The sequence below is a fragment of the Ictidomys tridecemlineatus genome, chromosome 15 (assembly GCF_052094955.1).
Source record: "Ictidomys tridecemlineatus isolate mIctTri1 chromosome 15, mIctTri1.hap1, whole genome shotgun sequence".
Lineage (NCBI taxonomy): Eukaryota > Metazoa > Chordata > Mammalia > Rodentia > Sciuridae > Ictidomys > Ictidomys tridecemlineatus.
In genome coordinates, this window is record NC_135491.1 from 28823243 (window position 1) to 28894818 (window position 71576).

Sequence of the window (71576 nt, forward strand, 5' to 3'; positions counted from 1 at the left end):
CTCATTCATCCAACAAATTGAGCTACTACTATGTAACAGGACTATATAAGGTTCTTGGGATACATTGGTGAGTAAACAAGACACACTAGTGGGCCGCAGGGGAAAGAGGGATAACCATCAGGTACTGTGTAGAGGACCTTGGAGGCAGTAAGTGCGGTGGGGGAGGGGTGAGCAAGGAGGCAGGGATTAGGAGTGTGGAGGAGGATTCCAGATTCAAATAGGTGGTCAAGGTTGTCCTTGCTGAGAAGGGAAGTGGGAACAGAGCTTTGCAGGAGGTCAGGGAGCAAGATATGTAATTAGAGGGAACAGGGAGGGGTCTCTCAGCACTTAGAGTATCAGCACAGATATCCTAAAGTAAAACTTTGCCTGGTTTATGTAAGAAAGAAAAAAAAAAGAGTGAATGAAATGGTGTTTGCACAATTAAATTAATGCATCTGGGGCTTCCAGGAGCCTCCTTCCCCCTTAAGCCACCATATGGAAAGAGCCAAAAAAATGAATAAGAAAAGGCTATCAGAGCCCCCCTGGACCCAGCCATGCCTGAAGCAACCTCTACCCAACATCCCTGGAGAGCTTGAGGGGACACAGTCCAATTTTCAGTCCTAACTGAAAGTCCTGATTAAACACGGAAACGCCCGTGCCTAGGACACTTGAGGTGCTTTGCAGGCTGTGGGGTCAGAACTGGGTTTCAACAATCCCCATTGACTGGTCCTGGGGAGGTGGGAAAGCCAGCCTCGGAGGGCGAGGCCCGGAATCAGTCTGTGCAGGGGAGGCCTGTCTGGGTGACAAGTGAGAAGGAACCTTCAAAGTTGTAATTTTCAAGTGTCAGAAGGATCCGGCGCCGCTCCTGTGACTCCCGGCGTCTCCGGCAGGTCGTCCTGTTTTCCATCAACACGTCTGCCGAGCGGGGCGTGCCCTTTGCACTCTGTGACCCGGAACCCACAACTGAGAATGAGAACTCCGGGTGTCAGCTTGTCCCACAAGTTCCATCTGAAAGACCCGACAGACCCTTCTTCTTCAATTACCAGAGTTGTCGCCGCGATGGTTTCAAAAGATCCCACTCAACAAGTGCTCCAGGCGCTGCACGCAGGATTTTGAGGGAGCTGGAGACACACAAGGGCTGATCTCTGAAGGGCAGATGGTGTAGCACGGGGTAGCCCCTCAGTTCACCTCCTGCTCCATGCATCCATGCTAAAGGCAAGACACGGGGGGCTGGGGTTAGAGGACTCCCCAAGACAGACGTTCACATAAGCGTATTTGTGACCACCCATCTGTGCAGGGGAGGCCTGTCTGGGTGACAAGTGAGAAGGAACCGTTCAAAGTTGCAATTTTCCATGCAGCAGCTAATGCAGTGACAACTGCCCATGTGCCCAGTCCTTCTGAGGCTCTGACAGCAACCAGAAGCAAGATGGGCAAGGTCCCAGTTCAGGTAGAGCTTTGTCCCTGCCAGAAGATAAAGATCACAAAGCGAAACTAATTTTACAAAGGCTGATTTTCAAAATTGATAAAGCAGCTGGAAAAATACATCAGGGCATCACAATGACAGGCCCCAGGGTGTGGAGGCCGACAGAGGTGTCAGGGAGCCCAAAAGACAGGGAGGAGCCCCTGCAGGGGTGCAGGGACAGTGTGCTCCAGCAGAGGGAGCCGTGGGTGCAAAGTCCCTGAGCAGACACCTGCCGGGCACATCTGAGGACCAGAATCCCAGCTGTGTGGCAGGACCTCAGTGAGTAATGGGGGGAGAGAGTGAAGGTGACGGCGGATGAGCGGGAAGGAGTTGGGGTTTTATTCTCATCCTGACTCTCTGCCATCAGCCGGCCACTGCGGGGAGGCAAGAGATGCACCAGCATTGCAGAGAGAGGATGAGGGGAGGTTCTAGAATGTCTTGAGATGGAGCAATGGCACCTTGTAAAGAGAGCCTGCAGATAGGTATAGCCCCAGACTGGGAGCCAAAGGGGGTCCCAACAGAGAGGGACGAACACAGCACCCAATGCACAACAGGAAGTGAGCAACACCAGGACGAGGATTCGTCCCCAGTGGAAGGACTTGAGGAAGTGAGCGTGGGCTGGAAGGAGGCAGGGGACACTGATGGCCTCCATGTGGGGGAGTGTGTCCCCTCTGGAAAGCAGCGGCATGGGGGAGGTGCATCAAGTTTGCTGGGAAGACAGGTGGGGGGCTGGGCTGGGAGGAGGGAGGAGGCTGGGGCGTTGGAGGAGATTTGAAATTTAATGGCCTACGTGGACCACGTGGCCTGCTATGGTTTGGATAGTGAATGACCCTGAGGTTCCATGTGTTTAAGGCTTGGTCCCGAGGTGGGGCCGATGGGAGGTGCTGGGATCTATGAGAGATGGGGCCTGTTGGGGGATCCTTGAGGTCAGAGGTTGTGCTGAGGGGACTGTGGGAACCTGGCCTCCCTCCTTCCTTGCTCCTAGCTCTGGGTCAGTGGTTCACCTTCACCACCCACCCGTTCCCTGCTGCGATGTGCCTTCTTGAGGGAAAGGGCCTGCAGAGGCATGATTCGGCCAAAGTCGGGAGAATGGACTCTGGACTCTTGAAGACCTCGGTTCAAATCCATCTCCACCAGGAATTTGCTGTGTGATCCTGGGCCTTCCACACAACTGCTAAGCATCTGTTTCCTCCTCTGCATTGTGGAGCTGAGGGTAACACCCGAGCTGTGGGTTGTTGGGAAGATTCATTGAGAGTCATGTGAGTAAAAGAGGAGGCACAAAGCCTTGGCTTCCAAAGTGAGTTAGCCGTAGTTGTTATTTTTATCATCTATTTTTATTGATTTTCTTATTATTTTTGTGCCAGCCTCCCAGATGACTCTGGATGAGCTTTTCCCCCGGTGTTCACCACACGCTCCCAAATTGAATAGGGCTAATAGGAGGTTGCAAGAGTGACAGAGTGTGCCTTCCCTACGAGGTCACAAAGACATTGTGACTTGCCCATCACTCTGCCTTGGATAACTCACTCTGGGGGACACGCAAGCCATGCTCTGTTGAAGTCCACATGGTGAGGGCCGGGGCCTCCTGCTCTCAGTCAGCAATAACTCGTCACCTCGGTGGGTGAGCCACCTTGGAGGCAGGTCCTCCACGCAGTCTAACCCTAACTGCCAGCAGCCCCAGGTGGCTTCTTGTCTGCAAGCTCCAGAGACAGCCTGAGCCTGAGTCGCTCCTCCGTTCCTGACTCATAAAAATGCTAGAAGGTCATACATGTTTACTTTTCATTCAAGCCACTAAATTCGGGGCTGATTTCTTATGCATCAGTAGATAATTGATATAATTTCTGAAAGTTCACTTTGAAATAGCTGCTCCTAAGACAGTCTGCACCAGCCTTCTCCCCCAGCCTAATAGAGGCCAATTATTTCTGAGCCAACAAATCCTGGAAGAAACAGAGGCTTAATCCCAAGGGTCTGGGTGCCATCTCTGCCCTTGAGGCCAGGGCAGGCCCCTTCCTCCATGCATCCTCAGGACTGCTCCATGTAACCCTTTCAGAGTCCTTGTCATCCTTCCTGGTAATTCCGGAACCAATCATATTTCCACCTATGCTTTGACCACTGGGAGGCCCAGTCCCACGCACATTCTCAGACTGTTGCAGATAGGCTTCCTGCAGGTAGGTGTCCATGCTAATCTTATCCCTTAATCTTATTTCAGATTATTCAGTGGTGATCTTGCCTTATTTTGTCTTCCTGCTTTTAATTTATTTTTGCCCTGATCTCCTCACCTCTTTTCTTTTCCCCATTTTGTGTATTTCTTGGTATAAATCATCACAGATCCATTGGGAAGTGAGACGACCTTCAGCAAGTCCTTACTGAGTGTCTAGGGCAGGGCAAGTGAACCTGGGTTTCAGATGCCAATGTCATCAGCTGACAATAAGCCAATCTCCAGGTAGCCCTTGATGTCCCTTGTCCTGCCTCACTTCTCTCATGGTGACATCCTTTCCTACAGGTGGGGGTGGGTGAACAGCTCCTTCAGCCCTTCAACCTAAATGACTGGCCTTGCTCACCACACCAGGATGGATCAGGTGACATCCCAGCAGCCACTGCAATGTGATGACAGTCATTGAAACCATCACATCGGCTCCCTAACATTAGCTTTAAGCATCCTTCTGTTTTCAAATTGGCTCCCCATGTCCCCATGTCATGTGCAACAGGAAGACAGTGTGTCAAGAGAAAGAAGACCAAGGGGCTGCAGTTTTTTAATTAATAAATCAGTTTTTTATTAATAAATCAATCTTCCAGACACACACACACACACACACACACACACACACACACTCAGAATGCTTCTTGCATTTCCAATCCTTCATGAGGGGAATAGTGGGAATTATAAATTTCAGCTTCAGGTGTAGATGGAGCCGAACACCAGAGGATGGGTGTCTATGGTTCCACTTCATCCCTCTCAGTACAACAGTGCTCCATAGAATCAGGTCAGAGCTGGACAGGTCCTGGAGCCCACTGAAAGCAAAGACTCCTTCCCCAAGATTCACAGAATTAACATCAGGGTCTGAATTCTTGGCAAAAGTTCAGACAACCTAGAGGGATCCACACATTAGCCAATAATGAGACCACATAGACTAACTAAAGCCTCAGCCACCTAATTAAACTGGGAAGCTTAATACTGTTTTATTGCACAATCACTTCTAAATGTCTTTTATTAATAAAATTGAGGAAATTAATCCATTATGCTTTTTAAAAATTTTTTAGTTGTAGATAGACACAATACTTTTGTTTTATTTATTTTTATGTGGTGCTGAGGATTGAATCCAGTGCCTCACATGTGCTAGGCAAGCGCTCTACCACTGAGCTACAGTCCCTAGCCCAGCATTCATTATTCTTAAATAAGTGCAATGTGTTTAGTTGACAAAATCTTTACAAAGATGGGCACCAATGAGTGAGTAATGAGATACTGAAATATGTCCTTGTTCTATAGGGTTGGAAACCACTGGGCCGAATCTACATGTTAGAAAAGAAGAAACAGGGGCCCAAAAAACTCAGACATGCTTTTCCTCAAGTTTCAGATTTCTCCCAAACTCTTAGAATATTCTGTAACTTTCTGTAATCTATGGCAGTAGAATATGAAGAATAATCTCTCTAGAGTCTGTCTGCTTTTTCTCTTAATTCACACAAACCTCCAGCATAAGAGGTCTGGCCCTTGAAGTCAGTATTGCATATGATTATGAAATTGTCATCAGTGCACCTGCTAATCTTGTAGGGAGAAGGGGTAGGTAGGTTCAATATAGGAAGGGGAGGAGAGGAGATGGGAAAGCGTGCACATGACATCAATAGTTTCTCCACAGTATTTGATCTTCACAACAACCCTATGAGGAAGGTATAATTTCCCCTTTTACAGATAAGAAAATTAACATTGGCGAGGTTAAAAGATAAGCCAAGGGAACATGAGCTTAGAAGCAAAACTGAGCTCTGGCTCTTGTTTGCATCCGGGCTCCTTTCATTACGCTGCTCTGTAAACAGAAGCAGGTTCAGCACCATGGACAGAGGCAGAGCCCTGGAGCCCGGGGAAGCCAGATCCCGCAGAGTAGGAAGGTGTCTCTGAGACTGGGGAGAGATGCCCCACAAGGATGAAGGGGGCTAAGAGCAAAGCAGGGCCCGTCATAGGCTTCTCTTTGTACCCATGTCAAACTTTGCTCTTCTTAGAATTCAGTTTCATCTCCCTCCAACTACATAAGGATAAGTCTTGCACAATGCCATTCTCAGACTGCCACCCAGAGTTTGTGTAAGGCACAGATGAATCCATAGATGGGAGAGTTCTCTGTAATTCATTTAAAAATGCACTCTTATGGAAACAGGAATAACATAAAAAGTACCCAGGTATCACCGACGTAACACAACGGATGCTTTTCCTCACAGGATTGGTGTTGTTCTGAAACTTGCCTCCCAGAATGACGCTGAGACCCGGGGTCCTTCCTTCCTGGCTTCTGTAGTTACCGTGTCTGTGGCATTGACTCAGGAGGGGAGAATCATGAACAGATACCCAGGGAGATTCTCATGAGCTGACCCCAGAGTGGCAGACCCCACTTCTGCTCACATTCTGTTGCTGAGAACCCAGCCCCTGCCACATGGACCTACAAGCAGGAGCTGGGACACGTGGCCATGCTCCTAGCTTGTGCTGGATATATTAGGACTGGGTGCTTCTCCCCTCTCTCTCCCCCCCACCCCACCCCCATTCTCCATGTGGGCTTCCCTCATCCTCCGTCCGCTGATTTCAGGGGAAATCATCATAAACACACTCCTGCGGATGTACTTATGTACTAATTCCTGGGAGTACCTATTCAGCTCGCTGGCCCAGGCCTGGGAATGTGATTTTGACACAGGGGAATCAGGACGTTTTTTCTATTGCAAGTAACAGCAGTTCAGCTCTCATAGTCTTAAGCAAGAAAGAGAACATATTGGCTCACAAAAGTGTAGGGGGCAGCCCGCTCTCAGACCCAGCTTGACACAACCTCTAACAGTTTCATCTGGACACCTGGACTCTACACCTCTCACCTCCGGCCTCCTCCATGGAGGCTCCATTCTCATCAGGCCCCCTTCATGGGCGGAAGTGACCACCAGCCTCTCCAGACACCTTTTAATCAACAGCCCCACGAGAACTCTTTTCTCTCAGTAAAAAGCCTGGTGTAATCCCTCGGCACTGATTGTCCCAGCTCGGGTCTCTGCCCTACCCCTAATCCAATCCATGTGACCAAAGAATGGTGCCATGTGGTGTCCAGGCCTGACTCATGAGCCCTCACCTGAATCCTGGGGTGAGGCCTGTTCCATAAAATAAGCTAAATGTGGGGTGTGGGTTGTTCCCCAAGGACCACTGTGTGCTATCCCTAAAAAGAGGGCGGGATGGTGTTGGGCAAGCATCGCAACAGCATTCTCACACACTGGGCTGGGAGGAGGCTCCGAGAGAAGTGGGGGTTTGATCCTGAGGCCCTCCACAGGGCTCTGGGGAGCACAGTCCCTCTGACCCTGGAGACGTCGCTCTCAGAGCCACCTGGAGTCCTCCGGTCCCCCACCGCCACCCATTCACTGAACACATGAGTTTGGTACAACGCTCCAGGGTCCCTTGGTCAGAAAGCCAGGAGTATACCTGGCCCTTTGACCCAGATTCCATCGGTGGCTCTCCCCCCAACAGCTTTGTCCCCCCCGACCAAGGCCTAGTGCATAACTGCAATGACACCAGGGACTTTGGCTGCGAGTGACTTAAAGCACAGGCTCATGACCCAACCTCAGGGTAACAAGGACCCATGAACCCCAAAATCCGATCTCAACATTCTGCGTCTATGAGCATAAAATATGAGAGTGAGTCTGTCACACCAGAAAATACCCACAACATTCATCAACTTACCAAGTAGATGCATTCAAAACAGAATTGAGAATCACCTATGTCAGTTGCAGCTTCTGTGGACATTTCAATTATTTAATGGTGAAATTCCACAAATTTGTTTTCTGGAGAAGCAGGAAATGAGCCAACTTATAACGGTTGGCTTAGATCACTGTTTCCCAAAATGGGTTCCTTGGAACATAGATTGTATTAGTTATTTTTCCTTTGCTATAAGGAAATACCTGAGGTAGAGAGACCTTATAATGAAAAGAGGTTTATAAGGCTGAAAGACCAAACAACATAGTGCCAGCTCTGGCAACTGACCCTATGGCTTCGTCACATCATGGCAGATGGCATCATGCAGAAGCTTGTGCAAGAGAGAGACCCCATGGCAAAGCAGTAAGCCAGAGCTAGTGCAGGAATCAAGCTCATTTTTTTCAAAACAAATTGCTCTCACAAAAACTATTTAAAGGTCCCACAAAGTCTAACTTAAGACCTCCAAGCACAACATCCCAATGACCCAACTAGGCTCTACCTCCTGACACCAAGTCTTCATATCACCACACTGGAGGCCAAGCCTCCCACACACAAGCCCTTGGGAGACAAACCACATCCAAAACATAGCACAGGTCTAAGCGACATCATAATGTCCACATGCCACATGTCCAATGAGGGCAACAAAAACATTTCACATTCAAACGAGTTGATGAAATGCTGGGCTAAATGAGATTAGACAGGATTCTTTTCTGCAGGGCTTCCCAGAGCCTTTAATATTCTAATGCACTTTGCAACTCTCTAGAAAGAGTCACAGTAGGCAATATTTCCTATCATTTAACAAAAAATGCTGTTTTGCACGGGGGAGGGGGTTGTTTTGTTTGCAATATCCTGTTAAACATTTTCCCAAACATGGATCACGAACTACCCATTTTGGAATCCTTGTTCTCAAGAGCTATAAGTTAACCTGAGTGACTCTTGAATTTGTGCTGCTGCAAACAGGTCAGGTAACAGTGCATCTAACAGCTTCCAGAAGGGACAGTATTTAGGAGAAATTATTCTCTTTGCCTGAATTAGAATAAACAAGGTGTCAGTATTTTTCGCAAGGTCCCTGGCATCTCTGGGTGTCTGCGAGCCAGAGTGTCAGACAGAAGGAGCTCGGGCCCTGGAGTCAGCAGGCCTGGGGCTGAATCTCAACTCTGCCAGTCATGAACTGTGTGACCTTGGCCAGGTCACTTGCTCCTGCTGAGCCTCATCCTACCTTCTGTACAAAGGTTTGCTGCAAGGGTGAAATGTGGCCAGGCAGGGGATGGACAGCATCTGACACTGGAAGCACCCACCCAGCAGAGCCAGAGGTCAGTGTTGGTGTGTGGTTTCCCCCTGGGTTATGGCTTGGATGAGAAGCGTGTCCCTTCAAAAGCTCCCTTGGGACACCTTCAGATCCCAGCACCACCTGCAACCAAGAAGTGGCATGGACGTGGAAGCAGAGGCCCTGCTGTCTGGTGACACTCAGGCTGAGCTTAAGGTCACCCTGTGTGATGTGTCACCAAGAGCAATCCTTGCCGTGTCCATTCTTTCAGAGCTTGTTTCTCTCCGCATCTGTCCTCGATGATTGCATTTGGATGGGCTCCGTCTCTATTTTAAATAAAAGATTTATGCCTGAGCTGTCAGAGCTCGCCTTTATTTGAAAATTTAATCTTGTTTCTCAGAGTCTAGATTAACTTATTAGATTTAGGCATCCCTCGTGTGTCTCGGAGAGAGAGGAGTGGACTCTCCTCTTTGCATAGGGCGCTGCACATGGTGAGAAGAAGACAAGAACTAGCTGGGCCTCACCTCAGCAAACTGAGCTGGAAGAGCATCAGTCAGGTAGCCGTATTTAGTCACCAGATGTCCAGGAAGCACTTTTCTGGGTCCCTAGATTTCTGGGCCAGTTTTCAGGGGCTCCTGCTCACTGCAAGGGCCGTCCTCATCCCAGCCCTTTCTCTAGAGTTCTGTGGAGGCTTCAGAAAAGGGGTCCTTTGTGTCGAATCTTCTGTGACTCTCAGAGATTTTGCCTTGCCCTTAGACCACAGGGTGAGAAAACCCGGATCTGGGTTCCTCTGTGTGACCTTGCACAGGTCACTTAACTTCTCTGACCTCATCTGAAATCTCCAAATCTAAAAATTGGAGATAATCTTAGTGCCCATTTCACAGGGTTGCTGTATCTGTCACTTAGAACTCAAGAGGGGCCAGTTTTGTCCATTTTCTGCTCCTACCGCAGAATACCAGAATGGAGAATTTATAAATGATAGAAATTTATTTGGCTTACAATTCTAGAGGCTAGGAAGTCCAGGAACATGGTGCTGGCATCTGGTGTCACCCTGTGGAGGAAGGCAGAAGGGTCCCCTCTGCAATATCCAACCCACTCCTGAGACGGTGGCCTTAATCCAGTCACCTGGGCAGAACCCTCATGACCTAACTGCCTCTCTCAGGTGTCACCTCTCAACAGTGTTCCGATGGCAGTTGAATCCCAACATGAGTCTGGGTAGCAGGGCAGACACCCGAGAGCTCTCTCTACAGAGCAGTCACTACCCACCCTCAGGACGGAGCAGCTCCAGGGGAGAAGTGAGTTCTCAAGGTCACAATTAAGTTAACAGGGAAACTGTTCTGAACCAAGAATCCTGACCCAACCCAGAACCACAGCTTTCCTTCCCCAACTCTGGTGCCACCCCCATCCTCTCTCTGTCTCTCCCTCTCCTCGCCTCCCCCGTTTCTCTTCCTCCTGTCTCTCTACCCTAGGGATTGAATAAATTCACGTACTGAAGTTCGTCTCCAAGGTAAGAAGACAGTGTGTCTATTTGGAGCGGCCCTAATTCAATTGGACCAGCATCCTTTAAAGAAGAGGAAGAGCGATCTCTCTCCACCAGGAAAGGCCCTGTGAGCACACAGCAAGAGGAGCAACATACTCTCCAAACCTTTCTGGCCTTGCCAGCACCTTGACCTTGGACTTCCTGCCTCCAGAACGGTGCTGTACAAAGTTCTGTGGTTTAAGCCACCAGCGTCTGGCTTGTGTTATGGGAGCTCAAACAGAATGATGTTCATTCCCATTCTCTCCCTGCCCTCTCCCCCGGGGCTTCCCCTCCCGGTTTCTCCTCTCCCCTCCTCTCCTCTGTCGCCCTCTCCCCCAGCCTCACTCAGCACCAGCAGTCCCCGTCTTTCCCGTCACACTCTCGCCATCTGCTGGTCAGCTTCAGGATAGCAGGCAAGGTCCACACTTAGAGGGATGAGCCCTGGAAGGCAGCTGGAGCCAGCGCAGCCCCTCGGCAGCCACACACACACACACACACACACACACACACACACACACACACACACGGATAAGGAGGTGTCCTCCTGTCATCCCTTTATTTGCTCTGCCACATGGCAGATACCCTGACATGTCCCTCCATATGAACACTTTTTTCAGGCATCGGCTTCTTTAAAATCAGGGTCACAACCCATGGTGTCTTCATCAGTCCTCATGCCCACGTGCTCACTGGCGCCTGGAACACAAATGTCACCAGGTGCTCGAGGAGTGACTAAGACCACACTGCCCTTTGGGGGGGGGTTAACTGGTTCTTATCCTAGGGAACTATGAGTTCAGAAGTGTGAGCGCATCCTCCTGGGAGATGCCCTCCCTCACACCCTCCACGGGAGTGTGTGCCACGCTCAGGGAGACTCCTGCACATGGCACTAAGCCCCCAGTCGGCCTGAGCTAACAGGATACAGAGTAGCAACGGTCCTCTCCCATCTCCAGAACGGCCTCAAGCCAAGCTCGCAGAGTACCACCTCTGAGCAGGGACAGACATCTCTTGCTTTGTCACTTGGCAAAGCAACTCTCAAAGGGACGGAAGACACAGTGCCAGTCTCCGTAATCCAGCTGCGTGGACCTCAGGAGGAACTCGGCTGATGGGACTAACGAAGGTGACTCTCCAAAGGAAACACTGACCAGCCTCCCGACTGGGGGATCCTCCGTTCCCCAAGTCGGCACAGCTGAGGGCCCCGGGTCCCCTGTGCCCAGAGCAGGCTCACTTCAACCTCAGCACCGCCAGGCTGGGAGGAGAGCGAGGCCGCCTCGGGAGGGACCCTTAAGAAGATGCCAGAAACACAATCACCCAGTGCAGGGTGTCCGTCCTCCCTTTGCTCCCTGCTCTCAGATGACCCCGCGGTGCCCTGACTGATCTTGTGTTTGACCTGAGATGTTGACGTTTTGTTGGTCATGAGCTTTTAGGCATAGATTTTATTTTTTAAATATTTCACGAAAGATGAAACCTCGAGCCAGGCACACGCCTGTGATCCCAATGACTTGGAAGGCGGAGGCAGGGGGATTGCAAGTTTTAAGCCAAACTGGTAACTTACTGAGACCCCGACTCAAATTTTTAGAAAAAAATGCACTGGGGAAGTAGCTCAGTGGTAGGGCGTCTAGGTTCAACCCCAGTCACAAAACAAATAATTACTAAATAAATAATAAGGTAGAAAAGAAAGCAGGACCCAAACAGATTATTTAAATACCCACGTTCAAAACAGTATGAATCACGCTAGCCAGAAGGTGGAAGGAAAGAGTGTCCATCAGTGGAAGGAGAGAGAAAGCTATGTGGTGTCCCCCAAAAGCTCAAGTGTTAGACAATGCAAGAAAGTTTCGAGGTGAAACACTTGGGTTGGGAGAGCCTTAACTTAATCAGTCCATTAATCCACTGATAGGAATTAACTGGTAACTATAGACAGACAGGGTGTAGGTGAGGAGGTAGGTCCCTGGGGACATGCCTTTGAGGTGTGCCTTCTGTCCCTGTTGAGTGGTGCTCTGGGCTTCTTGGTGGTCGCACCCTGACCTGCCTTCCTTGACCACACTCTCCTGTGGTGATGTCCTGCCTCACCTAGTGCCAGAGAGGAATTGAGCTAGCGAAACCGTGAGCCACCAAATAAACTTTTCCTCCTCCAAAATTGTCCTTTGTGAGGTCTTTTGGTCACAGCCACACAAAAAAAAGCTGATTAAAACGTATACAAGGGGATATTATTCAGTCTTTAACAGGAAGGAAACCCTAACCTAGGTCACAACAGCGATGGCCCTGGAAGACATCTTGCTAAGTGAAATCAGGCAACACAAAAAAGACAGATGTGTATGATTCCCCTTGTCCGAGGTTCCTAGAGTGGTCATATTCACAGGGACAGGAAGTAGAATGGTGGCTGGTGGCACAGGGCAGGGGATGGGAGTGTGTGTTTCATGCAGATAGAGTTTAGTTGGAAAAGATGAGAAACTTTCGCAGGTGGATGGTGGTGCGTGCCACTCAGCGCTTCAAATGGTAAAAACCACCTTTTTGTTATGTATATTTACAGTGGTGAAAACGCTCTGTTCGAATCCTCATTCTCTTGATTGCTGGGTGTCCCTGTTCTCTGCAGGTGGGATTGGAGTGCTTCTTGCCTCACCCTGCCCTGACTTCTTCGTCCTGCCTTCATCCTACTGACCACAGAGCTGAGACTGAGGGGTGTTGGAGGTTAACAGGCCTGTCCCACGTCACCTAGAAAATTAAGAGACTCAGGAGCTCAAAGCCCAGCCTCCGGCTCCCAGCTCAGGGCTTGGTCCCAAGTTCTCCCTGCCCGCTCCTCCATTGCCCCCAGGACACTTCCAGGGACCCTGTCCGCACTGTGGGGCCTGTTGTTCCTTGGGTGGAGTCTTTTCCCTTGGGAAAGTCTAATAGACCCAGAAATCCCAGTTTCCAGCCCCACGCACCCCTGTGAAGATGGACTGCATATCGGATCCTACAGGGCAAGCTCTAGGCAGAGGGCAGTGCTGTCCTCAAGTGCGGTAGGCAAATGGGTCAAGTTCATTTTTTTTATCCTCTCTAACTATGACAGTGGCTGCTTCTGTCCCCCATCACCTATCTCTCCTCCTTCCTCAGTAACAGAACATAATTGTTTTAGTTGGGTTATGGGCTGCCCGGAATAAAATCTTCACTTCTTGACCCCTCTTGTTAGCTGAAGTGTCCACGGACCTTAGATCTTTCTCACCCCAAACACCTGGAAGCCAAAGAGTCATGTGAGATTTGGAGAAATGTTCTCCCTTCCTCCTCCCACTGGCTGGAAAGGAAGATGTGATGGCTGGAGCATGTGCTGCCATATAGGAAAAAGCAGTGCCCTGAGGATGGACAGACTCAGAGCTGAGCCCCTGACATGGATGGACGGGGTCAAGCCAGACCTGGACCACTCACCTACACCCTTTGGAATAGATTTGGGTCCCAGCAGGACACTAGGCCACATCCCTAGAACCAACAGCTGCACCAGCCGCCCTTTCTGTCTCTCTCCCACTCGCCCCAGCCCCACCTGGTCTTTCCTGGAACGTTGGGACACTTCCTCACGAACCACTTTCACCCAAGACCTCCACAGGGCTCTATTCCTGGGGCCCAAGACTCCCCTCGCCGCCCCACTTGGACCTGCACAGGCCCTAAGGTGTCCAGCAAGGCAGGCCTGAGGCCAGCCCTGGACCACGCCCTTCCACACCTCCGTGAATGACAGACTTCTCTCAAGCTAAGGCACCGCTGTATGAACGGGAGCGAGTCTTCTGGCACCTCTAGCCTTACGTTCTCCTCTGTGGAATTCAAACAATGAGTCATGAACAGGAATCATTTTGTCACGAGTCCAAGGCGTGTTACAGACCTAGGATTTGTGTCCCTCCAAATTCATACATTGCAATCCTGACCCTCTGACATAATGGGGAGGTGGGATCTCTGGGAGGTGATTAAGTCCCAAGGGTAGAGGCCCCAGGATGGGCCTAGTGCCCTCTTTCCCTGCTGCCTGCCAGGAAAGGACACAGCAAGAAGACGGCCATCTGTATACCAGGAAGAGGGCCCTCACCAGAGCCTGACCGTGCTGATCCCGGACATCAGAATTCCAGCCTCCAGAACTGTGAAAAATAAAGGCTTGTTTCAGGCAACCAGTCTGCAATAGTTTTACTAAAGCAGCCCAAATTAAAACAAGGTTAAAACCAAGAACTTCCCCCAAATCCACGAAGGTCCCTGAGCCCTGCCTGTTGACCCTGTCTCCAGCCATCCAGGCTGAGAAGTCAACTCTGGAGATTCTTCTGTAGTGAATGTGACTTCAACGTCCTCTATTAGGCACCAAAGGCACACTGAGCTTGTCCAAGGCGGCTGAGGATCTGTCCTTGCCCTCCTCAGTCACATCACAGCTGTTCCCCAGGCTCCCCACTCCCCCACCCAACCTCAGCCTCCCCCCTGCGCCGTCACCCAGCCCTTTCTGCTGACTGCTCAGCCATGTCACCTCTCCAGGCTAAGGAGAAGTGACAAGGTTCTGGGAAAGGTTCCCAAAGTAGCCTCTTCAGCAGCAATGCCAGGATAGGTCCCAGCACCCAGGGCAAGGGCTGGAGAAGGGGGGAGAGGACAGGTGGTAAAAGGAGGGGGAGGCCCACAAGGAGCGTGGTCCCACTGTGGAAGGTCAGACCCTGAAGCAGTCCTTCCTAAGTTGTGACCAGCCCTTTCTGTCTGCAGTGTTTTCTTATTCCCAGTGAAGAGACGAAGGCCCAGAGATATCAGGGGGCTTACTCAAGGTCACACAGCAGCCAGAAGCATTGCCGCAATGTCGATCGTCTTCTGATCCCAAGAACCTGTGTCAACCTACTTCAGCGTTCCTCAGAACTTGGAAACTCTCCCAGATGCTTGGGAGGTGGACTTGGGAGGAATAGGAAGGGACACTTACCTGCTGACTGTTCCCCTGCTGTGACCTAGCCTCCCAGGGAAGGGCCTGGAAAAGATGTGAGGGAGTGGAGAGGTCATCTCCTCCCCACCCCCCAGACATGGGTATCACAGGCCCCTTCTGGACACCGGGACCTGGCTCAGCAGAGGCTTCCCATGTTATCCACCCCTGCCTTCTGACACTAGCACCCTAATATGGGCACCATCCCATGTTCCCCAAAGAACATGCTCTGGCAGAGGGGGCATCCTGTGACAGCAGCTCAGCCTGTCAGCTCTCTTGTCCCCTGGAATGTCAAGCAGAGGAACACACAGATGGCAAAGCCCAAGGAGGGGACTGGACCCAGCTCTGCCCTAGCTTAGGCTTCCCCAGACCTGCTTTCCCAACCCTCTCCCCTACACCCTTGCTCGGACTGGCCAGAGCCAGTGGCTGGGGTTGGCAGCCCAGTTCTTCCTGGTGACTCAGCCAGACCCAGCAAAGGGAGATTCCAAGGGGTTTGAGTTCAGCAGGACACAAGGCCAGCAGCCCAGATCAGATGCTGCCCAGTCTGCAGCCTCCTCAGGCTGAAGCAAGATGCCCAGGGAAGGCAGGTCACCCTGGGACCATACTCCAGAGCCTGGAAGGAAGAGAAGGAGGTGGACTTTCAAAGGTGAAGCCAGAGGAGAGGAATGCAAGAAATCCCTGAGACAGAAGTGTCAGCCACAGGTGTCACAGCTTTGGAGAAGCAGGCAGCCCAGTGGCAACAAGACATAGAACTGAGACGTAGCGGCCCCTGAAAGCTGCAGCATTGATATCGTGGAAGTCACAGCTACTCCCAGGTGTAGGGTCACCCTGCCTAGCAGGCTATGACTTAGGAGCCATAGAACTGGAGCCAAGAGCAGAACAGAGGCAGCAAAGAGGCAGCAAGCTGCCCACCCCACACCACTCTGGAGGTGCCAGCCCAGGCTGCCCTGGAAACAGCCCCTGAGTCCCCTGTGGAATTCAACTAACAGAAGGGGGACGGACGCATGCAGCTGCAGCCCTTTGGTCCCACCTAGGCTGCCCTGCCCAAGGCCCCTGGCCTCAGCCTCCAGCTTTCTTGGTCTAGGGGGAGATGGGGAGTGGGGAGTAGCTGGGGGATGGGAGCCAAAGCCACTTTTCTCCTTTATGGCCCCCATTTCTCCCCTGTGAGGAAGTCACCCTCTGCTTCGCCAGCCGACAGTGGCCAGTTCATATTTTTCACAGGTTAATTGTGTTCACAGATCTTTACATGGATGAATCCTCCCATGACTCTGGGATGTAGACACTGGCATTAACCTTAGATTTTACAGGAAAGGAAACTGAGGCTGAGGGGTTCAAAATCACGTCCACGGCCACACAAGCAACGAGGCGGCTCTGAGAGAGGCAACCAGCAGTCTGGCCAACCCCTCCTCTTCCCTCCAGGCTCCCGAGGGTCTTCAGGGATGACCTGCTCCCGGACGGCCTTGTTTCTGTCTGGGCAGTTTGCAAGCTCGCCGTACCCTTAACCGCTGTCCCACACTGCCCTGGAATCAAGAGGTCTGTGTCATCTCGCACACGACTGAGCTCAACCCAGGACTGCCCAGTGCCCAGGCCACCTCCTTCCCGCGCCCCACTGAGCGCAGGTGTGTGCAGTTCTCAGATGCCTAGGGCACCCCCTCCTGGCCTCTCCCGGGCCCTGCACGAACAGCCACGCCCCCGCCACGCCCACCCCTCCGCCACGCCCACCCCTCCGCCACGCCCACCCCTCCGCCACGCCCACCCCCGTCACGCCCACCCCCTCCGCCACGCCCACCCCTCTCGCAAGCTGCAAGCGGGAGACAGCTGGGAAGCCACTTGGCAAAATACTTGGGACGTCAACGCGGGGGGCCTCCTGAGCCTCCTGCTGCCGCTGGTGGCCCGGAGGCAGACATTTGGAGTTTCTCAGCTGACTCCAGCAGAGAAGTCGCCGCCTCGTCACCGACAGCCATCACGCTGCGATTAGTTAATCACTAAATGCACGGGGCTTTTAATTAACTGCCAGCCCTGCGCGGGCAGCTGTTCCGCACGCCACGTCTGATGTGGCTCCCGAGTCTGGGCGGATGGAGCACTTCCATCAACGGAGGCTTGGATATTTTGATGCCAGAGCTGCAGCTCTGATGGAAGCCACCAGCCACAGGGAGGAGGCACCCTATCAGTTGGGGGCCATCAGGTGGGTAAGGGTGAGAAGCTAGCAAAACCTGCACAAAATCCAAGTGTGGCTTGGGTGTGAGGTTTTTCTACATATTAGAACTAACTCAAGAAGGACTGGTACAAGGAATAGAGAAACCTAGAGGTACCACCTAACCAGACAGTACAGGACTTCAGGCACAGCTGGATCCAGGGGTGCAAATGAAATGACCAGAGCATATGGGGTTTGAACTATTAGAAAAGCTGCACTGACATCCCCAACAAGTCAACCGAATATAAACAGGTGACATGATGATGTCACTTCTTCCATGGGGACTTTCTTTGCTTCTCTCTGATGCATCTCTGGACCTACTTCTACTATATAACCTCATAACATTTAATTTTAGCCATTTAGACACTTGTCTATGCCACCCAACAGACCAGGAAATGCCAGCTTCAGCACTGTTGACATGTTAGGCTCGCCATTCTTTGCCAGGACAGGGTGTTTAGCAGTCTCCCTGGCACCTACCCACAGGATGCCAGTAGCACTCACCAAACACAACCCAAAGCATCTCCAGACATTGCAGAATGTGTGCTGGGAGTGGGACCCTGTTGAGGCACCAGAAGCCTCTGTCCCCTGAGGCAAGATGTGACTTGGTGGGTGGGGGAGGGGCGGTTCACTGACACTTGGAAAATGAAAGGAGGAAGGAGGAGGGAAACTAAGTCCTGATGTAAGAATGCAGGCAGGGGACGACCTCAGGGCTCCATTGACTGCAGAGGGACACCCCTGTGTGTCTCAGAACCCAGGAACCTAAGTTCATGTTGGGTCATTGCATGCTGAGCATCATTACAACAAAATACCTAAGGCATTTAACTTGTATAGAAAAAAAGGTTCATTTAGATGACCCATTTGGAGGTTCAGAGTTCAACATCGACAGCCTTATTTGTTTGGTCTCCAACCACAGCAGCAGATGGTGACACAGGAGCCTGTGTGGGAGCACATGGTTGGACCTCAACCTGCCGCTGCTGAGAGGCAGGGACCCACAACCCCTTCTGAGGGCACACCCCCAGTGACTTGGGGACCTCTGCCAGGCCCACCTCCTAAAGGCCCACAGCCCTCCCAGTACTGCCACCCTGGAGACCGAGTCTTCACATGGGCACTTTGGGGTCACTGAACCTCCAGACTATAGGATACCAAGGGGTTCCTCTGGCCCACCAAGATCCCAAGCAGACGCAAGAAAATTCAGAGGGGAGTGGAGATGGCCCAGCAGTGGGCACCCGGCCGGTGTCCCCCCTGCCACCCCACACAGCTGTTTACCAAAATAAGGGCCACGGGCAATTTTACTTCCCAGCTGTGGCTGATTAAGTAACTTCACAATAACTGATGAGAGACCCAGAGTCATTTTGTCCTTTTTCACAGATGAGGAAAAGGGAGACAAGAGAGGATTTGGTGTTATTGTTTGTTGGTTTGTCAAAGAGGCCAAGCGGCAGAGTCTCTCGACTTTGAGTAACCCCGCCTTTCCCCATGGGCTCCCCTCCCCCAGCCCCCGGGAACTCTCCTTAGGTCGCTGCAGATTCCACCTGTGAATGTGATCCTGCCGGAGGCTTCTCTGGTTTCACCATAAGCACCTTTTGGGGCTCGGCAAACTAGAAAGGGCCATGGATTCCAAGACTGGAGCTCACCTAAATTTTGCTTTAATTTTTAAATTTCATCTTTCATCAACACGCCATGGTACAAATTAGGAGAGGCCCACCGTGGTGTTTGGTTCACTAATAACCTGGGTGGTGCTTAGCATATCCATCCTCTTAGACATTCATTATTTCTTTGTGATGAGAACATTCAAAATCCTCTCCTTCCGCTCTTTGGAAACAGCACAGCACTGCTAGCTGGGGTCCCCTGCTGTGCGATGGCACACCAGAACTCATTCCTCCTGTACCTGTCACCGGGCACCCACTGACTAGCCCCTTGCCCACCGAACCTCTGGGAAGCAGCACTCCCCCACACACACAGCTTCTTCACAGTCTGCATAAGAGTGACATCCTGTGGCACTGGTCTTTCTGTTGCTCAAGTTCTTGACTCTCTACCAGCTGACTGTGGGGCCATTACTTCCCTTCCTGGGCCTCAGTCTCCTTATTGTGCCACGAGAAGAATAACAACCACTTCCCTGAGAAGGAGGAGGAGGAGGAGGAGGAACATGGGGCTCCCAGCACCTGGACGGCTCTTTGAACCTGAATTCCTCCACCTGTCGTGTGGGGCAATAAGACCTCCTTTGCTGATTCATGCGGAGAATTAAATGAGGAAGTACACAGAAATGACAAGTATGGTGACTGGCATGGAAGAGATGGCAGCCCTCGGGAACCGCACCTGCTCTGAGATCCCCATCGGAGACATTCCCTCTGGGGATGAGTCCCACCCCTGCCCCTCCCTCTCCACCCAAAGCTGATATCTTAGGGTCCGATGGCAGAGGGCTGTGCCACTGTGAGCACGTGTCAGCCCAACCTCCCCTTCTGTCCCCGAGGGCTCTTTACCAGAAGGAACCCTGAGGCTGGTTCCCCACAACACAAGGAAGGCAGTGGCATCCCATCCCACCTTCCTGCAGCCCTGCGTGTCCCCCCACACTCCTGAGAGTGAGGAGGGTTTTCCTATTTAAATTACAGTGAAAATAATTGGTCTGGGACTTGCTCACCAACCTGCCGCCATTATGGAGCAGGACGGGCTGATTGTAGCCAGACCTAAGCCACCGGCCTGTGATCGAGTTGCGCTGCTTCTGGGCTTCTGTCCACCTTCTGGGAAGCTGGGAGTGGAGGGAGGTGTCACAGACACAGGTGTAACCCCCTTAGGCCTCACCCTGAACTCTGCCCACCTCCTCACCTAGTCTCTCTGTAAATCCTTCATGCAAAGATGTCCCCTCCCCACCTACCCCTCTGGGACTAATGAGCAGGTGATCAGAGAACATTCCACCCTTTCCAAACCTCTCAGCCTCTCCCACTCTCCTCTCAGTAGCAGAGCAGTAAAGTCTCCAGAAATGAGAGCTGAAAGGTTCCTGAGCCACAGTCCATCGAGGGGTGAACTGGGGTGTCCTTGGCCACTTAAGCCTGGAAGGAGGGTGGGTTCAGCGTACAGGCAGGTGTGAGTCCTGCTTCACCACGCAGTCACTGGACACCCCAGGGCCTGGGTGACCACATGCCTTTGAGCCTTGGGCGCCAAACCTGTAGTAAGGATTAAGAATGTCTGTTTCTCCTCCTCTAGTGCAAGAATTAAAATCAAGAAGAATAAATGGGATGGATTCAAATTAAAAAGCTTCTTAGCAAAGCAATAATCAATGAGGTAAAAAGAGCCTACATTTGGGGAGCAAATTTTTACCCTTCACACATCAGATAGAGCACTAATCTCTAGGATATATAAAGAACTCAAAAATCTAAAGACCAAGAAAACAAATAACCCAATCAACAAATGGGCCAAGGAACTGAACAGACACTTCTCAGAAGAGGACATACAATCAGTCAACACATATATGAAAAAATGCTCATCATCTCTAGCAATTAGAGAAATTCAAATCAAAACTACTCTAAGATTTCATCTCACTCCAGTCAGAATGGCAGCTATTATGAAGACAAACAACAATAATTGTTGGCGAGAATATGGGGGAAAAGTACACTCATACATTGCTGGTGGGACTGCAAATTGGGGCAACCAATCTGGAAAGTAGTATGCAGAGTCCTTGGAAAACTGGGAATGGAACCACCTTTTGATCCAGCTGTCCCACTACTCAGTCTATACCCAAAGGACTTAAAAATAGCATACTACAGGGACACAGCCACATCAATGTTTATAGCAGCACAATTCACAATAGCTAAACTGTGGAACCAACCTAGATGCCTTTCAGTAGATGAATGGATAGAGAAAATGTGGTATATATACACAATGGAATATTATTCAGCACTAAAGGAGAATAAAATCATGGCATTTGCAGGTAAATGGATGGAGTTGAAGAAGATAATGCTAAGTGAAGTTAGCCAATCCCCCACCCCAAAAAACAAATGCTGAATGTTTTCTCTGATATAAGGAGGTTGATTCATAATAGGGTTAAGGGGGAGCAGAGGAAGATTAGATAAATTCTAGATAGGACAAAGGGGTAGTAGGAGGGCAAAGGAGGGGGCATGGGGGTAGAAAAGATGGTGGAATGAGATGGACATCATTACCCTAAGTACATGTATGAAGACATAAATGGTTGATTCTACTTTGTGCACAACCAGAGATATGAAAAAACTTGTGCTCTCTACATGTAACATGAATTGCAATGCATTCTGCTGTCATATATAACAAATTAGAATTTTAAGAAAGAATGTCTCTTTCTCTAGATCAGAGACAGGGTGAAGTAACTTTGTGATTTTATAATTATTAGTGGCTAGAATTATTATGTAACCCTGGGGTCAAAAACTCAGATGTCTTCAAGGGATCAGCAGGTTGCATAGATGGGTACAGTTGGTTCGGTAGAGACTGTGGCAGCAGGTGACACCCACCCCACCCCAGGGTGCCAGTCAGGCCCCGTCACACCAGAGCATCCATTTATGTAATCAAATCTGAAATCTTGGTGTGTGAAACGCCTTGATCTCCAAAACATGCTGCAGGTGGCAGGTAGTACCTCTGTCAACCAAACCTCACCGTCCCCTGTTTGCAGCCACCTCCTTGAGTTGGAAGGCAAGATGAAAGAGGCCACGTAGCAAGCCCAAGGTCACTGGCAATGAGACACAGCCAGGTGGGCCTCCTGTGGGCTCCCTGGCTCCTGGCAGCCCTGTCCCCTCAGTGCCCTGCACAGCTCTCCTGTCTATCACAGCACACTCAGGGCCGTTCAGCCCCAAGGCTGGTGCCCGGGGAAGCCAGAAGCCTGCGTGGGGTCCTGCAGAGAAGAGGAAGGACATTCCAGGGTGAAGCAGACTGCAGGGCTCTGAATGTGTGGATCGCAGCCCACCCCACCGCACACGCATCCTGCCACCTACCTGAGACGTCTGCCTGGAGTAGCCTGGAACACAGGGCCCGGGTGCTGCTCCATGTCAGAGCCTCCTGCCGGGGGGCGCCTGGCTGAGACTGGGTATCAACGCCTTTTCACTCTTTCCTCTGGAACTTGGAGGAGCCCGGGGGAAGCCAGTTCTCACTAAAGAGAAAACACACATTTTAAACTGTCCTTGCATCATGCAGCCACACTGGCTAGCAATGCCAGAAAGTAGAACAAAACAGAAACACAGAGAGCCACCCCGTCTCCTCAGGACGATGCAGCACCCAGGGGGAAAGCCCCTGTGGACTTCACACCCGTGGGTCCCCCCGCCTGAGCCAGGGTGAAGATGGGGTTGTACATTTCCCTGCACTCAAGGCCTCCTGGACCCTTGACAGCATGACACCTGGGTGACCCTCGGAAGCCCACCAGGCCGGGGGGGTCGGGAGAACGGGGTTCCAGCGGACTTGAAAAGTCCCCTCCACTCTCTCGGTGTCACTCTTCTCCCGTCATTTGGCCTGACAGGCCTCCCAGTGGCGGCGAGGTAGAGGTAGTAGAGGCAGGAAGTGGGCCTCCCTAGGGCTGAGCAGGCCCACGTGAGCTTTGTCCTGCCAGCGTTTCTCTTTCAATGTGTTTCCAACTAGCTTCACATACAAAGCAGGGTTTCTAGTTTCTCTAGGAAAAAATTCAGAATATCTGGCCGTGCTGGGTCCCCTTCCCACAGGGCCACGTTCACCTGACACCAAGTGACAGTCGCGCTCTCAGGGGTGGCCTGTGATCCACCCCACGCTCCCTGCTGTTGGAGATCCAGTCAGCGTCCCCCCTTGAGGTTCTCTGTCTTGCACTTGAACTGGAGCCGCCCCACCGCCCGCCATCCAGTGTGATAGATAGGAAGAGGTTTGGGCAGCAGTGCACACAGCCCAGGCCTCATTCACTATGATGGAGTTTCCGGGTCCCCCACGATTTTGCTGTGACCTTGGGCTCCCTGGGTTTGGTGTCCTCCCCATTAGTGAAATGAGGGCAAATGCTGAGGCCTTCAGGGGCATTTCCAGCTCCGATGCTAAATGCCTCAGGTTCTGCCCTGGATCCTGGCTCTTCGGGTGCGCTCAGAGAGCCCCTGGACCTCTTAGGTTCCGCCATGACACTCGCTAAGAGGAGGCCAAGAGCGGGGAGGCCAAGAGGGGGGGCTCCCTGTGCACTTCAGCTTCCTGGAGACCTCTTCTGTCTTAGCCCACCCCTCTCCTCTCCCCCACCCATGAGCCAGAGGAGCGTCTGGGGCTGGGCCAGCCAGGCGCAGGCCCACATGTCGGTGCTGATAACAGAAACCACGGGAAAAGTGGTCTTCCCTGGCCCCACCTGCTTTCTTTGACACCACGGCCCCCGACATCTTTTTAATCAAAGGTTCAGTAAACATCCTACAGATAAATCGCTTATCAGTTGGTGGGGGTGGGGAAACAGGCTCTCCTACCCTTTCCCCAGGTCTGCGCCCCGAGCTTCATTTCTTTGTCCCAACCCTCAATACAGTCCCAGGTGTGGTCTGGACTTGGAGTCGAGGCCCTTCCAGCAGTGTGGCTTTGTGGGACCCACAGCATCCTCCTGGGTCTCTGGCTCAGCCTGCCCACTCCCCACCCGCCCCCATTTCCGCTCAGTGGCCGGTTGAACGGATGAATACGCTTTGGCTATGATTCCAAGGTTCCCTCCAAACCTCACGTTGGGATTTAACTCCCATTGTAGCAGGTGTAAGAAGAGGGGCTTTGAAGAGGTGATGGGGTCATGGGAGCTCTGTTCTCGTGTATCCTCGATGCTGTTACTACGGCGGGGGGGCGGGGGGGGTTCGTTATCTTGAGATGGCTTTGCTAGAAGTCCAGTCATCGCCTGTCCCTTCTCTGTGTCTCGTGCATGCTCACAGGAGGCCCTCCCCAGACTCTCACCCTTGAACTTGGACAACCCAGCCTAAATAAACCCCAGACTAAGTAAACTTCTACTGCTGGTCAGCTACCCAGCCTGGGATTCAACTGAACAAAGAAAATAGACCCAAGCAGCTTCCCAGAGCAGTGACGTATTCGCGCATCTTCAGCCTCTGGCTCCAAACCAGCTCTGTTCTAGGGGCCTCTGCTCTTGAGACACACGGGCTTATTTCCTCCTCCCGGTGCGCCTCCGTCCACGCCCACTGGAATGTAACATCCCTCTGCTGCAGCCCTCAGCCTTCTTCAAGATCTAGTCGGATACAGGGGCTTCTCTGATTCCCCCGAGCAGACTTGCCCGAGGCCTGCTCTGGGCTCCGCTGCCCTTTGCTGGGTTGCTCTTGCGCTCTGACCATCCCACCTGTGTGAACGTGTACCACGTAGACTTTGCAAGTGACAGAACCCGCAGTTCAAGCTGAGTCCCGTCTCACAGGTCTGAAAACCCCGTCTCTGACTCCATTTTTTCAGGAGCCTCTTTTATCCCTGCCCCCATCTCTGAACGGGGTTCATCTGCAGCGTGGCTGGCCTCCCTCACCAAGGCAAGATGACCCCCAGGCTTCACATCTAGATATCCTATCATTCATGGGGACGGTCTGTCCCCACATTCCCAGTGAAAGCTCTCGCTTCCGTGTTGATTGGGCTCCTGCGTCACTCACTCTGGGGTTGGGGGACGGTTAGAGCCACTGGACTTTGAATGGCTTAGAGCATTTTGGTCCTGCCCCCTCAACCAAAGTGTTGTTTACTCACCCAAATATCCAGAAGAGCAGAGAAGGGACCTGGGGCTACACCGCAAGGCCCACTGGACCATAGATAGTGTCACAAAGAAGTGATGAGCACCTTGAGGGCAGAGACGGGCTCCACTCAGCCTTGTCCTCCTCAGTGTCCAGCACCCTACCAGGCACGACATGCACAGACACAGTCAGTCTTCAAGCTCCAATTCCTCACTGTTCCTGCAGATGACTCTCTGGGGCCTGGGTGGCCTGACTTTAGGTTGAAATGAAAAAGAACCAAAGGAACGCCATTTTGTTCTGACCTGACTCCTTTGTTATCTTGCTTAAATGTTGTCTTTTCAGCCTCCCCGGAACAGCTGTTATCTGTGTTGACAGTACAGTAGGACCTTCCCGTGTCCCTATGGCCCTGGTGTGTAACAAAAAATGATTGTGAAATGTGTAATCAAAACAATTCTCTCACGTAATCAAAACATGTCTCAACAGGGTCTGTCTGACCTACCTGGACCTCGATTGTTCTTGTGGTTTTTGTGGATTTTGCCTTTATAAACTCTGAACTTCCAAAAATCAGGTGCCGGGAGTTCTTTGAGGCGCTAGGCTGCCCCGGGTCGCTTGCCTGGCTTGCTCATTAAAGGACCTTTTTTTCCCTTTCAGTTTGGTCCCCTGTGCCTGGTGGCCTGTAATTCTCGTGCACTCCGTAACAAGGTTTCTTCCAAAAAGGACGACCGTAATGTCTGTGGGCTGAAAGAGACAGCTAGTGACTCGTGTTTGAAGAGTAGAGTTCTGGGAGCCCCGTTCCCATGCCAGCCCCTAACAGAGCCACCAGGTACCACCTGCGGAGACATGAGCCGCCCTTCTGGTCTCTCCACAGATCTGAGGAAGGGGAAACCTGGGTGGAGATGCCCCGGACAGCACTCTTGCTCCTTGTAAATACAAGGAAAGGCCTCCCCACCGGCAGCTCCCACCGAATGGCAACAGAGCCGATGACTGTCCCCTGCCTGCCTCCACCCAGCCCTGCCATCATCCAGATCAGGGTGACAGCTGTCCAGGAGAAAACCAAACCTCGCCCAGAGGGCACGGACTCCAATATCAGATTTCTCTTATTTTTTTTGGAAACTCAAGCCAAGAAGAATGCCAATGGGTAGTGTTGAGGCTGAAAGGTCACACAAGAAACAAGGACACGAGGAAAGCGATGCCGAAGAGACACTGGTTGTGACAGAGAGAAGCAGATGGCCAGAATAAGAGGAGACGGGGCGTGACAGCTGGACAGGTAGAGGGACAGAAGTGGAAGGGACACGGAGCCCCAGCGCTGGCTCCCATCTGTTTGGTTTCTGATCCTCGTCCCCGGAGCCCAGGGTTCCCAGGTCCTCACGACCGCTCTCCAGGGGAGGTCTGGTGGGGGATCCCAGCTTAGTCCCTGTAGCAGCAGCATTTCCTCTCTCCCAGCGCTTTGGCCAAAGCCTGCCCGCTCTGAGCTGTCTGTCTGTTGTGGTGGTCATTTTCACCTGGTCTCGTGTGAGTTGGTTCCTGGGCTCCGACTAGGACAGATAGTGAGGCAGTGACTCCCCCTCCCAGCCTCGACTCATTCATTGACTCTCTTGCTGGGTTCTATCTGCTCCGTGGTCCCCCTCTGGATAATCCAGTCACTGTTTGCATATTAATCTGCTGCACGTTTATTATTTCAAAAAACACTTGTCCCACATCTGCTCTGTGCCAGGCAGGCCCTGTGCCTGAGGCCACAGGAGATGTGGGGATGACCCAAATAGGGTCTTTATCCTCAGACACCCTCATGACTCTGAAGTGGATGTGACCAGTTTAAGTGCGAGGTCGACATTAAGAAACATCGGTGTATGTTGTGTATTCAGTAGAAGGAGGGGTTGGGGATAAAAATCAGAAAAGGTTTCTTGGAGAGGGTGCCTCTTAAAAGAATAATAGAATTTGGATTTTGGAAATTAGAAAGAAATTGGAAAATTAGAAAATTAAGAAAAGCTAGGATGAGGTTGCTAGGTTTGACAGAAACAGCTATCTGCCAAGAGATGGGCGGGTATCTGAGAGGTAAGGGGCCAGAGGGTTGGAAAAGGGTTTCTATTCTTGGAGAAATAGCTGATGTCGTGGTTGTACTTTGATATCTTCTGTATACATCCTCACCCAGGGAGCCCAGGAACCCACCAAAGAGACCTACCTGTCTCAAGGCCAGGCCACCCTGGACCCTGTCTGTCTTTCCTTCCCACTGGGAAATAGATCCATACCCCTTCCACCACAGGTGTCTCTGAGTTTTTCCAGGTAGAAAAGATATAAGAAAGCATTTCGCCTTGATGCTGGTATGCTTTGAGGAAATCCATGCATTTCTGATTTGTTTGCACAAATGTTCAGAGGGAAAATAGACCTGGCCCCTCATGACTATATAGAAGCCATGCAGAAAAAAATCTGCTGTCAAAATATTCTTTGCCTGGTAGCAAAGAAAAACATTGTGATATTAAGTGAGTATTGATAAAGGAGAAGGAGAAAAAAATAAATACATCTGGAAAAGGATTCCTTGGCTTTGGGGATGGGAGCTTTGGCAACTTTCACCAAACAATACAGAACGGGGAGATGCACTTTCAGCAAAGGAGAATTTCCAAAACCGAAAATTCTCTGCAGTTCCCCTACCAGTTCTCCCACCAGAACTGCAGAAATAGAGTCTAAAGAGTTTTAATTAAGTCATTGGTTTTCAGCGAGATTGGACTATTCCTTAAGGGGTATTTGAAAAATTCAGGAGTTGGCCTTCTTTTTGAGTTGTGGCCACACGTTAAAATATTGAAATAGATCCAAAGGGAGATTTTTTTAAAAATTTCTTCACTTTAAAGGATCATAGTAATTTTTTTTTTAAATATGAGTAGGCAAATAGGTCACGATTTACATGCATCCCATAGTAGCGAGTGGGATGTTACAAAATGTGGTATGAAGAGGACATTGGCAAGGGACATGGCCCACGACTGAGTGAAGAAAAAGTGAATCTTTTTTCCCCAAAGCGACTAGAACACCGGATAAGTGAACCCAAACAACTCTGCAGCATTCTGGAAACCAAACAGGGCACGAGAGCTGGAGCAAGGTTCACGCTTGAGAACTAGAGAAATGTGGGCAGGAGCTGCCGGGATCTGGGGCACTCTAGCCCCGGGCTGCTCTCCTCCTCTCCTCCAAGCTGAGCCCGTAGGGAGGCTGCTCCAGGGTGGGGCATTTTCTCTGCTGTGGTGAAAGGGGGTTGCCTTGATCAGGAGCAGTGGTGGTCCCTGCTCTTGGCAGCCTTGTGAAGTCAAAGTCCCCAAGGCAGAAAAGCAGGAGGGCCAACAGCCCTACCAGACTCAGATTGCAGTCAAATCCTGGGGGCCGATAGAGTCCTGCTAAAGCTGTGTGCAGGCATGCAGAGCAGAAGCCAGGGGGAGTCCCGCCAGCCACCCCCTCCTCCCAGCCAGCCCTGAGCCTACACCTAGGGATGAGAAAGAGCCCAGCAGAGAGTAAAAGACAGCACAAGTAGATGGCCTGAATTCGGTTCACCTCCTGGTTTCGGTGCCCTGGGTAATTCCCTGTGGGGCTGCAGCAGACATGATCATTTGCTTCTCGTAAACAAAGTGTGGCAAAAAATGATGGATGTCACGTCCAAAGTGAGGCTGCGAGAGACTCATCAGAAACTCGTGCAGCTTCATAGTATAAGGAGGACAGAATCCACAGCTTCCCAGGCAAGGATGACAGGGTCCACAGAGTCAGGTCGGTTAGTAAGCAAAGAAACAAATGAAAAACAGGAACCATGAGCCATAGCGATGGAGATCAGAATCCAGGGTTGCTACCATATTCTTTTTTAAATTGGTAAAGCTGCATCTATCCATGGTGTACGACATGCTGTTTGATGTATGTGGCCATTGCGGAATGGTTAAATCAAGTGAATTAACTTATCCATTACATATCAATCCACAGAGCATGACAATATTTTTTAATCTCGAGTTTTCAACAACAAAAAACCTATAAAATATGCAAAAAAATAAAGCAGAAAAGTGTGACGCATACTCTGGGAACAAGGAATTACTAGAGACAGTCTCTGACTTCACATAGCTATTCTAAATGTATTCAGAGAATTAAAGCAAACCATGTTTAAAATTTAAATGAAGTTCTGACATAAATGAACCAGCAGATAAAAATTCAGATAAGGAGGTAGAAATTATGAAAAACAAATGGAAATTCTGGAGTTGAAAATTCAATTGAAATGAAAGATTTATTAGAGCAGATTATATACAGCAGCGGAAAAAATGAACTTGGAGATAAAGTAATAGAAATTATCCACATCTGAAGAACAGAGGGGGCAAAAGTGAAGAAAAATACAGTTTTGGGGATGAGTGGGACAACATCAAGCACACCAACACATGTATAATGGGAGTCCCAGAAGCAGAAAATTAAAAGTAAGGAGCAGAGAAAAAAATTGTGGAGAAAACAAGGGCCGATACCTTCTATTATCTTATGAAAAACATTCAACACACATCCAAGAAGTTCTATAAACCTCAAGTAGGAAAACTGCAAAGAGACCCACACCTGGACACGTCAGAGCAACAGTCAAAAGACAAAACAGAGACAGAAATCAACAAGAGAAGAACAACTCCCGAGTAATGGAGCAACAACACAATTACCGCCAACCTCTCACATAAAACAGGGCGGGCAGGGGGCGGTGAAAGGGCCCAGGAAACCTGCTGAAAACCGTTAACAAGAACTCTGTTACCTGGCAAGTCTTTCTTCAAAAATGAAGGTCACGTGAAGACATCGCCACGTAAAAGACAAAAGGACTGACTGTCAACCTCTTGCAAGTAAAATTTTAAAATGTATGAATTGAGCAGAAGGTTAAAAACCAGGAGGAAATTAGAAATATAAAAGTTAAAGCAGGAGGAAATTAGAAGTTAAGATGATGTTTACCCTTAGAGGGAGGTTGTGACTTAAAGCCACGAGGAGGATTCTGGGGTCCTAGTCAGACAGACGTCCTCATCTATGATTCAGGCACAATACACAGATGTCTTCAGTTAAAAGGGAAGGAAGGAAGGAAGGAAGGAAGGAAGGAAGGAAGGAAGGGAGGGAGGGAGGGAGGGAGGGGTGACGTAGGGAGGGAGGAAGGGAGGCTGATTGTTAGGATTTGGATGTGAGGTGTCCCCCAGAAGCTCACGCTGAGACAACACAAGAGGGTTCTGAGGAGAAATGATCAGGCTGGGAGAGCCTTAACCTAATCAGGGATTAACTGCGTGGTGGCTGGAGGCGGGTGGGTGTGGCTGGAGGAAGGGGTCCACCGGGGGTGTGGCTATGGGTCCATATTTTGTACCTGGAGAGTGGAGTCTCTCTGATTTCTGATCATTATGTGAGCTGCTTCCCTCTGTCACGCTCTCCACCATGATGATGTTCAGCCTCACCTCAAGTCCCAAGGAATGGGGCGGGCCTTCTGTGGACCTCTGAAACCGCGAGCCGTCAAATAAACTTCTTCCTCTTCAATTGTTCCGGTCAGAACTTTTAGTCACAGCAGCATAAAAGCTAAGACGCTGACCATGTCACTTCCTCCCCCTTATTGCTTTCTCCTAGCTTCTATTACCTTTCCAGTCTGAACAGAGTCTGTGCCCTCCAGGGTCCTGTACCTGTGGACTCCACCTACTTCACCAACATCGTTTCTCACCACATGATTCTCTAGCCACCCCGGCCTCCTGTTGTTGCTTAAGTATGCCATGCCCCTCCTCCCATCCTGCCTGAGGACCTTTGCACATGCTCTTCCCTCTGGTCCATAGCCCTCTCCTGTTAGATGTTACAGTCTACTAGAGCTGCGGTAACAAAACACTACAGGCTGGTGGCTTATAACACAAATATTTATTTCTCATACTTCCAGAGTCTAGGAAATCCGAGATCCAGACGCCAACATAGTCTGCATCTAGTAAAGACCTGTTTCCAAGTTCATGGATGGCACTTTCTAGTTCTATCAGCACAAGATGGAAAGGGCTGGCTGATTCTATGTCATCTTTTTACATAAGAGTGCTAATTCCATGAAGACTCAGCCTCATGAACTAGTCACCTCCAAGGTCCCCACTTCCTGGTACCATGACCTTGGGGCTTAAGATTTCAATATGTGAATTTGTGGGGGACTCAAACATGCAGACGACAGCACCCTTGTGGGAACCCACTTAACCTGATCCTCAGAGGCGGCTCGCCCAGAACCCCATCCAAGTCTGGTTCCACTGTACGGGGGGCTTCCTCCTCAAGTCAAATTCCTTTCCTTCAGGAGCCCAGCCTTCTTTGTTACTGTGAACTCACACAGGAACCACGTGCTTCCTGTTTATCCCTCCAGCACAGGTTTAGTTTTGGGGGTTTTTTGTTTGTTTGTTTGTTGGGGGATTTCTTTGTACCAGGGATTGAACTCAGGGGCACTCGACCACTGAGCCACCTCCCCAGCCCTATTTTGTGTTTATTTAGAGACAGGGTCTCACTGAGTTGCTTAGTGCCTCCCCATGGCTGAGGCTGGCTTTGAACTCACGATTCTCCTGTCTCACCCTCCCGAACCCCTGGGATTCCAGGCGTGCGCCACAGCACCTGGCTCCAGCCCAGGCTTTCAGAGGTCTGCCTGGGGTTTTCTCCTGCATGGTGTCCCCAGCACTCTGCCTGGGGCACAGCAGGTATCGGATACTATCATCTGTGGAATGAAGAAATGAGCAGAGCAACTGAACTTCTATACCACTGTGTTCTAACTAGAACCCACTGTGGAAAACTGGGAGGAGGAACTAGGAAATTTACATTTTTTTAAAAAAATAGGAAACAGAGACCCCACTGAGAATTTTTGAGAAAGGGAGACACCGGAGCTGACCTTCGTCTTAGCAAGATCTCGGCGGAAACGGAGATGGAGAGGCGGTCTCGGGAGCCGTAGAAGGGTCCGGAGGAAGACGGTGCCTGAAGAGGGGCTGTGGCCACGTGGGGAAAACTGGAATGTGGCTAAAGTGCCATCTCCACTGTCACCCCAGGGACCGGCTGCCAAGCCCAGCGTGACCTCACAATCACCCTCAGCCTTCTTTTCAGGCCGACCTCCAAGCTGCTGGCCAACTCTGCTGTTTGTGATCCCATCCAGAGGCCACAGGCCACCTTCTGAATCACACGCACCAGCACATCAAGACCCAGGGGTCGAGAGAACAGGAGATCACAGCCTCCCACCCAGGCACCGCCAACACCCCAGCATGTCCCAGGACCAGGAGGACCCAAAGAGAGCCATGCCCACGGAGAGGAAGTCCGTCTGGAGGACCCCCGAGGAGAGGCGGATGTCCGACCTCACGCGGGTGCTGGAGTGGCTGGAGCGGAGGCGGGGGAAGAAGAAGCTAGATCTCCAGGTGGGTACTGCCAAGAAAGATGGCGGGAAGACGTTATTCACATCTCCCCCCAAACAAGATGAGGGAGCCTTTTTATAAGTACCAGAGTGAGCTAGTGGCAAGGTTCTGGAGGATGCTGGGGGGAGGTTGGGGACAGCAGGTCCTGGTGTTTGTGGACTGTCCTTCAAGAAGTGGCTCCAGGTCCTGGAGGGACACTCCTGCATGGAAGATGGGCAAGGGGCTGAGAGGAGATTCATGTCACAGAGGGGCAGAGACAGATAAGTGACAAATGCACGTTTCCTAAAGTAGGAATGTTTGAAGGAAAAGGCAGTCAGGGGTCAGGGAAAGACCGGCTCCAGCTTATTCACACCAGGAGGGTGGCTGTCCTCGGTCAGTATCTGGGAGGGCCCAGGGGCAGCTCCTGGGGGCTCGGGGTTGGCAGTGGAGTCCTTCCCAGGGACCCTCACTGCCCCTTTCCTCATCCTGGCTCCTGGCCCAAGGCATTCCATCCTGCCACCATTTCCCACCCTCAGCAGAGGTGGTCCCCACCCCGTCCTTCCCCAGGAAGTCCAGCAACCACTTTAGACCCTCAGTGCTCCTCAGAGCTCGCCACCCCAGGCCATCAGCCAGGAAGAACCAAGCCATGTCCTTGGAAAGTGGTATGCTCTGCAGAAGATGCCACCCGATCTCTTCTCCTCTGACCCCAGAGCAAGATGGGTGACAGCAGCGTCACTAGTGACGACGCTCACCCTACAGATAGCTTTATCCCTTTCTGGCCTGGCATCGCAGAGGGGCTAATGCCCCAGCTGCTCCAAGTCCGGCTCCAAGGCAGGAGCCATGACCACCCCTCAACTGGAGGATAAGGAGACGGGGTGCAGCAAAGCCGTTTTCTTGAGATCACGGTTAATTAAGGGCAGACCCAGTTCTCAAGCCCAAAGGTACCCGATTCCCAAGCTCATGGACTCCGTTAGGCCAACGCCCCGTAACGCCCTCCACTGGGCTTTCTCCAGCTCGGCACCCCTGCCCTTCGGGATCACCCCGGTTCTGCTGACCTGCTTGTTTCTCAGACAGCCAAAAAGGCCTGGAGAGCTAATTCCCTGCGACAATTTAAAAGACACCCGATGAGCACATTTTCCACTAAGGTGCTCGTGACTTGCCGCCACCCGCCTCCCTCAGAACTCAATCTCGATGCCAGGATCCCATGCACTTTCACATTAGAATGTCCCCGTCTCCTTCACCAGGGTTACAATAACGTCTTAACAGCTTTACCGTACACACGGCTTTTATTGTGAATAATCTGGGACCCCCGTGAGGGGACATTTGTTCTGGAATTTTAGAGAAGCTCCTAAGAAAGAGGGTGACAGATCTCACGTGGCAGGTCCTGGACAGCAGGAGGTGGCGGGAGACCCATTAGTGGACGTGGCTGGGAAAAGGCTTGTCCACCTCCCTCCAGCCCCTTCAGCCTCCTCTCCTTCCTTCTGGGATGGGTCACGGCAATCTGGGCTTTGCCCCCGTCTCAGATCACTGCTGCCTCCTGAGATCCATCTGGCATCAAAGAAGACCCCCGAAGTCCAGAGTCCCAGCCACCAAGAGCTCTGAACTGTGGCTGCTGCACTTTCCTTGGGTCTAAGGCTTCACCAGGTCACTTCCACCCAGCCTTGGGGACGCTTGGGATACTCCAGGAGCCCCTGTGGGGATACTGAGGACTGATAGCTGGGGCCATAGGAGGAGGACCACCCTGAGGAGAGGGCTTGACCTGAGCACTCAGCCCTGGTCCCAACTTGCAGCCCCCTCCCCCCGCCCTACTCAGCCCAACAAAACCTTGAAGGGACCCACTCCGCGCTCCTTAGAAGGCAATCTGGCTACTCCCATCCCTGAAGCCCTTGGACAGCTCCCTCCACCTGGCCACCATGGAAACATGCCTACCACCTGCGCCAAGCCGGCCTGCATCCTTCCTGGGCAGCTTGGCACCTACCTGCAGTAAATCACCTCTTTCTCATGAGAATCTTGGGAGGTAGACCTTACCATTGTCCCCAGTCCTCAGCTAAGGAGAAAAAGCCACTGAGAGAGCCGTGATCTCCCAAGGTCATGCAGTCCCTGGATGACAGACAAATCAGGATTCCAACCCAGGCAGCCTGACCCGGAACCACAGCTGCTCCAAGTGGCCTGGGCCACGGCTGGGGATCCAGCTCAGTTGGTAGAGAGCTTGCCTCGCATGCACAAGGCCATGGGTTCAATCCCCAGCGCCACCAAATAATAATAATAATAGTAAATGGCTCATCTCCAGAGGAGAACCTCAACTCCGTCTGTCCCAGGATGCTTCAGCACCCCCAGCCCCCAGCTCTTACAGACTGAGGAGCTTCCTTCAGGCAGCCCTGTGGCGCTCTTTGCCCAGGGACCCTAGAGATGGCTAAGGACCCCTCCCTGCTTCCACGGTGGCCCTGCAAGGCCAAGCACAGACCACGAACAAGGAGCTCAGACTCAGAGCAGGGAATGCGCGGCTCCTTGACAGTCACAAGGAGCCTTCAGGGGAAGGACAGGATCTAGTGTGACGTTCTGTGTGATGGCCACTTCGGGAAGACAGGATGGGGGAGTGGGGTGGGAGGAGAGGAGGGTGCGGCCTGGGCTCTGCTGCAAGACAGCTTTCCTGCAGGTGCAGTTGGGGCTGGGCAGGGAAGTGACAGGCAGAAGGCCACTTCAGGGAGCACAGGGGATTGAGTGACAAGGAGCCACAGACAGATTGAGGTGGAAAGGGACAAGACCAGACCTGAGGTCCAGAAGGTCACTCCTGGGGCAGTGGCCTGAGCAGCAGCAGGTACCTGGAGAACTGGGGACAGGGAGGGGAACAGGAGGACAAGCCTCTGGGTACTCGGCGGCAGCAGCCTACTGTCCAGGGAGACTCCTCCTCCCTGGGGGCGGAAGTTGGGAATCCTCGTGAGGACCCTGAGGGTCTCTCCGCTTCTGCCTTTTCAGAAGTCAAAAACCAAGGTGGAGCTGCCCCCCAAAGCCGCTGAGAAGGAAAAGAAGAAACGCAAAGTGGCGAAACAGCAGGTAGGAGCCAAGGTGACCCCCAGGTGACCGAGCTCCCCCTGCCCCGCCCCCACGCCTCGCCATCTGGATGAGGGGAGCCCACTCCCCGCCTGCAGTGTCCAGCTACCGACACCCAGATGAACCCTCTGCACCCTCCTCCCACCCTGTCCAGCTTCAGCCAGCCCACCCCTGCAGACCTGCAGTAAAGTGTCACGGCGGGACATCCTCCTCCACCTGCCGTTGCCCCCAACTCTCCAAGGAGAACCCTCTGAAAGAGGAGCACCCTGCGACCCAGTGGGAAGAACCCCCTGGTCCTGTGATTAGAGGGGCTGCCCCAGCCCTAGGGGGCTCTGGCCCCTCCCGGCCTCCCCCTGAGGTAGGGAGAGGTGGGAGGACAGGTTAGGAGCCGCTCCCTGCCCCCTCCAAGACTCGCCCAGAGGCCAGGGCAGCTCTCTCCTCTTTGCCTTTGTGGGTCTTTGAGCAAAACTTTTGAATTGGTGTGTGGGGGGAGGGGAGCGGACAAAGCAGACCCGGTAACAAAGATGCACCTTCTCCCCTGCTCCTTCCCAGGCTGTCAAGAAAAACTCTGTTAAGAATGAGGAAGCCCTCTACCGGAGGATGTACGGGTCAGAGCAAATGGGAGCCCGCCTCAGCGTAGCATCCACCGCCTACAACAAGGAAAGCTCCCGCAAGTCTGGTAAGGGGCCCAGAAGTGTCCTCCTGAGGTCCTTCCTGTCAGAGGAACCAAACTCCTACCGTCCTTGGCTCCAAGGCATCCTCGTCAATCCCACCCTTGTGCACCCAGGAAACCCACCTAGAGTCTCTGTAGGGATCACGCCCTATGGCAAGCAGGGGGTGACCTGGACAGGAGGCCAGTAGCTGCAGCCACCCCTGTGAATTCTCTCTTCTCGGGAAATGGACATAATGTATTCTGAGTTCCCAGATCATGTTGATAACACGGACCCCATGAATTCCCAATTATTTAATTGATTTAGATACGGTGACAGTGTCAATCACAAAGGTGCCACACCTGCAGATCTGCAGGCCTGCCAAGGCCCTGCTCACACCTTTGGGGGAGCAGGTGTCAGTTACAACAAAGCCCCACTTCCAAGTTCTGAGTCCCGTGTTCCACCACTTTGTGATGGACTCAGCGTTGTGTGATCTGGGCAAGCCTCTCCATCCCTATGGTCCAGTTTTCTCACGTGTAAAATGGGACAATAACATTACCTCCCTCATAGTGTGGCAGAGGGGCTTCGGAAGGCAAGATGTTGCATGTACGGTGTCCACTCTGACACAGGGGAGATGCTCAATAAATATCAGTGACGATTGCTAAGTAAAAATTTTGCTAGAATTTGGGGTAGGTGTATCATGAGGTTAGAATAGCAGATGCATTAGTTGTGCATGGCCTTTTGAAACAGAAAGAGGAGGTGAAAGAGAAATCTGGAAGGGATTCCAGCTAGCCCAAGGGAAAAGCAGGCAAGAGCCTTTGAATGGGAGCTGCCGATTCTACCACCTAATGTTGCCTCAATTGTGCCCAAAATATGTCTTTTTCCCCCCTTTTAATTTAATGCACCAAAGACAGTGTAATCAAACTGTAGTCAGTGGCCTGTCAGATTTTAATATGATTGCTCTCAATACAGTATAGGATCCTGGACTGAGTCCCCGAATAGCATTTTAGTGGAAAAACTGATAAAATCCCAAAAAGCTCTGTAATGTACCAATGTTTATTTCTTAGTCTTGATGAATGGTCCGTGGGCATAAAATATGTCAGCATTCAAGAAAACTGAATAAAGACGGTATAGGAACACTCCATATTTTCTTTGCAATTTTTCTTTAAATCCATAATCATTCCAAAATGAAAAAATTTATTTAAAAAAATAAAACAAGATTGGGCCGGGCAGGGTGGCACATGCCTGTAATCCCAGCAACTCTGAAGACGGAGGCAGGAGGATTGTGAGTTCAAGGCCAGCCTCAGCAACAGTGAGGCGTTCAGCAACTCAGGGAGACCCCGTCTCTAAATAAAATATAAACTAGGGCTGGGGATGTGGCTCAGTGGTGGAGTGCCCCTCAGTTCAATTCCTGGCACAAATAATAATAATAATAATAATAATAATAAGATTGGCTTGTGTCCTACGGGAAGGACTTCCCAAGTTTTCTGTGAGTCCCCAGTGTCATGTCTGGCTCCAAAGTTCTGGTCCTCCTGGGTCCTCAATCTCTCTCTTGCTTCTAGCAGATTTTCCCTTCTCCCTGCCAACCCAGACACAGAACAGCCCTATTTCCTGGTTTCCCCTCAAACCTGTCACATGAAGCCTATTTAACCGAAGGTTTGGGGCAATGAAGGAAGGAATTGTGTCAGATTCGACAGCAAAGAAACCAGAGGCTGATTATGACGCCCCCCTGTTCAAAGTCCTTTGTCCCCTACCCCCAGAAGGTTTTTCCTGGCTACAGTTCCTTGCAGGTAGTAGCTTCCTGAGGTTTTCCCTCAATTCCAAGACTAGGACGAGGTGAAGACAGGCACCCAGGGCACAAATCAGTGCCTAATACTGACAGGGCACTGGTGTCGACCTGACACTGGGACCTCTTCAATTTTGCCCAAGACACCTTGCTTGCCTCGCCCCAGGACCGTCCTGCCCAGCATTCCTTCCTCTCACCATCCTTTCCTTCTCCCCCTCCTCTGCATTCCTCCGCACATTTCCACCAGCTTTTGTTTGGAGAGATCTTTCTTCCATCTGTCTCATTCCCAAAGTGGCCTCCTTTCAAGGTATTTTCCTAGACAGAATCAGCTCCTTCCCTAAAAGAAACTTATACCCACTGACTAAATCGTTCTCAAAGATAAAATGCACACAGAGGAACCCCCCAAACAAACCCCCAAACTTCCACATAGGTGAAGGTCAATAGAAGACTAATCATCTCAATGAGAATCAAGACGGACTTAAATAAAACAAAAAATATCAAAAGAGCAGTAAACCACAAACACAGATCCATAATAACACCGAATATAAATGGTCTCACTCCCCAATTAAAATCACAGACGAGCAGGAATGGATCAAAAGACAAGACCCAGCCATGTGTGGATTGCCAAAGACTCGTTTCAAAGTCAAAGATATCCACAGAATGAAGGTAAAAAGGATGGGAAAACATCCATAATTAAGTCCAAAAACAAACTGGAAAGATTTTATCATATCTGACAAAGTTGATTTCAAGTAAAAATTAATCAGAAGAGCTGATTACACTACATCCTGATAAAGGGAACAAGCCAACAAGAAGGTATCATGATATCAACATTTATGCCCCAAATGTCAGTACACCCAATTACATTAAAAGAAAATACTCCTGCATATTAAACCCCAGATAGGCCCCAATACAATAAAATGGGGTAATTTCAACACACCCCTATCACCAATGGACAATTCATCAAAGCATAAAATCAAAGAAGATATCACTAACTTAAAAAACAGTATAAAACAGATGGATCTAATAGACATCACAGAATCCTTCACCGAAAAACAGCTGAATTTACCTTATTCTCACACAGTTCATGGAACATTTTTCAAAATAGGCCATATTCTAGTCACAATATCAGCCTTAGCAAATACAAAACAAAAGAAAAAAAAATATATAATTCCATATATCATATCGGACCATGTTGGAATAAAGCTAGAAATAAATAGCAAGGAAAATAATAGAAACCCCATGCTCCCATGAAGATCAAACAATATTCTTTTAATTAGAGAATGGATCAAAGAAGAAATGAGAGAAGAAATTCTTAGAAACAAAATGAGAACACAAATACAACATATAAAAGTCTCTGGGACAGTATAAAAGCAGCACTAAGAGGAAACTTCATGTCATTGAGTGCCTAGATTAAAAAAAAAAACAAAAACAGAGCAATCTCCAATAAATAAGCTTATGCTTCACCTCAAGGCCTTGGAAAAAGAAGAACAAACTAAGTCCCAAATTAGTAGAAGCCAGGAAATAATTAAGATCAGAGCCAAAATTGATGAAATTGAGAAAAAAATATGCATTATTACTGCAACAAAGAGTTGGTTCTTTGAAAAGATAAGACAGATAAACCCTTAACCAAACTAACCAAAAGAAAGGAGACCCTAGTCAATAAAATTAGAGATGAAAAAAGAGATACAGCACAGACACTTCTGAAACCCAGAGGAACTATTTTAAAATTCATACTCCAACCACCTGCAAAATGTAGAGGACATTGACAAATTTCTAGACACATATGACCTGCCCAAATTGGAACAGAAAGATACAGAAAACCTAAATAGATCAATAACAAGTAATGGAATTGAAACAGAAGTTAAAGCCTTCCAACCAAGAAGAACCCAGGACCTGATGGATTCTCCCTGATAAATATAGATGCAAAAGATCCTTAATAAAATATTAGCAAACTGCTTTCAAATGGGACTGGGGTGGTGGCTCAGTGGGAGAGCACTTGCCTAGCATGTGTGAGGCTCTGGGTTCAAACCTCGGAAACACATAAAAAAATAAGTAAATAAAATAAAGGTATTGTGTCCATCTACATTAAAAATATTTTTTAAAAACGTATGGTATATTATAAAGATAATATGCCATGATCAAGGTGGCTTCACTTCAGGGATGCAAGGTCGGTTCAACTTACAACACATCGAATATAATTCACCACTTAAATATAATTAAGAACAAGAATCATATGACCATCTTGATAGATCTAGAAAAGGCCTTCGGTAAAATACAGCACCATTCATGTTAAAAACAAGGGGATTGAAGGAACCTACCCCAACCTAGAGATTATATATGCAAACTTGGGGCTGGGGACATAGCTCAGTTGGTAGAGTGATTGTCTTGTAGGCACAAGGCCCTGGGTTCAGTCCCCAGCAGCCCCCCAACACACACACACACACACACACACACACACACACACACAAAATAGATTATGTATGACAAACTCAAAACCAACATCACACTTAATTGAAAAAAAAAAAGCTTTTCAGCAAATAGGAGGCTTCAAGATCAACACTCATAAATCAATAGCTTTTCTGCACTCCAACAGTGAGTCTACTGAGAAAAAAAATCAGAAAAACCATCCAATTCAAAATAACCTAAAAAAAATGAAAACAAAAACTCGGGAATTAATCTAACTAAGGGGATGAAAGATCTCCACAATGAAAATGATAGAAAACTGAAGAAAGAAATTTAGAAGATTTTAGAAGATGGAAAGACCTCCCATGTTCTTGGATAGACAGAATTAATACTGTCAAAATGGCCAGGCTACCAAAAGCAATATATAGATTCAATGAAATTCCCAGAAAAACATCAATGACATTGTTCACAGAACTAGAAAATACTATTTTAAATTCTTTTGGAAGAATAAGAGACCCAGAATAGTCAAAGCAATATTGAGCAAGAAAAGCAAATCAGGAGGTATCATAATACTTGATCAGAAATTATACTACAGAGCTCTCATAACAGAAACAGCATGGTATTGGTATCAAGAGAGATATGAAGACCCATGGAACAGAATATGAGACAGATAAACCCACACAGTCATCTGTATTTGACAAAGGTGCCAAAAATATATGTTGGAGAAAAGACAGGCTTTTTAAACAAATGGTGCTGGGGAAAATGGATATCCATATGTAGAAGAATGAAATTAGATCCCTTGTACCATGCACAAAAGTCAAATCAGAATGGATCAGACTTAGGATTAGATCAAAAAACCTTGCAACTGCTACAAGACATAGGATCATCACTGCATCCTGTAGGTACAGGCATTGATTTCCTCAATGAGACCCCTAAAGCTCAAGAAATAAAACCAGGAATCAATAACTATGATGCTATCAAATTAAAAAGCTCCTGCTCAGCAATGGAGATTATTAAGAAAGTGAAAAAAGAGTCTAAAGAATGTTAAAAAAAATCTTTACCAGCTACTTATCTGACAGGGGATTAATACCTAAAGAACTTGAAGAACTCAATGCCAAAAAAACCAAATAACTCAATCAATAAATGGGCCAAAGAACTAAATAGACATTTCTCAAAAGAAGAAACACAAATGGCCAACATATATATATATATATATATATATGTTAAAAAAGTTCAATATCTCTAGCAAACAGGGAAATGGAAATCCAAACTACACTCAGATTTCATCTCATTCCTGTGAGAATGTCAAAGATCAACAATACAAATAATAATAGGATGTGGGGGAAGAGGTAAACCCATACATTGTTGGTGTGACTGCAAATTAGTACAAACACTCTGGAAGGCAGTGTGGAGATTCCTCAAAACACTAGGATTGGAACCACCAGAGACCTAGCTGTCCCACACCTGGGCATGTACCCTGAAGAACTGAAGTCATCTCACTACAGTGGCACAACATACCCATGTTTATAGCAGCATAATTCACAATCACCCAACTATGGAACCAGCCTCGGTGTCATCCGTAGATGAATGGATAAAGGAAATGTGGTATAGACCCACAGGATGGAGTTTTACTCAGCCGTAAAGAAGATGAAATAATAACACTTGCCAGTAAATGAAAGAAAATTATGCTAAGTGGAATAATCCAGAGTGAGAAAATCAAGAGTGGATTGTTTTCTCTCATGGGTGGAAACTATGGGAGCAAAATAAGGGAAAGGAGGCAGTGGGGGAAGGGATCAGTTATCATAAAGATAAAGGGAAGATGGATGGAGTAGAGGAGGAGAGCAAGAGGAAGAGAGGAAGGAAGGGGGAGGGGAAGAAATATGGAATGAACTTAACAAAATCATGTTGTATACTGTCGCAGTCCGGCTGCAGCAAAATAACCGGGGGGTGACGAGCAACTTGTGTAGATTGATACAGCAGGAGTGGAAGCCGTTCATTGTAGGACAACAGAGGTATTTATACATTCCACACAGCTTATCTAATTAGCATAAACTAGATACAGCAGTCAACCAATAAGGAATCTCCACACTTAATGGATCGCTGGCCTTACTTCACAAACCACTCCCTCTGGCATTTTGCCAGGCGCCATCCAGACTTGTTTACAGACTCTAACAATATACAAGTACAAATTTACCAAAGAGAATTTCACCTTTATCTAAATGTAGAAAGTACCCATCAAAAACAAAGGGGTGAAGAGGAGCGGGAAATGGGAATTGAAATCAAATTCTTTGCATGTATGATTTTGTCCAAATGAACCCAACACTATGTATAATTATAATGCTCTAATAAAAAAGTAATCATTATTTACTTCTCAATTTAGCAGGATGCAGCAGGGCAGGCTGACTTTCCAGCTACTGAAACCTTTTCTCTCTGGTTCTTCTCTCCCTCCAAGACAAACACCCTGTTGGAAAATGAAGACAGCGCGTCTTCCCTAGTGTAATACAACGAGCAGCCACTAGAGGGCAGAAAGGGGGCCAGCCTAAGCACAGCAGCAGGTATCTATAGAGACATCTGGGAGACACTGGGTATTCAGATGTGGCACCCAGAACTGAGGCAGGGCTGGGACTGGGCTCAGCAAGAGGCACTTCCTATGCAGTCTGGTAAAAGTCCTACTGAGTGGGTGGGACCTGGACTGGGAGACAAGTTCAAGACAAAGCAAAGCCTAGGAAGACATGGAGCCAACTACATGCTCAGTTCTCACATGAGCTCACGTTGCTACAGACTCAGCAAACTGAGCAGGCACGCATTGTGTGCACTGCCTCGGAGAATGGCATACCCCAACACAGAGGCCAAAGCCAGAGGCCAGGGATCCTGTTCTATCAATTGCCCCATCTCCTCTCAACCCCATGACCAGGTTTCAGGTCATGCAACTTCTATCTCCTAAAAGTCATTGATCTCTTTCTTTTCCTCCTCATATTCACTGCCATTATCTTAGTTCAACATTGATCCTCTTCCATTAAAATAGCTTCCAAACGTTTTCAGCTCCTACGACTGTTACATTGCTCTTTCTAATTTATTTATGTCTCTATATTTAAAGTGAGTTTCATCATGATTCCCCACACACACACACACACAAAAATTAATAGAGCTGAAATAATTGACCCTAAAGAAATGAAGATCTGCTGTGTGTGGTGGCACATACCCGTAATCCCAGCCACTTGGGAGGCTGAGGCAGGAGGATCATAAGTTTGAGGCCAGGTGAGGCCCTAAGTAACTTAGCCAGACCCTGTCTCAAAATAAAAAGGGCTAAAGATGTGGCACAGTGGTAAAGTAATCCTGGGTTCAATCCTCAGTACCACCCCCCAAAAGAGAAATGAAGATCTATGAACTGGTTGAAAAAAAATTCAGAATAATCCTCTTAAAGAAGTTCAGGGGATGACAAGAAAACAGACGACCGAATGGAAACCGGAAAGCAAATACTTGAGCAAAATGAAAAGTGTGAGAAAGAGAGAAATTCACAAAACAGATAACCAAGAAATGAAGAATACCGTGTCTTACCAGGAAAGGTGGCTAGAGAGCACCTCACCGCAGACTTGGGGAACAGAGTAAGTGAATTCAAAGACGCGCCATTGGCAGCTATCCAGTGGGACGAAGCTGTCATTAGCTTTTCACTGCTGGGACCAAAGTGCCCCACAAGAGCAAGCTGGAGAAGGAAAAGTCCATTTTGTCTGCGGTTCCAGAGGCTCAGCCCAGGGTCAGGCAAGTCCATTGTCTGGGGCCCAAGTGAGGCCTGACATCGTGGCAGAAGGCCTGGTGGAGGGGCCCTGCTCACCTCGTGGCAACCAGGAAGAGAAAGAGAGAGGAAGGGGGCCACTGGGCAGAGCACTGTCCCAGAGCACGCCCCAGTGACTCGCCTCCTCTGGTCACCTGCACACGGGGGCCACCCAGTCAGTCCACTCAGATCAGGATGGACTCGTGAACACAGGAGCTCTGGGAGGACACCTCATATCTAAACCGTAAGATGGCCGAGATGCCCCTGGCCCCCTAAACGCTCACGTCCGCCTCAAAATGCAGAATGCCTTTAGCCCATCTACAAGAATCCCACGTACGCCCTGAACGGTCCACGTATCGCCCAAGATTCCAAGTCTGACGTCTCCTCCGAGACTTCAGGCAAGTTTTTGGCTATGAGTCAGAATCAGAGACAAGTCGCACATGTCCCATAGACAGTGGCACAGAGTAAATGCTCTTATTTCAAAACGGGCATAGGAAAAAAAAAAAAAAAAAGGATGGGGTGAAGAAGACTACAAACCAGATGGGCAAACAGGCCCTGTGACTCCTCAGACAGATCTAGAAGCTATGGTAGCCAGATGCTTTCTCCAAAGGCCCACCCTCTGCCCTTGCTGGTCGCGACACACTTGGGCTGTCCTTCAGAAGGACTCCGTCCATGGTCAGCAGTTTTTCTGGGAAGGCAGCACACACTCCTGGCATGTCTTCACTCCTGGGGCCTCTCTCACACACCACCCTCTCAGGGCAGCCCACAGAGATTCAAGGATCCTACTTGGCATGGTCTCCAGGCCTGCCTTAGATATCTCAGTGGAAGCCTCGTGACCCCTTATCTCCAGAACCCTGCATTCCAGCAGAACCAGCAGCATGGGGACGATGCCAAGGTCGGCTGCCTGCTCACACCACCGTGGGATCCCCTGGGATCTTGGTCGCTGTAGCCTCTGAGGGACTGGGTGACTGAGTATTGGTGAAACAACTTCCCAGGTCCCCCTGTGTGAGCAGGGTGCCCCCTGGGATCTCTTGTCAAAGGAATTTTCCCTGCTAGACCCTGGAGCCTTGCAATGGAGGTAGTTTTGCAAATTCCTGAGATGCCCTGAAGTATCTTTCCTCAAGTCGGCTAGCAAAGTACTTAGCATCTCTTTGGGGGGTGTAATCTCTTCAATAAGCACAACTTTCTTGGCCCGGGTTTGACAAGTACTTTTCTGGTCAAGCTGTAAGCTTTTAAACTCCCCCTTCTAAGCTCTTGAGTCTCACACACACAAAAAAAATTTTTTTTAAAAACTTGGCCAAATGCTGCTAGAGATGTCCATGTCACTGCTGGCAAGCCCGTGTAGCCTTGAAATTTCCTCTGCCCACACAAATTCAGAGTTCAGGCCCACACACCGTCTCAGGACCTGGTCAAAAGATAGACAAGTTCTTTGCCAGAATGTCACATGAATAATGGCCTCCAGTTCAATTCCTAATAGAGTCTCCATTCCCCTTTGAAACTTCACAAGCACAATCCACACTCCTATCAACCTTCTGGTCTTCCAAACTCCCCACCAGTATGACCCACTAAGCTGCTTACAATATGTCAAGACTTCTCCAGCCTGCCTGTGTCAACTTCTCCAAATTCCTCCTGCAAACCCGTCTCAAATGCTTCTGAGCCACCTGGTGAGGTCAGACACAGCAATGACTCTACTTCTTGGTCCCAATTTCTGTGTTAGCTTTTCATGGCTGTGACCAAAGTATACAACAAGAACCACTTAGACAAGGAAAAGTTATTTCCGGCTCACAGTTCCAGAGGTTTAGTCTGTGATTGGCGGAGTCCATTGCTTGACCAAGATGAGGCAGAATATCACGGCAAAGGGGTGTGGTGGAGGAGTGCTGTTCGGCTCATAGCCGCTGGGGAGCAGAGAGAGAGCAAGGAATCTCAGGAAAGGTGCACCCTTCCTTCCAGGGCAGCGCCCCAGGTTCCTAACTCCTCCAGCCACAGCCCCCCTAACTACAGTTACCACCAGCTCCTTCTAGCTAGGGTGCACTGATTAACTTACAGCTCTCCCAGTCCAACCATTTCACCTCTGAGTATCATTGCATTAACCCAGGAGCTTTGGGGGAACACTTCAGTCCAAACCATGCTAAGCAGCAAACAGAAAAAAAATAATGAAGAAAAAACTTATAGAATTTATGGGACACCATCAAGCAAAACAGTATATTCCTCTTGGGTGTTCCAGAAGGAGACAGAAAGAAAGGAACTGGATAATCATTTAAGGACATATTGGCTGAAAACCTCCCAATTTGGACATCCAGTTTCATGAGGCACAATGGTCTCCAAACGGTTAAACCTAAGAACATCTACGCATTATAATTAAATTGTCAAAAGCCTAAGACAAAGAAAAAAATCTAAAAACAATAGAAAGGCCACGGGTCCCATACAAGGCAGCCTTCAGGAACCTATCAACGGATTTCTCAGCAGAAGTCTCGCAGGCCAGGAAAGAGTGGGGTAATATATTTAAAAAATTGAAAAAAAAAAACCTGTCAATCAAAAATACTATACCCACTAAAGCTGTCTTTCGGAAATGGAGAGATAATGACCTTCCCAAATAAGCAAAAGTTGAGAGAGTTCATTACTACAATAGCACTGCTTTACAAGAAATGCCAGAGAGAGTCCCTCCGCTGAAATAAAAGGACACTTAATTAACAACATAAAAACATACAAATGTATAAAACTCACTGGCAAAGGTACGTATATGGTCAAATTTGAATTTTTTTTACTATTGTAATGGTGGTATATAAATCACTTTCAACTCTAATATGAAAGTTAAAAACAAACACATTTTAAAATTATAACTATAAAAAGCTAATTGTGCCTACCAGTGTCAAACTTTTTAATATTTTCATCTTTTTAATAGTTGACACATAAAATATCAGTACGTATTTGTGGGGCACACTTATAATTTGACACATGTATAGAATGTGTAATTATCAAATCAGGGTAATTAGCATTTCCATCTCCCCAAACATTTATCATTTCTATCTGTTGGAAAATCTCCAGATTCTTGCACTTATTTTGGAATAGATCATAAATTTTTGTAGTCTCCAGTTACTCCCCTGTGCTACGGGACACCGGAGCTAATTCCTTCTATCTAAATGTGTTTTGGTGTCTGATATCCAACTTACCTCCATCTCTTCACCCCCTTCCTCTTCCCACAGAGCCATTCTTTTGATTTCTTCTAAAAATCCTATTGTCTCCCTTTAAATTTTTAAAACGGAAATGCATTCAGAATCAAGTTCCTGTATTGTGGGTAAGGCCAATGGACTTCAATATAAACAGAAAAACACAACCATAATAATTTGTGGATACAGAAGACAAAAATATGTAAATTGTAACATCAATAACATAAAATGGGAGAGAAGTAAAAATATAGTTTTGGATGCAATCAAAGTTAAATTGTCATGAGCTTGAAACAGAATGCGATAACAGTTAAGAGGCTTCACGTAAGTCTCGTGGACCACAGAGGAAAAAGCCTGAGGTTCTAACTCAGAAGGAGTTCGAGACGACAAGAAGACAGAAATTCCCAAACTGGCAGAAAACAACAAAAAAAAATAGTAAGTCCTTACTATCAATGATGACTTTAAATGTAAAAGGATTAAATTTTCTGATTTAGACCATCTCCTGTGGACCACAGAATATTATAGACTGAGTAATTCATAAAGAAAAGATTCCTTGGCTCACATTCTGGAGGTTGGAAGTCCAAGGGCAGGTTGACAGCACCCAGGGAGGGCTTTTGTGCTGTGTCATAAAGGAGTGAAGGTGAAGGGGTCAGCCAGTGTGGGCAGAGAGACAAAGCATGAGGGATGGGTGACCCAGAACCACATGCTCTTGATAATGACCTTAATCCATTCATCGGACAGGGGACAAAGCACCCAAGGCCCAAATACCTCCCAGTAGGATCCACCTGCCAACGCCACCATATTGGGGAACCAAGTATCCAACTCTTGACTTTGGGGAATACATCCAAGCTATAACATTCTCCTATTAAAATAGAGTATCCGAGTGAATTTCAAAACTCCAACTATATGCTGCCACAAGAGATTCATTTTAAAAACACACATAAGATGAAAGTGAAGGGACAGGTAGAGATGTTTTACACCGAGATTCCAAAAGAGAGCTGGAGGTAGTTAGAGTTATAACAGACCAAATAGGCTTTAAGTTAAAAACTGTCACATGAGCTGGGGACACGGTAGTGCACACCTAGAATCCCAGTGGCTTGGGGGGCTGAGACAGGAGGATGGTGAGCTCAAAGCCGGCCTCAGCCAAAGTGAGGCACTAAGCAACTCAGGGAGACCCTGTCTCTAAATAAAATACAAAATAGGGCTGGGGGTGTGGCTCAGTGGTCTAGGGCACCTGAGTTCAATCCCCGGTAGCCCTCCCAAAGATTGTCACTTGTGGTACAGAAGGTCATTGTATAAAAGGGCAGTTCTTATGTGCTCAATATTAGAGTACCCAAATAGATAAAACAAATATTAACAGAATTGAAAGGAGAAATTAAATATAATATAATAATAATAGTAAAGGTTAACATCCAACTCATACAAAGTGGGTCATCCAGACAGAAAATCAATAAGTAAACAGCAGATTTTAAAAAGTACTATAATCCAGGGGCTGGGGATGTGGCTCAAGTGGTAGCGCGCTCACCTGGCATGCGTGTGGCCCGGGTTCGATCCTCAGCACCACATACAAACAAAGATGTTGTGTCTGCCGAGAACTAAAAAATAAATATTAAAAAATTCTCTCTCTGTCTGTCTCTCTCTCTCTCTCTCTCTATCTTAAAAAAAGTACTATAAACCAATGAACCTAGTAGGTAGGTACAGAACATCCTACCCAATAGAAGCACAATACACAATCTGCTCAAGCACCCCTGAAACATTCTCCAGGACAGATCATGTGTTAGGCCACAAGCAAGGCTTTTAACACATCAAGAAGATCAAAATCATGTCAAGCATCTTTTCTGACCACAATGGTATAAAACTAGAATCAATAATAAGAGAAAAATTGGAAATTTTTAAAATAAATGGAAATTAAACACACCGCTCGAATAACTAAGGGGTCAAAGAAGAAATCAAAAAGGAAGTGAAGAAATATCTTGAGACAAATGGAATTGGAAACATTCCATACCAAAACATATGGGGGCAGCGAAAGCAATTCTAAGAGTAAAATTTATAGCTATAAAATGCCTATATTAGTAAAAAGAAGAAAGAATGAAAGAAAGGGCCCCAAGTAAATAACCTAACTTTGTACGTCAAGGAACTGGAAAAAGAACAAAGTAAGCACATAGTTAATAGAAAGAAGGAAATAATAAAGCTAGAGGAGAAATAAAGACGATCAAAACAGTTTAAAAGGTCCATGAAACTAAGAGTTGGTTTGGGGAAGAGATAAAACAAAATTGACAAACCTTTAGCTTAGACTAAGCAAGAAAAAAGATGACTTATACAGAGTAGACTTTACAACAGGTGTCACAAATGTGCAAAGGATCACAAGAGACTGTTTTAAATAATTTATATACTAATAAACTGTATACCCTAAAAAAAAGCAGATAAATTCCTAGAAACATAAAATCTGCCAAGACTGAATTGGGAAGAAATAGAAAATCTGAACAGACCAATAACAAGTAAGAAGATTGAATTAGTAGACAAAACCTCTTAACAAAGAAAAGCCCAGGACCCAACAACAGCACTGTCTATCAAATGTTTAAATAAGAATAAATATCAGTCTTCTTCTCAAACTCTTCCAAAAAGTTGAAGAACATTTCCAAATTCTAGGCCATCATTATCCTGACACTAAAGACAGATCAGGGTATTACAAGAAAAGAATTATGGGGCAGTATCCCTATAAAATTAGACGCAAAAAACTCTCAACACAATGCCAACAAACCCAATTCAACACTGGATTAAAAGAACCATACACAATGACCGAGTGGGATTTATATGCAAGGATATTTTAATATGTGAAAATTAATAAATACAATCCACCACATTAACAAAGCACAGGATAAAAATCAGATGGTCATCTCAATAGATGCAAGAAATCTTTCAAAGGAATTCAACATCCATTCACAATAAAGGCTTTCAACAAATGGTGTATGGAAGGAATGTACCTCAGCATCATAAAGGTCATACACAACCAGCCCACAGCTGACAGCAGACTCAGTGGTGACAAGCTGAAAGCTTTATTCTTAAGATCAGGAACAAGACAAGGATGCCTACTCTTACCACTACTAGTGAACATAATTCCGTCCTAGCCAAAGCAACTAGGCAAGAAAAAGAAATAAAAAGCATCCAAATCAGAAAGAAAAAAGTAAATTGTCTCTGTTCAGATGCCATTATCTTATTCATAGAAAACCATAAAGATGCCAACAAAGAACTGTTAAAGTTAGTAAATTCAGTAAAGGTGCAGGATATTGAATGAAAAAATACAAATTGTGTTTCTTTACAGTAGCAAAAACTACCTAAAAAAAAGTAGATTTTTTTAAAAGTCCTACTTATAATAACATCAAAAACAATAAAATACTTAGAAATAAATGTAACCAAGGAGGTAAAAGATGTGTGTACTGGAAACTATAAAACATTGACAAAAGAAATTAAACAAAAATAAATGTAAAGCTATCCTGTATTTGTGGACTGGAAAAATTAATATTGTCAAAATTTCCATATTACCAAAATGATCTATATATCAAACATGATGCCCATCAAACTTCCAATGTCATTTTCCACAAAAATAAGAAAAAAACCCCTAAAATGCAGATGGAATCACAAAAGACCCCAAATAGCCAAAGTTATCTTGAGATAAAAGAGCAAGCTGGATTTCCTGATTTCAAACTATACTACAAAGCTATGGTAATCAAACCAGTGTGGTACTAACAACATACAAACTAATGGAACAGAATTGAGAACCCAGAAATAAACCCACACAAATACAGTAAATTAACATTGGACAATGGCACAAGAATACACAATAAGGGAAGGACAGCCTGTTCAATAAATGATGCTAGGAAAACTGGATATCCATATGCAAAAGAATGAAATTAGGTCTCTGTCTCACACCACTTAACAAAAATTAACTCCAAGTGGATTAAAGACTTAAATATAAAGCTTCTCTAAGAAAGCATAGGAAAAAAACCTCCTTGACATTGGCCTTGGTAATGATTTTTTTTATCTCACTAAAAGCACAAGGAATAAATGCAAAAATTAAAAAATGGATCTTAAAATTCATTTAGAAGAACAAGAGTCCTAGAATAGCCAAACAATGCTAAGTCAAAAGAGCAACACTGGAGGTATCAGGATACCTGTGATACTACAGAGCATCAGTAACAATAATTGCATGGTACTAATATAAGAATAGACACATAGCTGGAGTTGTGGCTCAGCGGTAGAGTGCTTGCCCAGTGTGTGTGAGGCCCTGGGTTCAAATCTCAGCACCACATATAAATAAATAGAATCAAGGTCAATCGACAACCTAAAAAATCATTTAAAACAGTTATATAGACCATGGAAAAGAGTAGAAGACAGAGAAACAGACCCACACAGATACAGTCATCTAATCCTTGACAAAGGTGCCAAAACATGCATTAAAGAAAAGCCTTTTTAACAAATAGGGCCAGAAAAACTGGTTGTCTGTAGGTAGAAGAATGAAACTAGATCTTTTACTCTCACCCTAAACAAAAGTCAACTCAAAATGAACCAAAACCCTAGAAATTAGACAAGAAACTTTGCAACCCCTAGGAGAAAACATGGGGTCAACACTCCAACATACAGGTGCAGGCAACTGCTTTCTCAAGAGGACTAATAAAGTTCAGGAGATAATATCAAGAATTGATAAGTGGTATGTCATCAAATTAAAAGGCTTCTGCACGGCAAAGGGAACAATTAAGAATTTGAAAACAGAGCTTTCAGAATGGGAGAAAAATCTTTGCTCACTACTCTTCTGACAGAGGATTAATATCCAGAATATATAAAGAACTCAAGGAGCTTCACACCAGCAAAATTAATAACCCAATTAACAAATGGGTAAATGAACTCAAGAGGCACTTCTGAACAGAAGAAATACAAATGGCCAACAAATGCATGAAAAAAAATGCTCAAATCTTTAGCAAATCAGGGAAATGCAAATCAGAACCACCCTGAGATTGCACCTCACTTGGAATGGGTTAGAATGGGGGGTCATCAGGAACACAGGCTGGGGCTGCGGCTCAGGGGCAGGGCACTGGCCTAGCACCTGTGAGGCACTGAGTTCCATCCTGAGCACCACACACAAATAAACAAATACAATAAAGGCATGCTGTCCATCGACAGCTCCAAAACCAATTTTTTTTTTTAAAAAAAAAGAAGAAGAAGAGAGGCTACACCATGGAATTTATGGAGTTCATTATCAGGTGCTGCCAATAGGAGCTGAGCACCCTTAGCCTTGAGCGATGGGGTGTGGGACCGGCTTGCTGCAGGGGAAAGCTCGTGGACCTCACATCCAATCAGCAGGGGAGTGGAGCTCTGCGAGTGGGCGTCACCCAACGCGATTGGGCTGCACCCTCCCTGAAACCCAACCCCTCGCCTCCTATTGGTGGAACTTTTGAACGGCTTCCCCTCAATCATCGGGGCTCCGGGCGCTCTCGCTCTTTTTCCTTGTGGGAGCTGGGGCAGAGGAACTGTCGCTGAACCCCAAGAAAAAGGTATTTCCTCTGACTTTCTGTGAATATTTAGTGCCAGCCCAATTCACCTGGAGTGGCCCTGGCTGATTTAGTCTGGAGTCGCGGCAGTTCATCTCTCACTTCCAATCACTGACCTTCACTCCACCGCAAGGTGCAAGAAATGACTTCGCTGGCTCCTTCCTCGCGCAGCCTTCATGCCGCTGCCCTCAGAATTACGTTTCTCAGGCTGGGGCTGTCACTCGGCGGGAGAGCCAACTACCTGGCACATGGGGGGCCCCCCGGGCTTCAGTCCTCAGCACCACACAAAAATAAATAAATAAAATCAAGGCATTCTGTCCATCTATAACTGAAACATATATATTAAAAATTAAAAAAAAACAAAGTGCATTCCAAAAAATTAGGTTTCTCCATAGGTTATATATAAACTGCACAATTTATTTTAAAAATTACATTTTTTAAAATTTTATTTATTTATTTTTGTGGGGCTGGGGATTGAACTTGTGCATGCGAGGCAAGCACTCTACCAACTGAGCTATATCCCCAGCCCTAAAAACTGCATTTTAAAGAAACTTGAACATTTGCCCACATTTTTAACATCTCTGATGCTCTTCATTCTTTCACACAGACACAGATTTCTATCTGGTGTTATTTCCCCTCTGCCTGACTCGGGCAATAAAAGACCCCGAGAAACAATTGGAACACATTTCCAAAGTCAATCTTGCCAAAATCCGAGTAGCTAGGACTGGGCAAGGGGAATTCAATTGCCCTTCCCTGCTGGGACCCTATGGCCAGAGTATCCTGCAGATGCTAAATGCCTTGCTAACGCAGAGGGACAGAACAAAAAAAAACCCTGTTGACTCATGAATACCATGCTGGGCCCTGGAGTCCCAAACATGGCCCACGGGAAACACAACTTACCTGTTCAACCACAGACCCAGAAATGTGGATCAATATTGTCCAAAAGAGGGGCCAGCACAGACTCCCAGGAAAAGGGGCCCTCCACCTGGGTTCATCACAAATTAGATACAGCATCTTGTGCCCAGTGCCTGAGCTTTCTGGTCTTCACATTTCTAATTTGTTAAATGAGTCTGACACAGCTATGAGACTACCCCTACCTCCCTAGAGAGCCCTTGACGGCTATTACCTTTTATATTGCTACTGTTTCTTCCAATATAGGCCCACTTTGACCCAGAAGAGGATCAGATAGTCTCAGAAAAGTCTATGGTCCTTTCCTCAAGGGATTCCCCATTTGTATTAAAAAGAATATTCGAATGGTGATTCTCCTAGAACACTGCACCAATTTCTATTCTGGAAAAAAAAAAAAAAAACAGAGATTGCAAAGACCACCTGATCTCTCATTGTTTTACAGGGTCTGTCAAATGCAATAAGTCAAGGAGAACACATAACTTTTATAAACAGTGGGAGGATGTCTTTCTAAATTTTTCTCAAATATGATATCATTCTGCCAAAGTCAAGAAAGTCTTGTAAAAAAAAAATCAATAAAATTCAGTAATCGACAAAATGCACTGTTTGTTGGTGAACTAGGCAAATACATTTGAAGAAACCGTGATAGACTTTTCTTTATACGAGTCCCACCAATTAAAAATGGAATGGGTAGAAGACATTTCCATTCTCATCAGTAAAAGTTTATAAAATAATTAGAGGAATTTAACAAGAAGAAGAAAATGAAGCTCTCCAAGCTCTGGCCCCAGTAGGATTGCATTCGGTAGGAATGCCATGTTTGGGTCACCTCAGGTGTTCCCAGTTTCGCCTATTTGTGGCTCCATGCCTGCTGTCCCTCCGGCCTGCCATCGTTTCCTCCCTTTTTCTGACTAACGAACTCTCTGTCCTTCAGCCTCGCTCCTGTCCCCAGAGCTTGTCCCCTCTGGTTTCCTCCTCTGCCTCCTCTAGACCAGTTTCCTTAGGAGAGGAAAGATGGGGGGAGATGCAGTGGTGACAAGGACTCCGGGGAGCCTGGCCGGCCGCCTCCTTAGACCAGAAGCCCGCTCCCCCTCCCCCCTCCCCGGCGCGCACTCACGGTGGCATCTGTCCCGTTTCAGAGCTGGACATCAAGGACGCCATCGCCCTGGAGTCCACTCAGCGGCCCAGCATGTTCCGCCGGCAGAGCAGCATCGGAGACCCGCTGCTGCAGGAAGCCATCTTCAGCAGCCGCAGGGGGACCCTCATCCGAGACTGGGGGAGCAAGGCGCAGGACGCGTCTTTTGAGCGCAAGCTCAAGACCCTCATGGATAAGAGCACGGAGCCCAAGATGGAGTCCCTGAAGATGCTCAAGCCCGAGGAGGTGCTCAGCTGCCGGTGAGCAGCCCCGGGGCGAGGGGAGTGGGAGGCTGTGCTGGGGTGGGGTGGGGGGTCAGAGCTTTGGGACCCAAGACAGCTCCCTCCTTGAGTCCCAAAGGACGGTTCCAGCCGGAGCCAGTGGGTTCCCCAGCAGCCTCACCTGCCCGTGGGGCCACCCTTCCCATAGCTGCATTGGTTACCCAATAGAAGCCATGAATAGTGCTCAACAAGGAGAACAGTGACCTCTGCCCATGATCCCAGCCAGAGGGAGGCTGAGGCAGGAGGATCACAAGTTGAGGCCAGCCTCAGAGGCTTAGCCAGAACTAGAGATGAGAGATGGATCTCGGTAGTAAATTGCCTCTGGGTTCAATCTGAGTGGGGGAAAACCACCAGACCAGTGTGGTCTGGTCTTAACAGGAAGTTCTACTAAGATCCTTCACACTGTGGGGTGGAGTGGTAGCCACAGTCCCCAGGGGCATCCTGCTGTATTCTCCGACCTTTAGACTCCCAGCAGGACCATGAACCCAGTGAGGCCATTTGACGTGGGCTGCTCTTACCAAAGGCCCCCCTTCTTGCTTGCTCACTCATTTATCAGGACTCCCTGTTTCTCGGCTTGGTGTCCCTTCCCTCTCCCCCCTCCAAAAAAACAACAACAACAACATCAAGGCTCCCCCTCCCTGGCCCAGTGTCATCCTTACTCTAAAGACATAAATGACAAAGTCCCCAAACAGTAGCTGAGGGGAAAGGAGACAGCAGAGTGACGTGGTCATCCCTGTGAGATCAACATCAATAAACACATCCCTGGTGTCACACGGCCACCACCGTGGCAGGAAGTCAGGTGGCCCCGCTGCCACGTCTGCTCTGCTTCCGGCCCGGCTGAGGGGCGGGTGAGTGGGGACGGTTCACTGGCTGCAGGATGAACCGGCAGAGTCCCCAGCTGGTGGCCCTGGTGGGCAATCCACAGCAGGGTGACTTTGGCTGTGGCTTTCAGACCGATCGTGTGTTGACTCTGACTCTGACGCCAGGGTGGGAAGGAAAGGGATTTGGAGAGGACTGTGGCCCCCCAAGGAGGGGGAGAGAGTATTTCAAGAGACCCACGTGGGAGCCGTTGTAACCCGCGAGGGAAGGATGCGGGGGCTCAGAGTGGGCTCGTGAAGAAAGCCCACGGGGGACCTCAGAGGCTGGTCAGGGAGTGGGGGGCTGTGGTTGGAAAGGGTGGTCCGGGTGTGGGGATAGGTGAGCTCTGGGAGGTTCTGGAAGGAGGAAGGAGGCCATTCCCGTCAAAAGGCCGCTCCTCCTCCACCATCTGTGACAAAGCACAACCAGCAGGTGGCCTGCGTGCCCTGCTGAGGTCAGGGTTGGTGGTGGCCAGATCGGCAGGGGTGCTTTCTAGAACCTTCAGTCAAAATGGAATCATCCTTCACACACGTCAGACTGTGGGGCTTCAGAAAACAGCGCGATCCGTGTCCTGAGTATGACTCGCAGAAAGCGTGCGCTGCTGTCCCCAGCGCTGTCGGCCATGATTCCCCCCATTCCGTGTTTCCCGAGGCCCAGGGGCCTCGGAGGAGACAGCGCACACAAGGATTCACACTCCAGGTTCTTCTCCCCGCTTGGCTGCAGGCGACAGCCGCGGTACACTTGCTTCTCGCCAGTGCCATTGTGATTCTGGCATTTTCATTAAGAGCCTCAGATGGGGACAGTCGGCGCTTTGCTTAGGAATCCCTCTGCTGATGGGACAGCTCAGGTCCCAGATGCTGAGGACGCCCCCCTACCCCGCACCCTGTCTCCTCCGCAACTTCTCCTTCCCCTGACCCTTTACTTGAGACGGGTGGAGGCTTCAATCAGCTCTCCTCGCGGCTCCCACTGAGAGTCTGGACCGGGGGTCTCAGGCCATAGACAGCCGACTTCAGTCCTGGGGCTGGGCGTGAGGCCGAACCCCTGTGGAAGGATGTGCTGGAGGGGAGCGGCTGGCATGGTGATCGGGGAGCAGAGAGACCCCCCAGGTGACACCCCACAGCCCGCCCTAGTGACCCACTCCTCCGGCCACACCCTGCCCCCCTTCACGGCTAGTGTGTGTCCCCTGGAGAGGTCCCACACCCTGGGCTACTTAGAGGTAAGGACAGAGGCCACCCTGACGCCACTTGCAACTGCCAGCCCTCCTCCTGTGCAGGTACCTGAGACTGTCCAAGAACAACATCCGGACCCTGCTCAAGCTCTGCAGGGACGCGGGGCTCAGCATGGACATCCACCCCCACATGACCGAGTCCGAGATCGATTCGAAGAAGGTCTTCGGCCGGAGTTCCAGCGCAACGCCCTGAGCCGTCCTGGCCTCGCAGCCTGCGGGTCCTCCTGCCCTGGGGCCCTTGGCCACCAGGTGCCGGCCGCCCTCTGGCCGTGGCCACAGCCCCCCAGACACAGTGCGTCTCTCTTCGACCGTGACACTGGGACTGTGTGCGTCCTGGAGCCTGGGTAGGCTCTGCCTCGACACCCAGGTCCAAACCCCCCTGAAATAAACCGTGTTTCTCCCCCTGCCCCAGGAGAAGGAGGTCTTAGTGACACAGTGGGGACGCAGAGTCCCCAAAGCCACCCCAGGAAGGGCAGAAGGTGCAAGGGCTGGCGGGGACTCCTGTGCAGGACAAGGAGATTCACCCAGGGGACAGGGGACAGCTTCGGTCAACGAGGGGACTCTCGGGGACTCACGCCCACGGGCCTTCCACCTCGGAGCTGGGAGCTTTCAGAGCTGGTAGGGAGCCTGACATCTGTACGTCCAGGACCTCGTTATTCCCTTGAAGCCAAGACCAGAGAGGGTAAGAAACTTGGCCAGAGTCACACAGATGAGGAATGGCAGGAAGTAAACAGGGTCCTCACCTCGGCCTCCTGATCCACCTTCTTGCATGGCAGAGACCACGGGCCAACCCTGCAGGACTGTTCAGAGATAGGTCCTCCCCATCCTGGCACCTCTGCCAGTCAGAGCTACAGACCCAAGCCCCTCTAGTCCCCATAAGCATTTCAATTAAGTTTGAATCCCGACTGCCTCACTTATTAGCTGTGTGACTTTAAGTAATCCACTTTACCTCTCTGTGCCTTTGTTTATGCATCTGCAAGATGGTACTATCGATGGTAGCTGCTGAGCAGCGTTGCCTGAAGAGTAAAGGAGAGCTTGCAGGTGAAGCAGGAAGCCCAGACGTTGACACCTAAGAGCTGTTCCCATGGTCCCCTGGGCTGGGTAAGGGACTGACTTCCCAGTGGCTGCGTTCCTAGAAACGATCCTCAAAATCAGGCCTGTGCCTGTCAATCAAGCAACATTAAAAAGCTACTGGGGCCAAATCTAGGTCCTCCCGGGTAAACCCCAAAATGTGATGGTCCCGGGGTCTGAGAGCTAGTACACAGCCCAGGGAGCAAGACTCGTAAAACCACCCGTGTGCACAGCGCTCCAGCTGGGCCCAGCGAGCCACCGTGACTGTTGGACTCCACATGCCACAGCAACATGAGCAGAGCTCAGTGAGCCCTGTCATATGAGGATAAAACCACAGCAAAACCCACCAGAATCTCAAGAAACCAGGTGCATATGATGAGACGACACTCCTTTCCAGTAAACACCTGTTCCTTTGAGAGAAGCAGCAGTTCAAAAGTGGAAAAGGAAAGTATTTTGGGGAAAAAAACTATATTAGTCCATTTTCTGTTCCTATAATAAAATACCTGAGGCTGGGTAACTTAGAAAGCAAAGAGGTTCATTTAGTTCATAGCTTTGAAGGCTAAAGATTCAAATGGTAGAGCAGTGGCTCTTGCCAGGGCCTCATTGGCTGGATCTCACTCCAGCAGATGGCCTGATGGCAAGAGCACACAGAAGGCAACGATCACACGGCAAGACAGGAAGCCAGAGAGGGGGAAGGGCCAGCTTGCTCTTTCCTGACGACCTTCTAGGAGAAGTAACCAGGGTCCCACCGGCCCTGCCCCCAGTGCCCTCCCATGAGGCCCTGCCTCTCACAGGTCCTCTCAGATGTCAATCACCTCTCAGACGGCCGTACACAGGAACTGCTGGGGGCACACTCAAACCAGATCCCAACCATAGCATTGTCCAGTGTTAGGAGCCCTGTCGATAGTATCTCAGCCAAAAGCAAAACCCAGAACCATCTTCAAACCTCACTCCTGCAGACCCAGCAAGTCAGGAGGAGGTTCTGCCAACCTCTCTCCTGCATCCAGTGTCTTCGCTTCCAGGAAGTCCTTCAGCCTGTCCAACCTGCCACTCTCTTGCTGCAGTTCCAACTATTTTCTCTCACTCCAACCATTGTGGAAGGGAAGAGGTCGGGTCTCATTGTCTAGTAAATATTTGTGTTCAGGAAGGACAGGGATGAGGAGCAAATTAAATAACAGATTAAATGGCCCTGAAAAGTTACATGTCGGATATGTCAACCACAGCAATGGAACACGACAGCGGCCGTGTAGCGCCTCATCTTCAGACTTGATCTCCCCCGTAGTTTTCCACCTACAATTCAGTTTCTCTCTCCAGGATCATTACCACGTCTCTCCTTAAAATGAATGGCCAAGAAGAGTCTCAGCCAAGGTCTTTAATAAGGCATGAAGCCCATGGCTGAATTATTTTCCAGTAATAAGGGATGACTTTGGGGTTTTATTTATTCATCCTTTTTCTTGCCCTGCACCAGTTGCATTATATGGTTGGATTTCTGCATTCTCCTTGTGGTCCACTAAGACCCCTGGATCCTTTCCTGTAGAGCTGGAGTGGTTTACTTCTTCCCTCCTTCCAGGAAGCGCTAAGAGGTCTGAAGGCAAAGGATCCAGGGCCCAGCATCCCGTCCCTCTCCCCGTCACCTGGTGCAGTGTTCGGGGTGATGGACAGCAGGCGGATATTTGGGATTCCAGTTCTCCATGACTCTGTTCACACAGGGCTTAGTGTCCCAAGGACAGAGGAGGAACCAGTCAAGTGCCAAGGAGAGCCAGGGATGGAGGCTCCTCCCCGTAGCCTGGGGGAAGGGGAAGGGGAAGGGGAAGGGGAAGGGGAAGGGGAAGGGGAAGGGTAGGAAGACTTTCGGGAAACAGAGGAGCTCAGGCAAAACTTGTGGATAAAGAGGAGTCACAGGGGCCTTTGAGTGAGACGCAGGGGAAGGTCCAGGGAACCAAGTCTGCAGCCAGGGACAGAGTGGCAGGTGGCGGAGCCCGCATTAGCTGAGTCTGGATGGAGGGGACAGTGGACAGGAGAGCGGGGTCGAGAGACCTGTGCACGGAGGGCTCGGGAGCCGCACAGGCGTTTCTCCCTGGAGTTGTTCTTCATCCACTTCCCACACAGTGAGCACCTACTATGGGCCCGGAACTCTCTTAGTGACTAAGGTCCCCACGGTCACCTTCTGGCTTTCACGGAGCCACAGGGCTGGGGACATAAGCTGAATGGTATCACAGGACACTGGGGGGCATTCCAGTTGGGAGACACACGCGCTTCGGCAGAAATTCCCGCAAGAAGTGAGAAATTGAAAGTGAGGTGGAGGGGCAGGAGGAGCCTGGGCAGAGGGGAGGGGACCGCGGCTTGAGGGTAGGACTCTCTGGGGAAAGAGTTGAGCTCATGCCTGAAGGGCAAGACGGAGATCAGGGGACGTGCTCCCACAGAGGGGAAAGAGATGAAGGTCAGCAATGGCTGAAGCAGCAAGGGAGGGAAGAGCCAGGGACATGCCTGGGTCTTGCAGGCTGTGGACTAGAGCTTGCATTTCATTCTGCTTGTACAAGGGAACCACTCTGGAGAATAATGAATAGAGAAGAGATCCCTGTGGCTTCTCAGAAGACAGAATATTCTAAGAGGGGAACTGAAGGCCTAGAGATTAGTAAAGAAGTTGTATCAGTTAGCTACAGCTGTGTAACAAATGAACCCAACACACAGAATACAATTTCCCAGGAGTCTACAGGTCAAGAGAGCATTTCTGCCCATCCTGGCCAGGCTCAGGGGACCTAGACTGGGCACGGGGGTCTGTGGTCAGCGAGTGGGGTTAGCTGGGGTCCTGGCTGGCCTAGGACGGTCCTGCTGGGATGGCCGGTCTCTGCCTCAGACCCATCATCTTCTAATGGGTGGGCCTGGGCTTGTACTCAGGGTGTGGCCGAATTCTAGGAAGCAGGCAAGCCCAGGTGGCGGCCCACGTCAGAACCTGCACACAGCCACGCTGCCCTCGTTCTAGAGTGACCACAGTAAGTCCCAAGATCAGCTCAGATTCAAGGGAGGAGAAATAAGCCCCCACCTGCTGAAGGAAAGAACCGCAGGGAACCGCCGCGGAGGAACCGAATGCAGGAGGAGCCAAGGACAGTGGCCACTTGTGCAAGTGACAGAGAATTTGGCTCTAAACAGGGTGATCGCGGTGGGCGCGAATGACCAAGAAGACATTTTGAAGATAGAGCTGAAGGAATCTGGCCCCGGGCTGAATGTGAGCGTGTCACAAAGGACTCGGGCTGACCCTTGGCCATGCTGTGGCCTGAGCCAGGGTCGGTGCTCAGTAAAAGGAGGCGGGGGAGGGGAAAGGGAGGAAGGCGGGAGCCGGCGGGGCGGGAGGACAGCACCCACATGCTGTTCCAGTAACCGCCAGGGGCCAGGGACAGGCTGGCATTAGGAATGCCATTGGAATTCTGAGCCAGAGAGCGACCTGGGGAAGGATGGAGGAGCAGACCCGGAGACAGGCAGCGTTCACTCCTAGGGCTGCTGTGACCCAGGCCCTCAAAATGGGAGGCTGGACACTTTGACTCAGAGTCTGGAGCCTGGGTGTCTGAAACCAAGGTGTCGCAGCTCTGCGGGCTCCCAGACCTCGAGGCGAGAATGTTGGTGGCTTCTCCTAGCTTCCTGTGCCCCAGGGCTTCCCTGTCACCTGGCAGCAGAACGCAGTCTCTGTCTGGGGTTCACTTCTCTGGGTTTCGGTCCCTCCTCCTCCTCCGTCTTCTCCCTCTCCCTCTCCTCCTCCTCCTCCATCTTCTCCCTCTCCCTCTCCTCCTCCTCCGTCTTCTCCCTCTCCCTCTCCTCCTCCTCCTCTGTCTTTGCAATGCTGGGACTGAACCCAGGACCTTGGCTCTACCTCCGAGCCACACCCCCAGCCCTGCCCCCTTTTCTCACGAGAATCAGGGCTCACCCCAGAGGACGAGTCCCCACCTGACTACATCTTATAAAGATCCTGTTTGCAGATAAAGTCACTTTCCCGAGCATCAGGGAGGTAGATCCCGGCACATCTTCTCAGGAGACACAACCCAACCCATGATACCAGGACATGGAAGGTGAGGAGTGGGGGGCCCAGAGAGGGGCAGCGGATCCCCCCAGATGCTCCTGAGTTCATGGCAGAGCTCACCATGGAGCCACATGCCTGCCGCCCTGCCGACCTGGCCCCACAGCCACACCCTGATACCCAGGGACGGTACCAGAGCTGGAGCCCCAAGCTGGTGGGACCACTGTCCACCCCCACATTGGGACATCCAGAGGCAGAGTTACTGGGGGATTTCCCCCTGAACCCCTGAGGCCCACGGTTACCTTAGCATGAGGTGCAGCCCCTGCTGAGCTGAGTGTCACAGCCTCAAGGGACCGTGTGGTGGCTCCAGACCCTCAAAGAGGGACCTGCAGTGGAAGGCCACCCCTTGGGCTCCAGACGGCCCCACAGAGACTGGCTGCAAGCTTCCCTGGGGTCTGCGTAATATGGAAAATAGAAAAGAGCCCTTATTCCACTTGTAAATCTTGGGGCTACCAGGATTCTCTCTGGGGATGCTCAGGGGGTTTATGCACCGACCTCACAGGCACCAGAGACCTTGGCTTCCTGACAATCCAGCCCAATAAGCCCACAGTGAGCCTCAAGGTTCAGAGGGCATTAAGAAGGGCATGTTCACGATTGCCTTTTCTATTTCTATGAGGAATGCCATTGGAATTTAGGTTGGAAGTGCATTAAACCTATATAGTGCTTTTGATAGTATGGTCATAGCTAAAGCCATCCTTAGCAGGAAGAGTGAAGCAGGTGGCGTCACTATACCAGGCCTTCAACTACACTACAGAGCAATAGTAATGAAAACAGCATGGTATTGGCACCAAAACAGACTGGTAGACCATGGTTCAGAATAGAGGACACAGAGACAAACCTACAAAATTACAGTTATCTTATATTAGACAAAGATGCCAAGAGCATGCATTGGAGAAAAGATAGCCTCTTCCACAAATGGTGCTGGGAAAACTGGAAATCCATATGCAACAAAATGAAATTAAACCCCTATCTCTCACCATGCACAAAACTCAAAGTGGATCAAGGACCTTGGAATTAAACCAGAGACTCTGTGTCTAATAGAAGAAAAAGTAGGTCCTAATCTTCATCATGTGGGATTAGGCCCCAACTTCTTCAATAAGACTCTTATAGTGCAAGAATTAAAACAAAGAATCAATAAATGGGATGGAATTAAACTGAAAATTTCTTCTCTTGCAAAAGAAACCATCTGTGAGGTGAACAGGGAGCCTGGGAGCGAATTTTTACCCCTCACACATCAGATAGAGCACTGATCTCTAGGGTATATGAAGAACTCAAAAAGCTAAGCACCAAAAAAATAACTCATTCAATAAATGGGCCAAGGACCTGAACAGACACTTCTCAGAAGATGATGTACAATTAATCAACAAATATATGAAAAAATGTTCATCATCTCTAGCAATTAGAGAAATGCAAATCAAAACCACTCTAAGATTTCACCTCACCCCAGTCAGGATGGCAGCTATTATAAAGACAAACAACAATAAGTGTTGGCGAGGATGTGGGGAAAAGATACACTCCTACACCGATGGTGGGACTGCAAATTGGTGCAGCCAATATAGAAAGCAGTATGGAGATTCCTTGGAAAACTGGGAATGGAACCACCATTTGACCCAGCTATTCCTCTCCTCGGTCTATACCCAAAGAACTTAAAAACAGCATACTACAGGGACACAGCCACATCAATGTTTATAGCAGCACAATTCACAATAGCTTAAATATGGAACCAATCAGATGCCCTTCAGTAGATGAATGGATAAAAAAATGTGGCATATATACATAATGGAATTTTACTCACAATAAAAGAGAATAAAATCATGGCATTTGCAGGTAAATGGATGGCGTTGGAGAAGATAATGCTAAGTGAAGTTAGCCAATCCCAAAAAAAACCAAATGCTGAATGTTTTCTCTGATATAAGGAGTCTGATTCACAGTGGGGTAGGAGGGGGAGCATGGGAGGAATAGATGAACTCTAGATAGGGCAGAGGGGTTGGAGGGGAAGGGAGGGGGCAGGGGGTTAGCAAAGATGGTGGAATGTGATGTCATTGTTACCGAAAGTACATATATAAAGACACGAATTGGTGTCAACATACTTTATATAGCACCAGAGATAGGAAAAATTGTGTGTATATGTGTAATAAGAATTGTAATGCATTCTGCTGTCATTTATTTTTTAAAAATCAATTAAAAACAAAAAAAGAAGGGAATGTTCCCCAGCCCACCCAGAGGAGCGTCTGGCAGCAGACAGCGCCCCCTGCAGTGCACTCCAAACCCGGAAAGTATTTTCTAAATTCTGAAGTTTCCTTGTGACTTGTACAGTTCCATGGCATTTCCTGAGAGTTCTCATCAGATTCAGAAACACACACACACACACACACAACACACATCAGAAACAGAGACACACACAACAAAGGTGATCTGCAGTGCGTGAGGAGAAACTGATCTTCCCAGTCAATCAGGCCCGTCAGTTAAATATCCAGATGGAAAAATATACTGACCCTCTACCTCCTGCCATACATTCAAGATACAAGTCCACTGTGGAAGCTCAAAGGAGAAACATACAAGGCGAGCTCCATGAACTGGGGTAGGCTAAAATAAAAATTAATCAGAACACAAAAAGCAGAAAAATGATATTGTTAAACATTATGTTAAGATGAATAATTTCTGTTCATCCAAAGAGTGAAAGACCAAGTGATGCCAAGGTGAGATGTCCTCTGTCATTCTATCTGTCAAAGGACTTCTGTCCAGATGATCTCTTTTTAACTCCTATAAATAAGGAAACAGCAGACCCACTCAATAGGAAAATGGGCTAAAGTCTTTGGCATCACAGAGAGACTTCACAGGAGAGATTAGCCAAGTGGTCAAGAAACTTAAGAAATTCTCATGAGTCACCAGAATCTGCAAATTCTAAAACACAAGGTACCTCTACCAGGATGGCTGACCAAGTGATAGCGGCAACTGTTGGTGCGCATGTGGAGCAACCGGAACTCTCCTCCCCTGCATTTGGGGACTGTCCAGTTGGCCAGCAGCTCAGGGAAGCGGGCAGCATCTATTAAAGTTGAATCTGCACCTACCCATGGTCTGGTGTTTCCTGCCAGTGCACCTGTATGCATACGCGACAGAATGGTGGGCACCAGCAGACAGACACGGGCTAGCTGTTCCCAGCCCCTTGATTCCATAGAAACAAAGAAGGAAACCAACTGTCAACAGCAGAACAGATAACTTAGACTATGATGTAAAAACAAGAATGAACAATCAATGTGAAAGAACACTCTAAACAGCACTGGGCAGCTCTGTGGCTGGAATATCCGACAAGAACAACTAAATGGACCAAAAGTTTGTTTGGGGACCATGGGCTCAGAGTTCAGTGTCTGGACGACTGCAGGGCTCTGGGCCCGAGGTGAGGCATGTCATCAAGGTGGAAGGCGCTGTGGAGGAAAGCTGCTCAGTTCCTGGCAGCCAGGAAGGGGAGAGAGAGAGAGAGAGAGACAGACAGACTGTGTGTGCCCACAAGCGGGGAACCCGGACAAGATAAATAATCCCTAAGGGCTCATCTCCCAGTGACCTACTTCCCCAGCCATGCCTCACCAGCCTACGGTAACCACCCAGATTCTTAATTACTAATCTACCCAGTGGATTAATCCAGTGAGAGGTTACAGTTCTCGGTGCACCTCTGAACGTTCCTGCGCAGCCTCACACAGTAGCAAAATTCAAAGGACACCTGAACGGTGCCCTTTGCACAGCCTTCATCGGGGGCCAGACTCATCCCTGCTATTAGATGTCAGGGCAGGGGCCATCCTGGGAGTGGGGCGGTGGCAGGAGTGATGTTTGCTTAGGAGAATTCACTGAACTGCACACCTGGCTGCCTGCCTTTTACGTAGGTGGGTTTTTGTACTTTGGTTAAAAGTGCATTTTTAAAAGAAGTCTACTAAGTATCTTGGTGACAAAGTTCTGGTTTCATCTGTGAAAAAGCAACAGAAACCTCAAAAACGAAGATGGTCAAGTTCACCCTCTTCCTAGGTCCTGGCCCACTCCCTCCAGGGGTGCGGAGACTGAGCCTGTCGTGCCCTGAGCCTGGTGGACCCTCCTGGCCCCGGCCCCTGGGTGGGGTACTTCTTTCTCCCCTTCGTCTGTCGTCTCCCTCTCCCCCCCCCGCGTCAGTTCCCTCTCGGCGCCACCAGGTGGGGCTCGATCCCAGCGCAAGACGCTCTCCCGGCGGAGCCCACCGGGGCCAGGCTCCACTGCCGGCAGAGCCCGGGCCCTTCCGAGGGGCTGGCACAAGCCCAGCTACCTACAAAGCAACTCGGGACTCTGGGCGTGCGGCTTCCCTAAGGCTTCAATTCTTTGCCCCAGATTGGGGTTAAGAAATGCAATTTAAAATAACCAGGAGTCTGCACCTCTTAGACCAGAAACTAAGAGAGCCGGAGGGTGATGGGCACCGAAACGGCCACGGAGGGACAGGTCGGTACCCGGCCCCGGCAGTCATTCTCGGTTGAGTAGCGATCCCAGGCCGGGGAGCACCCCCCACAGCAGCTGCACCAGGGGTTTATCTGAGGAGGCTCAGCCCAGGAGGGACACACAGCAGCCAGGTCCTGGAGCAAGACAACAAGATGCAGAGGGCAAGAGGGAAGGGTGACAAAGATGGGAAACGGGATGAGAAGTGACACTCTGCCATTCTACACCTAAGAGTGCACAGGCATGACAGCACAGCATGCAGCTCACCAAAACACGTGTGAGCCGCTAAGATGGGGGGGTGGTGGAGGGAGGGAGGGAGGGGGAGGGAGGAAGCAGGGAGAAATGAAACAAGGAGGAGAATTCCAAGTTGAGGTTTTCCCCACATTTTTTTTTATCATGCATTGTAGTTGTACTGATGGGATCTGTTGCTACATATCTGAACACACACACAATACACGATACAACAATCATAATTTGGCCAGCATCACTCCCTGGCATTTCCCCCATTGAGGGCTGGGGTGGTGGCTCAGTGGTAGAGCACTTGCCCAGCATGTGCAAGGTACTGGGTTCGATTCTTAGCACCACATACAAATAAATAAAATAAAGGTCCATTGACAACTAAAAAAAAGCTCCATTATAGATTCCTCTATAGGCCATATTTTCTCTCCAATCCATTCATCCACTGATGGACACCTAGGCTGGTTCCAGAGTTTGGGTGTTGTGAATTAGCTGCTCTAAACAACAGCTTTCATGTATCACTGCATGAAGAAGCCTTTGATTCTCCAGGATAAATACGGAGGCATGATTTATCTGGATCACATGGTGGTTCCAAGCCTAGTCTTTTGAGGAACCTCCAAACTAGAGTGGTTTTACTAATGTACAGTCCCACCATGGTGTGAAGGTGTCCCTGTTCCTCGCATCCTCTCCGGCATTTACTACTATTGGCATTCTTGATGAGCTCCATGAGAAAAGCAAGTTTTGAGGGTTGTCGTGGAAAGAATCTGGGGAATTCCTCCAGCTTTAGTAAGCACTCGGTAAACTATTTTCTTCTGTGTCTTTAGGCACAGTATTTATAGTGTACTACTGTGTGTCAAGAAATACGTAAGGCTTTGTAACACAAAGATGGCCCAAACAGGACAACAAAACAGGTTCCTGTCACCATGAGCCTTATTCCATACACTTAGGTGTAAAAGAAATGGCCCACATCCCTAAATGGATAACTATAAATAATGACATCGTGTCCCTGTCAAACTGGATTTGGTGGAAAGTTCAATTTCTGTCCCCAGTGAGGTTCCTCTCTCACACCCCCAAGGTCCTAGGATGTTACACTGAGTGATACGTGGGGGCCTTTGGTGTTCCCAACATCGGGTGACACTGTTAAATTCTGCAGGTCACAGCCCTCCAAAGCCCAAAATGTCCCCCGAAGACGGGCAGCTCCATTGGGTCCTCACTGAGCTGGCTCAAGGATTTCAGCTGGCCACATCTGTGATGCTACCTCCTGTGCACAGCCCCCTCTCCCAGGATGGGGCTTGTGTCACCTCCAGGGCACTGCAACACAAAGATGCATCGTCACCCTGCCCTGCTGCCAATCTCTTTCTCCTGGGACTGATACCTTCTCACCCTAGGATGTACCTCAAAGAGTGTGGCTTCTGGACCCAGGCAGGAAGGTGTCTGCAGACACTAGCTTCTGGCCTGGGACGGGAACTTCCTGTGGCGGGCGAATGAGCCCAAAGCCACTTTTCTCCGAGAAGGTAAATGACGGGGGAAAAATTCAACGTCATGAATTCCCAGGCTTTTAAATTCTTCAACAGCGCAGACAAAACACGAATTAAAACCGCAATAAATAGGCCTGAGGTCATTCACATTTCTAAGTGTTTCATTCATCCTACACACAATGGCTGGGTGCTTATTGAGTGACGTGTGTTCCGGGCACACAGAAGGCACACAGAAGTGGTGATTTTTCTCCCAAGAGGAAGAAGCATGGATCATCTCGCAGAGCTTCGGAGGGTCAGGCGCTCAGGAGCAGCATAATTGGAAAGTTCTGCCCTGGGTCTCTGAGTAGGTGCAGTCCAGCTGTTGGCCAGAGCTTCAGTCATCTGAAGGCCTCACGGGGCTGGAGGTCCACTTCTGACCTGGCTCTGTCTCCAAGAAGCCTGTTGGTGCCTCTCCTCTTGAGCCTGAGCATGCTGACAACACGGTGGGCCTTCTTCCTTTGAGTAAATGGTCCAGAAAGGAACAAGGGAGAACCTCAGAGATCTTGATGCTCCTGCCTCAGGGTCACCTAACCTCCTTTCTGCATGTCCCCATTGGTCACACAGCTCAGTCCTACTCAACAGGAAAGGGGAAAACGCACATGGGCGAACCAGGAGTTGGGCATCTCTGGGACGGTCCCAGGGCCCGCCTACTCTAGGTGCCATCGTAGGAGGAAGGGGCTCTGGAGGCGAGGCAGGAGGCCTGACAGATGTTCCGCACAGTGACGATGCCCTTGAGCTCACCGAGTAGAGGAAGGCAGAAGATAAGGATGTCGTAGTTAATTAGTGAGGACTCGGCCCAGAGCACTCACAGCCACGGGAAGCAGAACAAAGAGCCTAGGAACCCAGAAGAGGCGGCCACTGAGCTCATCCGGAGAAGCCACGGGAGGCGTCCCGGAGGTGGTGACATTGTGAACAGAGAGAAGACGGGGTGAAGGGCACTCCAGGCCTGGGCAGGAGTGGGAAGGGGTGGAGTCGGGCTCTTCCTGGTAGTTGATGGGGCTTGACCCAGAGAGAGGGAGAGAGAGTCTTGCAAGTGCCCAGGCAGCTCCGGGTCCTCCTTTGCTTCCTTCTCCCAGAGCTCCAGCTGTCTGGCTGCCAGGGGAGAGTGGCTTCTGTCCCGGGGAACCCAGCTTGCCTAAACTGGCCCCTAGGAAGACAAGTCACGGGGCCCGTGGTCCACCCCAGCTGAGAGTCGGGGCAGGGCAGCCAGGGGCTCTGTGCTTCTCAGTCACAGGGCCCTGGCAGCCCCATCGCACCACACCCCTTTCTGGGATTGGTGACAGTCATGCAGCCAACCGTCCCACTTGGCACTGCACACAGAGAAGTCCCCGTGGGCTCTGGGCAGCCCATCAGCTCCAGCAGGGGCAGCTCAAGCTCCTTTGCCTGAGGCGTCGGCCCCCCCCAGGGCACATTAGGCAGGCTCCGCTGGTCAGAGCAGGCCAGCCTGCTGAGAGACAGGCTCTGGGGGCTCAAGTGGGGGGGGCGCAGAGCCCCAGCTGTAGAAACAACAAAGGGGTACCACAGTGCCCTCGCCCGCCCGCCTTCCCTGTGGTGAAAGGAGGAGGAGGGAGAGGAGGAGGGGGAGAGGGAGGAGGAGGGAGAGGAGGAGGGGGAGAGGGAGGAGGAGGGAGAGGAGGAGGGGGAGAGGGAGGAGGAGGGAGAGGAGGAGGGGGAGAGGGAGGAGGAGGGAGAGGAGGAGGGGGAGAGGGAGGAGGAGGGAGAGGAGGAGGGGGAGAGGGAGGAGGAGGGAGAGGAGGAGGGGGAGAGGGAGGAGGAGGGAGAGGAGGAGGGGGAGAGGGAGGAGGAGGGAGAGGAGGAGGGGGAGAGGGAGGAGGAGGGAGAGGAGGAGGGGGAGAGGGAGGAGGAGGGAGAGGAGGAGGGGGAGAAACAGGAAGGGGGAGGGGGGAGGGGAGAGTGGGGAGGAGGGGAGGAGATGCTGCCACATGCTTCCTAAGCAGTGGAGGATCTGAGTCCCATCCTTGCTGCAGAGTCCGGTCCCAGGAGCCAAGGTCACCTCCCCTCAGGGTCCAGGAGCTCAGAGGATGCCACCCTGGACCCAGGCAGGAGAGGAGGGCAACCCTGCTCATTCCAGGCTCACATCTTTTGGGCCCACCCTGAACACCAGCCCACGGACTCCTCAGCAAACCCGCCCTCCAACCCCAAATAAAATTCCCTCATGTCCCCCACACTCAGGAGGGACAGGTTTTATCTCAGATTTTCAAAAACCTCAAGAGAGTGGAACTTCTGCTCAAACAGCTCCTAGCCGAAAAGGGGAGAAACCAGACCAATAACCACAGCAGCCAGCGTCGGTTTCTGGTTTTGCAAAGTATTTTCTTCTCCTTCCCACAGCCGGGCGCTCGCCGGGACTGCAGAGGAAGTGGCTGCAGCCTCATGGCACTGAAGCCCAGAGAAGGAGAGGGACCTGCCCAAGTGCAGTTAGGAAACGCAGAGCCGCCATCAGACCAGGGATGGTAACGGGAGGCCTGGGTTCTCTCAAGCTCTTGGTCAACTGGATGAAACTATGTATTGAGCTCTTTCTAAGTGGCAAGGACTGTGCTCAGCCACAGAGATTCTGTGACGAACAAAAATCAGGCATGGTCCACCCTCAAGAAGGGTCAGGACTGTTAGGGACGCAGGCCTTAAATAGGTCTTTTTTTTTTATATACCTAATTACAAAGTGCAAAGGGCACTATAAAGAAAAGAATGAGAAACAGTTGGAAGAGGGTGACTCCTTTTGAGGGCAGCCAGGGAAAAGCAATCTGTGGAGGTACTTTAAAACCGTGTCCAGAAATGAGTGCCGGGATTGATGAGTAATGTCTGCCCTGGCCACCGGATTTGGAAGTGGAGGCAGGCATGCCAGATACTTTGGTTTATGCCTTCACTAGAATCCTTGCCATGCAAAGAACTAGACATAATTCTATTCCTACTATTCCCTGTGACGTAGAGTAGATGAACATTTGGAGTCGAAACCATGATTCAGGGCGATTCACTAGCTTCCTAGGTAGAAAAATTGAGAAAGTGAAATAGAACCAGTGAGGGAGTGACTGGTTCCCATGAGGGGGATGTTAGCCAGTCCTGAAGGACTCCTCACATGGGATTTGGGGCCCTGTTGAAAAGCAGGTCCTCATTTTAAGTAGGAGAAGGCAAGTGCCTGGAAGGACATTGGGACATCTTAGGCTGTGGCATCGGTGCATGGGCCAGCTGGTTCCTGCTCTGATCCTCTGCACATTCCTGACAAGTTCAG

The 71576-nt window shown here is 49.4% G+C and overlaps 1 protein-coding gene across 1 annotated transcript; it reads left to right on the top strand.

The window, feature by feature from the left end:
• The first annotated feature begins 30088 nt into the window (after positions 1–30088).
• On the top strand, positions 30089–59815 carry C15H16orf78 (chromosome 15 C16orf78 homolog). The gene is made up of 5 exons (XM_078032909.1): positions 30089–32233; positions 35186–35263; positions 35813–36113; positions 54624–54879; positions 57032–59815. Exons 1-5 carry the CDS (start codon positions 32084–32086, stop codon positions 57177–57179), a joined length of 933 nt encoding a protein of 310 aa, XP_077889035.1. The 5' UTR covers positions 30089–32083; the 3' UTR covers positions 57180–59815.
• Positions 59816–71576: the final 11761 nt, after the last annotated feature.

Excerpts from the sequence above, each read along its gene's own strand:
- C15H16orf78 (XM_078032909.1), top strand. The coding sequence starts at position 32,084 with ATGTCCCAGGACCAGGAGGACCCAAAGAGAGCCATGCCCACGGAGAGG. Across the intron at positions 35,264-35,812 it reads GCAAAGTGGCGAAACAGCAG|GCTGTCAAGAAAAACTCTGT; the intron begins GTAGGAGCCAAG and ends GCTCCTTCCCAG. Across the intron at positions 36,114-54,623 it reads GGGGGTGACCTGGACAGGAG|AGCTGGACATCAAGGACGCC; the intron begins GCCAGTAGCTGC and ends GTCCCGTTTCAG.